At 37.1% G+C, this 72,089-nt stretch overlaps 1 protein-coding gene and 1 long non-coding RNA gene across 8 annotated transcripts; one reads left to right on the top strand and one right to left on the bottom strand.

Moving 5' to 3' along the window:
- Nucleotides 1-29,930: 29,930 nt before the first annotated feature.
- Nucleotides 29,931-46,930, bottom strand: LOC116575127. Of its 2 annotated transcripts, none has more exons than XR_004279619.1 (4): nucleotides 46,016-46,930; nucleotides 37,326-37,497; nucleotides 34,649-34,822; nucleotides 29,931-30,774 (listed from the first exon to the last, which is right to left on the bottom strand). It is a non-coding gene; the product is annotated as an uncharacterized LOC116575127 (long non-coding RNA). The 2 variants fall into 2 exon arrangements; XR_004279620.1 differs by having other exon boundaries at nucleotides 46,774-46,930.
- A 648-nt stretch (nucleotides 46,931-47,578) lies between these two features.
- PEX2 (peroxisomal biogenesis factor 2) lies at nucleotides 47,579-64,455 on the top strand. Of its 6 annotated transcripts, XM_032316270.1 has the most exons (5): nucleotides 47,579-47,777; nucleotides 49,073-49,200; nucleotides 50,199-50,229; nucleotides 55,260-55,316; nucleotides 62,603-64,455. In XM_032316270.1, the coding sequence occupies exon 5, from the start codon at nucleotides 62,620-62,622 to the stop codon at nucleotides 63,535-63,537; it is 918 nt and encodes a 305-aa protein (XP_032172161.1). In that variant the 5' UTR covers nucleotides 47,579-47,777; nucleotides 49,073-49,200; nucleotides 50,199-50,229; nucleotides 55,260-55,316; nucleotides 62,603-62,619; the 3' UTR covers nucleotides 63,538-64,455. The 6 variants fall into 6 exon arrangements, 5 of the variants coding, with proteins under 5 accessions (XP_032172161.1, XP_032172159.1, XP_032172160.1 ...); XM_032316268.1 differs by lacking the exon at nucleotides 49,073-49,200; XM_032316269.1 differs by lacking the exon at nucleotides 55,260-55,316.
- The last annotated feature ends 7,634 nt before the right edge of the window (nucleotides 64,456-72,089 follow it).

Here is a 72,089-nt window from a genome sequence, read left to right as displayed (position 1 = left end):
TTTGCAAGGCTGCATATAAGTTGGAAGTATTGGTACCAGAAACCACCTTCACTTTGTGCTCTTGCTACTCATAGTTCTAACTAGATGGGGAAAACAGCTTTCCGTCTTAAATTGCAGATAGTCAGATTACCCACAAAAGTTTCAATAGCTAATCTTTGAATGTTTTGCTTCTTTCAAACCCTGCCTTATTTTATTTAAACATATCCAGGTTAAATATAGAAACAATCCAAATTCTGAAACCTACCAGCAACACATAGCAAAAGGAATTATAAAATAGTGTTTAGGGTAACTTACCAAATAGCAGTCCACAAAAACTGTATCTCTTAAATTTAAAATTATGCCAAAAAACTTCAAGAAATAGGCAACATGACAAATGTCTTCTCATATTTAAGGGCCTTTAATGTGAAAGCAGTAGTAAAGAAAGAAAGAAAGAAAGAAAGAAAGAAAGAAAGAAAGAAAGAAAGGAAGGAAGGAAGGAAGGAAGGAAGGAAGGAAGGAAGGAAGGAAGGAAGGAAGGAAGAAAGAAAGAAAGAAAGAAAGAAAGAAAGAAAGAAATTAATTTAATAAAGAAAGAAAGAAAAGAAAGTTTTCTGCATTGCCTCAGAAACAAAGCTGATCCGTTTGGTAGAAACTTCAAAAGGATAGGTTTTCACTAAGGACAAGAAAAAAATATTTTAATAATTTAAAATACCTAATTATTTGCCTGAGGTTAATCATGTTTTCTTTCAATTGAGGTAATCACTTAAAGAGATGATACCTGTCAGAGCTCCTGTAGACAACAGTTCTTCATTAACAGCTGAAGTAGAAAAAAAAAAACCTTAATGTTTCTTAAAATTCTGAATTCTGTAGTTTAAAGATAACACTTTTAGTTTTATGAAAATCAACACTATCTAGATTTTTCCTTTTTTTTTCTCCTTTGAATTATGAAGAATGGAGTAGGTGGGTGTCTTTGATAACTCAGAAGAGATTGTAAATGCTTAAGACACATTTGAAAGGATTTAAAAATGAAGAAAAAAACAGTATTAGCTAGGGTTTGGGGAAATTTAAATTTCCATGTGAAATTGATGGGAGAGTAAATTATTGTAAACATTTTATAGGATCTTGGATTATGACTAAGTATTTCTTGGGCCCAGCAATCACATTCTTGGGAATTCCCTCCTCAAGACATTATGTAAGGTTATCTCAAGGTTATACACTGGAGAATGCTCATATCAGTCTCATTTATACTGGCTAAAAATTTTAAAGAATTTAATTTTAGCTAATAAATAAATTATATTATATTAATTAAATTATAGTATATTGACTAAAAGGTGGTCATTAAAATTGATGTAAAATTATTTTTATTTACACAAAAAGAAGAGAATGTCCATCTAGTAAAACAAAATCTCTCTGTCTGTGATTAAATACACATCAATACACATATGCCCAGTAACACACATTTAGACTCACGGTTAAATATGGGTGCTGATTTTTTCATGTTTTCTTTTGTACTTCTCTGCCTTGGTAACTCTGTTAAGAGGGAATGTATTGTTTTTAATAAATTATTATTGAATTAGTTTTTATGAATTGAAAATTTTTTTCATGACATTGTATATTTATCCAAGAAAAGAATAAAGAGAAAGCGTTTAAGTGATATAGTAAAAATCAGCATGTAAGATCGACATACAAAAACCAATTATGTTTTCATATACCAGCAATGAATAACCTGAACATGAGACTGAGAGAATAATTCTATTTATAACAGCAGCAAAAAAAAAAAAAATGCTTAGGAATATATTTAACATAATAAAAATATTTAGTGAGCTCCTACCATATGTTAGGCCCTATTTAGGAACTGACACAGAAGGCAGAGAGAGCAGAGTCCCTGCCCTCATGGATCTTCTAGGCAGGTGACTTACATTTTTTAAATATTCCAGATAATAGAACAATGAATTTCCTCTACAAGTAATTTTGTATAATTAAGTGTTCCATTAGATGGTTTTCTATAATTGCTATATTGTAGAGCATACAAGTTTTAAAACTGTCATCAATGGCTAATTGCTCTGTAAAAATGTGGTACCAAAAACTTTCCTGCTCACAGTGTTCGAGAGAGCAGCAACATTTTAAAGAATTGAAAACCGAGCATATGACTCTACTTAAATCTAGTAAGTCTTAAGTAGTTCAAAGTTTGGAGTAAAACTGATATCAAAAGGAATGATATATCTTCACAGTGTAGATAAAGAAATTAAAAAAAAAAACCTGAACTACAACTATTGTCCAAATAAAATAATCCAAAAAGTAAAGATCTTCCTTATTGAAAGCTAGAAATAATTGCATTTGCTACTGAATTTTCCAGTCATCATTTCTCATGTATAAAATGAAAAGGGTTGAGTCATATTTCTTTTCAAAACTGAATCAAGTTAAAAAACTAAATCAGATCCTTAAAAGAAAATCGCCCACCAAAAAGGAAATTGCCTTCCCTCACTTGAAAATATAGCAGTATGTTACCTCATTAAAATGCCAACATGTAAGGTATATGTGGTTGGTAAAGAAGAAATGTCAACCCTGAGGTTAGCAGGCTTTGTAAAGTGATGTAGTCTAGAAGGAGAGGATTATTTAGTGCACTAAGAGGTAAAAGGAAGGCCATCAAAAATAAAACCTCCCTGTTAAGCATGAATCAAATTCCCAACTTAACATGCACATTCACAATCAAGCAAGCTTCAGTATGTGCAAGAAGAAAAATCAAAGTCCACTACAAGAAAATCTGTAAACACTTACTCCAACATGGAGTATACGATACATAATATTACTTAAGTCCCCAAAGATTTCGTTTAATATATTTTCCTATATGAGTGCTTGTAAATATAGGGGAAAGTAATGCATTTTTATATTGCTTTTGGAAATACTCCCAATTATTACACAGTGTTTTTTGTGTCCTAAAAACTATCTTTAAATTATATGGACTCTGGAATTATTATTCCAACAATTATTCTTACAAGATTTCCTTAAAATACCAAAAAAAAAAGGGGGGGCGGATTTTGTGTAGATAGTCCACAAAAATTAACTGGCATTACTTTAACAACTGTTTAAAAGAACAACAACAACAAAAAGACAAAAAACCAGGAAGCAGACATCTTCCTCAACACATTCTAACTAGTATCCTCCCATAAGTAAAAAATAACCTAAGGATTGTATCATTTTCTTGCCAAAAACTGAACATGACTTGTCCAAGAAGTCACATCTTGCCACTATGTATTCTCTATATTTTGGTTACTAATAAGAGTTAGTCTCTCTATGCTTCTACCTGTTGGCTCTTTTACTATGATAGTCATCTCCTATTACATGACTCCATTTGCTGATCTCCATTTCTAAATACTCTGCTGTGTTATCTTTCAAAATCAAAAAGTATTTCCCTCTTCATCAATGGACATCAAGCTCCTAAAGTACAAAAAGCAGTGAAATTAGAGTAAAGCCCTTAATTTTAACTTTCTTCCCCTTCGACAAACCTACGAACAAGGTATAAATCTTCATCGTGTACCAGTTTCCTCATCCATACAATACGATCTCTACCTGAAATAACCTATCTCTCTGCAAGGATTGTGAAAGCAATTTGATATATTTTATACAAATAAATGTTCTTTGAAAGCAAAATATAACTATACATATTTTAAAAACTATACACATAACTACATATATAGAGCTATATGTAATGCCTATTTGAATAGTACACGTATATAGTACAGTGATGGCAGTCTGACTATGAGACATTTCTTCCAGTTTGCAAAAATAATTGAACTTTGGGTGACCCTATATTAATCAATTACCTAACACATCAAAGAAACAGACAGGACACATGCTCCTTTCACCAATGTCTTTTATAAGCATACATACCAACACAGACATACACACCTGTATTCACCTACCCAGATTCTCCTAGAAAATTGATAACATTCAGGATTACACTGAATTCCACTTATCACTCAAAATATAGTAGACAGAAGGCCTACAGGACATCTGTTTCCAGCTATGATGGAATAATTGATAGTGGACTCTGCATCTCATACATATCTAAAAATTCACAAAAAATTATGTACCTAAGGTAAAGGCTTAATCTATAAAATTTCTAGGAGAAAAAAATGTAAGGAAAATTATCTGCAACCTTGGAGTAGGCAAGGACAGTCAAGGTATTAACAATAAAAGACAAATTGATATATTGAATTTTGTCAAAATTTAAAATTTTAGCTCTTCAAAAATCATGGTTAATAAAATAAAAGAAAACATGGCATAGACTGGAAGAAGATATTCCAATAAATATATCTGACAAAAGACATAGCCCAAATATATGTCATTTCTACAACTCAAAAATGAAGCAAACACCCAGTTTAAAGGGAAAAAAAATTGGACAGATTATCTTAACAGACACTTCATCAAAGATGGCATATAAATGGCCAATAACTACATGAAAAGATATTAAATATCTTAACTATGAATAAAATGACTTAAGACCAAAATGAGCTGTAAATACATTCCCATTGGAATGGTGAAGATTAAAATACCAACAATGCAAAGTTTTGATAGAAATGTGGAGCACTGGAACACTCATATATTGCTGTGGGGAAATCATTTGGATAACGATTTAGCGTTTTCTTACAAGGTTATATGTATGTTTACCATGAGACCTAGAACATCCACTCCTAGGCATTACACAAACTAAATGACTTTAAATATCAACAAAATATTTGTACATCAATGTTGTTTATACTCTTATTCATAACTGCTAAAAACTAATACAACCCAAAAGCTCATAAACAGGCAAATGAATATAAAATTGTGGTATATTCATACAATGGAATACTACTCAGCAATTAAAAGACTACTGATAAAAAGAACAACATAAGTGAATCTCAAAAATACTATGCTGAGCAAAAAAGCTAGAGACAAAAGAGTACAAACTTTACGACTCCATTTATATGAAAGTTCTAGGGCAGAAATATTCACCAGCGACAAAAATCTATGGTCATCTAAGGTAGAAGCAGGGGCTGGGAATTAACTGCAAAGTGTTACAAGGGAGCATTTTAGGGAGATAGAAGCATTTAGTATCTTGACTATGATGTTTATTTCACTGGTATAGATATGCTATCTATACATTTGTTTAAAAATGCATCAAATTACACACTTAAATTGGGTGTATTTTCGGTATCTAAATTATGCCTTAATAAAGTCAATTTTAAAAATCAACAAAGGAGTAGAAAGCAGGAAAGGAATAGGAGTAGATATTCAGAGATGACAAAGAGTTGCCATTCTGAGTCATATTAGACACTTGATAAATATGTATCGAGCAGATTTATTGCAAACAACTATCTGGAAAGTAAGCATGACAACCACTATTTCTCATATTTTATAGATTAAGATTAAGATACTACTATTCAGAGAGCCACAAGATTAATCAAAATAAATGTTTTTCATAGATTACAAAGCTAATAAATTATATTCCTGTGAGAATTTAAGTAATTCCTAATATAATGATGTTTCCATATAAATTATCCACAGTATTCAAATTTGGTTACAAGTAATTAACTTCATGGAGTTGCCAAAATCCTTACGTTGACATTGTGTTTAAAGAGTATTGCTTGAAATAAGTCAATTCTGGGCCTTGGAAACCTTTCATTATTTAAAAAAAAAAAAAAAAAAAAAAAGCATGTGTAAGAGAATGGTATTTGTTGCATTGCAGTTTTTAACTATAAGCTCCAAATGTGAATACTTAAACACCAAATATGTTAAATATTTAATAGAATTGCCCATTATAAAGTTGGAAAGAACTTACTCTAATCCCGAGGCAATACTTGAAACTTTTCCATACTCAATTTAATATGATAGAAATTGAGATCATAAAAAATGAAGATGTGGCTGCTGCCATCACAGAGCTTACAATCTAAAAGAGGACAAAAGGCACATAAACAAATAAATATTATAAAAGGCTTAGTGAATGTTCTGGACTTACAGGGGCACACAGAGAAAGCAACTTTCTTCTTTCCCACCTGTGTATTCACATCAGCTTTCCTGACCTGTTGACTTCCCTGGCTTACAATTGGATGAAATTCTAGGCAGTTTCATGATCTATTCATTCATGTTCAGATAAATAAAGGTCAGTTTAGTCTAATTATTAAATGAGTTTTGAAATAACCCATAAAAGCCAATTGTGAAATGAAATGCCCATGAATCAGAGATTTTACATTGTCTCAAGTTTTATCAGTAATTCAAAGGAGATTCAACAACCACAAGTCACAAAGCAGAGAGAGGCCTGCAGAGTGAGAGTCTTCTCATGTTCCTTCCTGCATCAAACACACACCTCCAGCCTGGAATAATGGAAGAGGTCTCAAATATATAGCAGGGGGCACTTAAATTATGAAATATTGTCATTTTTTATCCCAGAGGACTACATAGCTTACATGACATTCTTCTTGGAAACAGACCTCACAAATTCATAGATTCCAGGTTTATTTATAAACAATTCCATGGGCTAATTCATTTCTTGCCACCGATGACACCTAAAGCAAGCCTTATAACTTTTGGTCTTAGATAATTAATAGTCCTCTCATCACTTTTTCATATTAATAGTCTCATGCTGGTAATTGAAATGTCCAACCCAATGTAATAATCAAAATTCTGAGCTGTCAACAATTGACTTTTTCCCTCACCTAGCTTAGTGCTACCAAAGGTCAGAAAATTTGCAAAAGGAGAGGTCTTTGCTTAGCCGTATGTTTTATTGACCCAACTCCCAAGTCACAGTCTCCAGTTCCTCCAAGAGGAGATATACAGAGAGAAGGACAAGGGGAAATGACCCCCTCTCCCTAGGCTTCTTAGGCTGGTCTGAACTGTCATTATAGAGCATTGATGTACTCCAGGCTTTGTATGCTCAGCTCTGATTCTTTCTTTTGGGATGTTTAATGGGTTTCTCAGAGATCACCCCATCAGATATCTCCAGTTGCAATTTCCATGATACAGACAATGACTTCTCCTCCCTCCAGCAATTTAAACTTGGAATCTCCATCCCCGGGGCTTCCGGTAATCTGTTCCTCCACCTGGTGACTTCACCCCTTTCCTGCCCACCCCCAACCATGGCCTTCATGGATGAAATCCTTTTCAAGGACTACCAAAAATGTCTCTCCCATGGGTCTACTTGACTCACAGGAAAAACATACATAAACAACCTTGAACTTGCACCTTGAAGGTGCAGTTTGCTTGCACAACAGTGTTCTTTCTCTGTCTTTGCTGTCAATCAGATACTTAACCTACAGTCTCCTGCCTTTAAAGTTCTCTTGTGGACAGGGGCGCCTGGGTGGCTCAGTGGGTTAAGCCGCTGCCTTCGGCTCAGGTCATGATCTCGGGGTCCTGGGATCGAGTCCCGCATCGGGCTCTCTGCTCAGCAGGGAGCCTGCTTCCTCCTCTCTCTCTCTCTCTCTCTCTCTCTCTCTGCCTCTCTGCCTACTTGTGATCTCTCTCTGTCAAATAAATAAAATAAAATCTTTGAAAAAAAAAAAAAAAAAAACTTCTCTTGTGGACAATCAGACACCACCAGTTCCCTCAACTTCAGGGATGCAAATAAGCCTTGAAGTTGTACCTACTGGCTTCAGATAGGACTAAAACATCTACTCCCCTTTCCTACTGAAGAACAATTCCCTCTGAAGTTTAACTCTGTCAATACTTCAACTCCATCCAATAAGTTAGAAATGGCTGATTATAAACATTAGCGTGACTGCTATTCCAAATTCTTAGTTTTCCAGGTTTTGTATGGAGGCAAGGCTAGTTGGCAATGATTACATGGTTCTTAATATCTGAACCCCAGCTAATTCTGAGTTCCAAGACAACACATACGTGCACACACACACATACACACACACGTACACACACACAACTTTTAATATTTTGTTACACTATTAAGCAAGGTAGAAACTGATAATTGTCAGAAAAGAAATACAACTTCTGTGCAAGGGGGACATGAATAAAAATAAAGAAATAATCATTTCTTTTTAAATATTTCTACAACATAGAAGTACCTATATAGTACTATATTATTTCATCTTTCAGATCTTTTAATGGGATGTGATTTTTGATACTGAGATAAAATATGCTTTTATACCTCAGTGTTTCATGTTCTACCTTTGGAACCAAGCTGACATTTCATCCCTGGATTACCCTTTAAAATATGTGTCATATTTCTATGAGTGTTTCTCTTTTTGAGCTAAATAACACCTCAATAATTTCAGTCATTTCTCAAAGTTATGGTTTTGACTCCCCTCAACATACTTTGTACACAGTATGTACAAACCTCTAAATCTCTTACGTTCTGCTGATGTTCTTAAAAATTACAAGTCTGAATCTCATAAAGCATTCAACCTTACAAAACTGTTCTAAATACTCTATTTCTAAAAATGCAATAAAAATTACACCATCTTTTTTTTGTTACATACATAATACAGCTGGCTTCCTTGAGCTCTCAATTAACAAAGTACCATCATTTAATAAAATGTTGTTTATTAAGTAAAACATGCCAAAAATACAAATTCTGTTTGATAAAGATAATGTTAAAACAAGCAGTATTGGATATCCATGTGACTTTAAGTTTCACATTTCTAATACAGAGTTTTGTACTAGTAAAACCATATAATAAAATTCCTGATACAGACTTCTAAAATAAGAAATTGAAGAAGGGCTGATATTGTACCAGTCGATACTTCCCTACCTGGAAACTCTAACACTCAATTCTGAACCATTGCATAGTACTGCAGAAAAGATAAATCAAATTTTGAAAAAATAATGGCTTTTAGAATAAAACCTGATATGAAACTAAATTACAACAGTAGGTTCATCTCCAACATCAACCTAAATTATATGCAAATTAATATAGACAATGGACATACAAAACCCCTAAGACACATCTCTCAAGAAATTTATATTAAGAGAGAATATATGCATCTAAAACCATGTATATTAGTATTTTGCATTGATAATTTTCCCAAACGAGTGAAAGGAGGTCTTTTAGAGTTTCAAAAAATAAAGAGGTGGAACCTGAGTTGAACTAAAGAATGACCAAAGAATGACTAAAATTCTGAACAATGGTGATGATGAAGGTTATCATTCTAGGTGAAGCAAATCTTGTGTGCAAAGGTCAAGAAAATACTTAAGGCATATTGGAATGTTACAAATAAATTAATGTGTTTGGAAAAAGGGACTAGTATGTGATATGTGGGAAAAGATGGGGTAGGGCCAGAATATATGAGAATTTAAATGATGACTAGGAGTGTGGTCTCCAATCCATGAGGCAGAGATAGTCAGTGGTGGTTTTGATCCATACAGTGATAAGTATACAGCAATGTTTTAGGAGGAATAATCTAGCTGAAGGACAGGCACACCTCAGAGATATTATAGGTTCAGTTCCAAACATTAAAGTAAACATCACAATAAAGTAAGTCACAGTTGTTTGGCTTCTCAGTGCATGTAAAAGTTATGTTTACACTATACTGTAATCTATTAAATGTGCCCAAGCATTAGGTCTTAAAAAAATGTGCATACCTTAGTTAAAACTTACTCTATTGATAAAAATGCAAACCGTCAACTGAGCCTTCAGTGAATCATCACGGACCAAAGACCACTATTACAAATACAGTAATAATGAAAACATCTGAAATATTGTGAGAAGGACCAGTATGTAACACAGAGATACAAAGCAGGCAAATGCCCTGTGAAAAATGGTGTTGAAACATGCGCTTGACACAGGGTCGCCAAAACCTTCAATTTTAAAAAAAAAGGAAAAAAATAAAATAAAACAAAAACGTGGTATCTGTAAAACACAATAAACCAAAGTTCAACAAAACAATGTCTGTTGTCTCTCTTTATCAGCAGGAATACGGTTGGAGACCCCCATGGATGCCTGAAACCACAGATAGTCCCAAACCACGAACATAGTTAAGTTTTTCCTATACATACGTACCTATGATAAAGTTTAATTTATAAATTAGGTACATAAGATTTTAATAACAAGAACTAGAAATAAAGCGGGACAATTATAACAATATACTATAATAAAAGTTATGTGTGCGCTCTCTTAAAATACCTCATTCTCCTGGACTCACCCCTCTTCTCGTGACGCTGTGAATGGTAAAATGCCCCCGGGGAGGTGAAATGAGGGCAATGACGTAGGTGTTATAGGTAGTTAAGCCACTATTGACTTCTAAAGCTTCATCAGAAAGAGGATGGAAAGTCGGCTGTGGGTGGCGGCTGGCGGCGGGTAACCGGGTAACACAAAGCAGAAAGCAGAAGCAGAAAACCAAGACTTAAGTTGGCATGTTTGCTGATGAATTAGAATTAGGAGTCAATGGATTAGGTGAAATAAGCAAGGACTGTTCAGAACTGACATACCTAAGAGAAACAATAAAAGTAGCAATCTAGCAACAGCTTTAATGTGGAACAAGAGGACATTTTAGAGAGATTACGAAGAAAATTCTGTTGTCGTTAGCAATGAAATAGAGGAATGGGAAGGTGAAACCTGTTCATTTAAGGTGAGGGCGGAGCCCCCTCCACCCCGACCCCCACCCCCACCCCAAAAAAATCAGGATGTGGTTTTAAATGTGGCTTGAAAGCTCACCAAAGAGACCGAAGTTGATATGGATTCAGCTATAAAGAAGGAACTGAAAATGTGAGCCACGGTGACAGGATGAAAAAGGAAAATAAATAAGAAGTGCATTAGTCAAGTTTATGAAATGGGAAGCAGAGCCAATGGAGGAGCAGAGCATAACAACGAAGGAATAAAACAGAAAGAAATACATTATCTTGGCTCCTTTCAAGCCACAGGGAGGAAAGGGCCCCGGCTGCCAGATAGCGTCTGGGGCAGTTCATAACAAAGCTTTTGAGATCAATCTTGAAGTCAACCGCTGTGTGAGCAAACTGCAAAAATCATGATCAAAGACGTAAAATGGTGGAGGTGAGCCACAGTAAGACGGTCTCACATGATTGTGAGTATTCCCGTTGAGAGGTGACAGTGGAGTTTTAACGTGGCCACAGGGACTGAGGTGCCAGGGACTCCAAGCAGGTGAGTGTTTATGAAAGAGAGGGGGTTTGGCTGTGCTAAAGGCTTAAGGAAGTGAAGGAAGATAACTTATTGGGACCAGTGTAAGAAAATTACATAGAGAAAAGTGCTTCCAAATTATTTCAAGTTTGTTCCATTAATTAGCTTAACGTTTCTATCAGGATGTGGATTTTATGATTCAAAACTTGGACTTCGTCCAAGTCCTAGTCAAATAAACAAAAATGCTAAATTGGTGAAGTAGAAATTAATGGTAATTTGCTCACATAGAAATATAGCATAGCTTCAATGGAGTTTTCATTGAGTAACAATTTTAATATTTAGACAGTTACTGAAATTGACATTTTAAATATGGAAATGCACCTATTCAAGTGCCACCTTTCAATGTTTTGGAAAACTTTACATAAATCTTAATGAATCATTGTCTGATTATATCAACTATGGGATGGAATATGCTAACAAACACCATCAATGTGCAATTGAATGACATATTTTCTAATTGTTTTTATAATTTTATAAAGATCATACAATTTCATCAATTGCAGAATAGAGAAAGAAAAGTGTTGCTCTACCAAGGGACAGTATAATAATCTTAAGCAGTTGGAGAATGAAAACAAATAATCTGATTAATCCAAACTTTTCTATTTTGTTATGTATGCATGACCACAGAAAATCTTTGTCATTATTTTATTTTTTACAATTGTCATGGTATTATTTTTCTTCTGGATTCAAAATAAACCCTTATGGCTTACTTAATCTCTTTACTTCAGAATATTTAGTATATACCAAGAAGATTTAAGGGAAAATCAAGACTTAAGGGAAAGATATTTAAAATTACTAAAATAATGGCTACCCTCTGACCAAGTTGCTAAACAAGTTACTTAAGCAATTATCATAAAACAGGAAGATTTAGTTAAGGATATATAAGTGTTACATTATGGGGGGTAAAAGACATGTAGAGAAATTAATTTAGGTTATGAAAAACTAAACTTTAGGAGTGCCTGGGTGGCTCAGTTGGGTAAGTGGTTGTCTTCAGTGCAGGTCATGATCCCGGGTCCTGAGATCAAGTCATATATCAGGTTCCCTGCTCAGCAAGGAGTCTGCTTCTCCCTCTCCTGCTCATGTACTCTCCCTCTCTCCCTCTCTCTGTCAAATAAGTAAAATCTTAAAAAAAAAAAAAAGAAAGAAAGAAAGAAAGAAAGAAAGAAAAGAAAAACTAAATTTTCATTTATAAAGGAAAAATGTGTATTTATTGAGAATGAGTGAATATTATTATTTGAGAATATATGCACATCTCAAAAATGTATACTTGGAATCAGTAATAAAAATGTATTTTACCCAGCAGTCCTGGGTGGCTCAGGACATCCAGCTCTTAGTTTCTGCTTAGGTCCTGATCTCAGAACCGTGGGATCCTGCTGCCCATGGTGCTCCAAGCACAGAGTCTGTTTGAGATTCCTCCAGCTCCCTCTCTCTCCCCCTCTCTACACACTTCTGTCTCCACACATCATGGCCTTGAGCTGTCTCTCTCTGTAAAATAAATAAAATATTATAAAATAATAAACAAAAATAAAATATATTATAAAATAAATAAAATATTAAAATATTAATATTATAAAATAAATATATAATATATAATTATTTTATATATACATATATGTATATGTTATATACATATATGTATATATTATATATAAATAATATTTTTTATATATATACACACACATATATCACACTAGGTAAAATATATATTTTATTATCTATTTTTTTAATATAACTTTGAATGTATATTTTACCTAGTGTGATGGTTAATTTTATGTGTCACCTTCATTGGGCCACAGGGTGTCCAGATATTAGTTTAAACATTATTCTGGGTGTACTTATAATGGTGTTTCTGGATGAGATTAACCTTGAAGCCAGGAGACTGTATAAAGAATATTGTCCTCCCTGATGTGGGTGGGCTTCATTCAAGCCACTGAAGTCCTAAATAAATAAAAGGCTGAGCAAGAGCATATTTACTCTCTCTACGTGGTGGCCTTTGAACTAGACCTCAGCCTAACTGGCCTTTGGGCTCAAACTCTGACCTAAACTTAGGCTCTCTTCATTCTTAGACTGCCAGACTTGGACTGGAACAATACCATCAGCTCCCCTGGCATTCCAGCTTGCTGGCTGTAGATTCTGAGACTTCGTAGCTTTCATAAGAACATGAGCCAATTCCTTATAATAAATCTAAGTGGTAGAGAGAGAGAGAGAGAGATCTCCTATTGGTTCTGTTTCTCTGAAGAACCTAAGCTAAGACACCTTGTAAAATGTTATTTTTCCCTCAATACTTTTTTAGTAATTCCTTAAAAGAAATTTTTTAAATTTATTTTTTATTTATTTTCAGCATAACAGTATTCATTATTTTTTCACCACACCCAGTGCTCCATGCAATCCGTGCCCTCTATAATACCCACCACCTAGTACCCCGACCTCCCACCCCCCGCTACTTCAGAACCCTCAGATTGTTTTTCAGAGTCCATAGTCTCTCATGGTTCACCTCCCCTTCCAATTTCCCCCAACTCCCTTCTCCTCTCTAACTCCCCATGCCCTCCATGCTATTGTTATGCTCCACAAATAAGTGAAATCATATGCAGCCTCTTTGGAAAACAGTGTGGAGATTCCTCAAGAAATTAAAAATAGAGCTTCCCTATGACCCTGCAATTGCACTCCTGGGTATTTACCCCAAAGATACAGATGTCATGAAAAGAAGGGCCATCTGTACCCCAATGTTTATAGCAGCAATGGCCACGGTCGCCAAACTGTGGAAAGAACCAAGATGCCCTTCAACGGATGAATGGATAAGGAAGATGTGGTCCATATACACTATGGAGTATTATGCCTCCATTAGAAAGGACGAATACCCAACTTTTGTAGCAACATGGACGGGGCTGGAAGAGATTCTGCTGAGTGAAATAAGTCAAGCAGAGAGAGTCAAGTATCCTTAAAAGAAATTTTACAGAAATTTCTCCCTGATTAGTGCATAGTTCAAGAAAAAATTGTCCATGTTGTCTCAGGTCCTGAAGTCATTTAACAAAAGCAAAAACTGAAGTGCAACTGGGAAAAGAAAGAGTGGGAATACGTGGAAACGCAGTGTAACATGGAGCTGGGGTTCTGCGGACCTGAAGTCCTGTCCTCGCTATTTTGTGATTAACTTTCCTGAGCTTCAATTACTGCATCGGTAAATTAATGATGTTGGATCAAGTAGATGTTTTTCAGGCTTCTCTTAGCAACATAACTCTTTCTCAAAATGAAAATTCACGTGGAAAAGCAATATATTTTACATGCCCATAAACAAATAGAGCAGAGAGAGTGTCCATCCAATAATCAAGCACCGTGGGAGGCAAATTGAAAAGTGCTGAACCAGCTGGTGCCACCCAATCCTACCACTGGGGAATCCTCAAACTGATGATGTTTTATTAATCATAAAAGCAACATTTATTGACATCTGGGCTGCACACTTTATATACTTCACTTCATTTATTCATCTACGCTAGATGGAAAATGAGGTCCAGTTCATTAATTTGCCCAATGTGCATATAGCTAGTAAATAATAGAGTCAGAATTCAAACCCAGAACAATTTGACCCCAAAGCCTATATTGGTTCTCACAGGTGTTACCATTTGTTTAATATTTACTAGGCACTAGACACTGTGTTTGATTAATACTCGTAATTATCATATAAGTTGAAGATCATTACTCTCATTTTGAGCTATGAAAACTAAGTCTTGGATAGGTTATGTCTCCTTTTTCTTTGTCATCAGTAAACTACTCCCAGCAATTTGGAGTATTTCAAGCCCACCTACATTCTATCATTGTTAATAATAAGCATTTACTGTTCCCAGAGGTTGGATATGCATTATGAAAATTTGGTCCTATGTGTGTGGGGGGGGTGTGTGTGGGTGTGTGTGTGTGTATTTCAAACCTAGGAACTGTGGTGCCATGTAGGGCTATAAAATTTTAAGAAAACACAATTTTTTCTCTTTCAGGAACACTAAAGCTCATTCCTTTGTAACAGTATTTATAGACTACTCAAGAGTATAAAGATAATCATTAGTATTACTCTAAGACTAAATAAATTAACTCCAGTAAGAATATAAAAATGATCACCCAATGAATGAAAATATTTAATATGAATTAGCATATTTAAAATTAGTAGATATTTTAAGGTTTAGTCCACATTTCCTATAAATATATGGAAATAATATGTAATAATCCCCATCTTCAATATCCTAAACATTGAATATTAACATTCTAAGCCCACAATTAACAGCCTGAGTAAAGAACATTTAAACTTCCAAAAATAAACAAACACGTCAGACAATCAGAGAAATTATTTTTAGAATTCATAAATCAAAGAACACTTCGCTTTATATTTTTCCTAGCTTAGAGCCTCTTCAGTTTCTTACAAGTAGAACATTAAGAGAAAGTGATTTTAAAGAGATATTGAGCCTCATATATTAAAAATAAAGTGCTGGATTTCATCCAGAAGCAAACTGGTAATTGTGTTAAAATGTAGATGCTGAAATCTCTCCCTGAGCTGCCTCTTGAAGTTGACCAGGTCATGCTAGCAACTGCCAAAAATCCAAAATTGGCACTTCTGAAGTCAGTGTATAGGGGTTGGCCAGCTGGAAAATCGCCTGAGGAGTTCCAATAATTTGAAAATCATCAACATAAATTTTCTCCCTAAAAAGAATGCTTCTTCTGGGGAAACTGAACCACTATTCCAGAGGGCTGTTGACACACAGGCACTTTACAGACAGGACATCCAGGAATTGGCCTGAATTTATGCTCACAGGTCCAAAACTGACACCCACTTGGAAAGAATGGAAATGAGTACAGTCTCATTTTTTAGGAAAAAAAGTCCTAGTTTTTAAAAAAAAAAAAAAAGAGGTCATATTCATGTTTGACATGGAGCTTAATTTTGGCTAAGAGCTCCCTATCTGTGGTAGAATCTTTTAGCAACAGTTCTTAAAAATAGCTTTTGGTGAGAAAGCACAGTGATTTCTGGTATAATTAAGAGTGGAGTTGGGGAGTTCACTAGTTTTGCCTAACAAAGTTGCCATTAGCTCTGCCAAGAAGACTTTACTGAAAGTAACTTCATGTTACCTGATTGAAACGCATTGTACAGTATATTAAACATGAAGCCAATAACATCTTTACAAAGCCTTTTGAGGGCAGCCAAGATTCTTATCATTCAACGTGTGGAATGCTTGGAACAACATTTCAAGGCACTCTTTGATCAGCTTATTCCCTCCTATCAGAGAATTTGTATTACAAAAACAAGCTTCTTTGGGGGGGGGGGGTGTTTTTATTTGCTCTGTGATCTTTTCAACCCCAATAATTCATATTCATGAAGTGGATGATAATCATCAAAAATTTCTAAAACTCTTCTGTGGAAGACAGAGCCAGCTCAGCTGAGGAGACAAAAATCTGAGAATTATTACTTGTATTCACTCACAAACTACATTTTAAAGGAATGTTAGCAAAAAGTTTTTATTTAATGTTAGGTATTCACTGAATTAACCAGCACTGCCATTTTTTCCAATGAAGGAAACAGGGAAGAATATGAACATACCATTTAATACATTATGGCAGTGCATTAAAATCTTCTATAAACCTAGAGAAAGATAAAATAATGCCTTATGATAATATACTATTTTCACATAAACCATGGGGGAAAAATGCTTATTTTGGTGCTCTGAGTGCCTAGGAAGGAGTTATTAGTCCAAATTTATAGATGAGGAAAAGGTATTTGATATTTTTAATTATTTTTTTTGTTTTTTATTTATTTTTTATTTTTTTTATTTTTTTGTTTGATTGTTAGTATGGAGGGGTGAGTTACGAGGATGAGGTCAGTGAGAATGACAACACAATAGTGTTGGAAAGGAAGATAACAAGGAGGGGGCTGAAGCAATCAGACGAGGGGAGAGTGGCCAGAAGTAGAAGCCACAGCACTTACATCTGTGGCTAATTTTAAGTGCTCTTTTTACGATGAAATTCTCCTTTTTTTTTCTTTCTTTTTTTTTTTTTAATGCCTAGTTCTTTTAAAAAGCTGACAGATTGAGCTCTCATTCTGGTGTCCAAATATCTAACTTGATTTGATCATGAAAACCCTTTGTGTATAGCTTTAGAGTGATTTAAGCTGTTGAAAATATTTTACTTTTGACTTTATGGCATAAAATGAGTTTAAGGATGAACCAAAAAAATAAGTGAGTAAATGCACTCATTCAGCAAACACATTTTGAACGTTCTTTGCATAACATGCCCCTCTCATCATACAGCGTCATGTCAAGTGTTGCTCTTCAAATATACCATGCCTGTCTAGCTAATATCATCAGCCCTGCCCCCTTGCAATCTCTAGCTCATTAGCCTGTTTAATGTCATTCATAGTACTTATAACTGTCTGAAATTATCTTATCTACTTGTTTATATGTTTATTTTCTGTCCACTGCCTGCCATCCACCTCCAACCAAAAGTTCTTTGAAAGTAGGAGTGTGTCCATTTTCAGCAATGCACTATCCCCAGTGCCTTGAACAGTGTCTGGTGCTATAGGTACTCAATTTACATTTAAGGAAAAATGAAGGACTACCAAATTTTACATAATATTTTATATAAAGAAGTAGTTTTGCATATATCATTGCAATTGATTCTCAGAAAAATACTATGAAGCGGCCACAGATAACATACATGTTTAAGAAACATCATCCCATGCTTTTTCCAGCTCATAGTTCATACAGTATAAAATCAGTGTTCACAGACTGTAATTGCTGAAAATACCCATGCTCTCAAGATGTCTTCAGTACCATACACTCACCAGATTGAGTTCCATGTGCCTTATTCATTCTAAGTTCCAGATGTACAACTAAGCACCAAGCACACATAAACTTTCAGTGAAGTTTTGTTTCCTATATAGGATAAAGCAGTGACAGCTACTAGAAAATACACCCGCTTAGCTCCTCCAATTAGCCCAGTTGTTTGCAAATGCTAAGGCACGCTTCCACACATGAGGCTAAAAACAATGAGATCTACCAGGGAAAGACCTATGTATGTCTCAAAAAGCATTGATACAGCTTAGTTAATTTCCTTGTTAATTTTTCTTTAAGACAGTGATGCACATTGTATATTTAGAATCTGCTTTTCATTTCTAATTATAGCGTTTTTGCTGGATTGCTCTATTCACGTTCTTTCGGTTTACACTGCTAGATTTCATCTCTTAGTTCCACAAACAGTTAAGTGAGATCATGTGTCTGAGATCTGGCCAGAGGATGATGCACGTTTACAGGCAAAGACATTAGGAAACGACACTAATGAACTGAGCTTGGAGTACTTAACTAGATGTGGAGCCTGGATCCCTGAATGATCACAAAGAGGCACATCCAACAAGGTTCACCCACTAGACTGTTACTATAAATAAGGATAATATTGGTCCTTCTTTCCCAATGAATATAATCGTTATTTCACTCTTTTGTCTAATTTAATTGTCTATAGCAGTTCCAGAAAAAATATTAAATAATAATGGGGAAAGTAGGCACATATGCCTTATTCCTAACTTTAGTCAGGATGCTTGAAGTTTTCATTGCTAAGAAGGGTGCTAGCAACTGGTTTAAAAAATATCTACAACTTTACTTACAGAAGTATCACCCTCTTCCTATTTTATAGCATAGTTTGTTTTCTTTGACCTCTACTCAGTTATACTACAAGATTTCATATCTTTAAACAGTTTTGCATTCCTGAAATAAACCCCACTTGGTCATGGCATATTCTTCTTTTGGTGTAGTGTAGATTTTATTTTCTGGATTTTATTCAGTATTTTACATTGATATTTATAAGTGAGATGATTTATCATTTTCTCTTTTGTGGAGTCTTTGTCAGATTTTGGAGTTAATGTCATATTAGTTTGGTTTTATTTTTTAAGAATCAGAGTGCTTTATTTTCTATGCCTGAAACAAGTTAGATTGCATAAGAATTACCTGTTCTTTGAAGGTTTGAAAACATTTATCCATGAAATTCTTTGTTATTTTTGCAGGCAAGGCCCTAATTTAACAACATAATGAATTCCTTCCGTGATCAGTGTTTTAATTTAGTATAACTCTGTCTTTTTAGTTATTTTGGTCATTTTAAACTCTTTAGAAATTTAGAACTGTGTTCCTGAATTGTTAAGTGGGTTACAAATTATATAATATTGGTCTGAAAAGTAGAAATTTAATATTTTTTCAAAAAGGTTTGTAAAGGAGGTATTTCCAAAAGATGTTTCAAAGATGCTAATAGAATAATATAAAAGAAGATTCATGGTCAGTATAACTGGGAAATTCTTTAAAACAAATTTTAAAGACCTCTTTTTTGCAGGACTTCTCAGAGTCCTTAATATTCTTATGAGCATTTTCTCTTTAAAGGAAGGACGGGGCCTAATGTATATAACATTGCCCATCCTTGACTGTGTAACCTTCCCCCCACTTTCCTTCCAAAAAGCATCTCATGAGACTTGTGTTTTCTGGTACCCACTTTGGGAAAGAAGTCTACAGATCCAAATAATTTTCTTCTTGCAGAAATATTTTCAGGATTGATGAGACTAGAATGTTGTGGAATACAATCCCTTCTAGAAAACTCATAATGATGCAATAAAAATATATAAACTTCAATGGCTCAGAAAGCCTCTAGGCTTTATTTGACTGAAACATTTTTCGTGGTCATACATTTGCTTGCATATCACTCTGAGAAATTCTGAAGATCTTAAATAGTATGTAAAAAATGAAATGGCAACTATTTGAATACTTAAAAACATTCAAATAAACTTAGTTTAAGTAACAGGGGACTTTGCACAATTTTTACTTATATTAATTAAACTATTACTTATTTAAGCAGGGGGTATTTTTTTTTAAAGATTTTATTTATTTATTTGACAGGCAGAGATCACAAGGAGACAGAGAGGCAGACAGAGAGAAAGGGGGAAGCAGGCTCCCTCCTAAGCAGAGAGCCTGATGTGGGGCTCGATCTCAGGATGCTGAGATCATGACTTGAGCCGAAGGCAGAGGCTTTAACCCACTGAGCCACCCAGGCACCCCAAGAAGGGGGTATTTTATATATCATTGATATTGGCCATAAAATCAAGGTGGTATCCAAAGTATTTTGCTGTCTCCAACTTACAGATGAAGAAATGTTTTATTCTATTTAAGAAAAGCCTTTTTGGAACTCTTCAGAGACTTGATTGTTAGGAACAAGTCTATAGTGTCATCTGGAAAAGTTTCAAGAAGCTGAAGAAAAAAAGGTTTAAGTGCTAATGTGTGACTGAGTACACCTTGTCAATTATAGATGTTACATTCAAACAGAACATGCTCAGATGCTGATAACTTCCTCCTTTTCTCAGACCTATGAAGGACAACAGGATACAGACTCCCATGGGAGAGCTTTGCTCAAGAAGCCCAGAAACAGAGTGGATGGTTAAAGCCATCTTACATCTGGAAATTCTAGCATTATTCTTAGAAAAGTATCACACCCTCAGGCCTAATTAGCAATAAACAAATAATCTTGAACTCTATTCCTTATAATTGCTTGAGGAAATTCAGAGAGAGAGAAAACAAGAATATAGGTGCTAAAGGTAAATTGATTCACATATAATGGCTCCTTTTATCATTTTATTAAAAGAAATATCTAAATCAAAATACTAAGCTTCTCCTGGAAATCTACAGAGGTGATATGGTGTAATAGAGCTGGCTTGTATAGCTCTCAAGAGCCAACTGTGCACTTCTCTTCCTAACTCTGTGCTCAGTAACCCCACATTGTGATGGGAGCATTTACATCATGCGAATTGGCAAATATTAAAATCAGAACTTTGTTTTTATTCTTTAATTGAGAGTTGGTTATTAAACATTTACCAGCATACTACTGTTAATTATCCAAAACATATTAATAATTTCAATATCAGTAACTATGAATTATGCGGATTATGATAAATGTGAAGTATACAATAAACCATGAATTCACTCATTCTAAGAGCTCACAAAATTTACATGTGCACACTTACATTTTCTCAGTTTAACATACTACAAATTCCACCACAATTGATATATAGCTTAATTATAGTAGATAACATTATAGACCTGTTTCATTATTATTTGTAAGACTTTGAAAAACATCCTAATATTTAACATAATTAGCTAGTAGTCTTTGGTGTGAAAACTAAATTTAGCAAAACTTGACACTTATGTGAGTGGTTTGGCAAGTTTTTTTACTTATTCTTTTTTTATATGGTAATGAAGTACATCTCAATCTTTTTCCCCTAATTTTCTTGATGATCTAGTTCACTGATCTTGGTCTTCAGAGTTTAGCACATTCTATATATGTATTTGATCTAAATGTTTGGCCAGATACTTACCGGAACCATAGATAATGTTTTTGTCAAGAAAACTAAAGTTTACAGAATTAAATATTACAGATATTCAAGATATTCCATCTCTGTGTACTGATTTTAAGTATAAATTTCAAAAGAGGAAAATTTGTTCTCTTGGTGCTGTGATAATCTTTCCTTTGTTTGGAAACTTTTATGTGAAGTGGTAATCTTAGTTACTTTGTAGCATGTTAGAAAACTTTGATAATCTGATATACCTATAAGTATCAAAAAGTATAGAGGAAGATATTGTTATTTTCCAAAATAGTACCTGTTGAAATAATGTATCCACCTCTTTCTACACACACACACACACAAATTTTTAAAACCCATATCATCTGAAGTTAATAATGTAATAATCTAATTAATTATAATATTATTATACATTATATTATATATTATTATACATTATATAATACATTAATGTAATAATATAAAGTTAATAAGTAACTCTATTTAGAGGAACATAAATACTTCAAAAATACTAATAACAAGTGTTAGAATAGCTAATAACTTTTGTTCTCATATTTGACCTTCTCCTTTCCAGTAGCCAGAGAAAAAGGCAGGAAGAAGGGATGAAAGTTATGTATGCCTTGCTTCTGGAAAAATTAAAATTCAAGGTGGTATTTAAAATTAAAGCTAAATACAATATTTCTTCTTGCTTAATTCATTTAATTAATTCATCCAATAAAGATTGATTAACTACTTACTGCATGTTAGGCACTACACTGAAGCTGAGCATACAGAAATTAAGCAGCCATGGAAGGTGGATATAAAAATGACATAAGTGGGGGGCGCCTGGGCGGCTCAATGGGTTAAAGCCTCTGCCTTCGTCTTCAGGTCATGATCCCAGGGTCCTGGGATTGAGCCCCACATCGGGCTCTCTGCTCAGCAGGGAGCCTGCTTTCCCCGCCTCTCCACCCCCTCCCCCGCCTGCCTCTCTGCCTACTTGTGATCTCTGTCAAATAAATAAATAAAATCTTAAAAAAAAAAAAATGACATAAGTGGAGGGGCTCCTGGGTTGCTCAGTCTGTTATGCTCTGCATTTGACTCAGGTCGCGACCTTAGGGTCCAGGGATTGAGCCCTACATGGGGCTTTCTGCTCAGCGGGAGTCTGCTTCTCCCTCTCCTCCCTGCTTGTGCTCTCTCGTGATCTCTCTCTCTCTTTCAAATAAATAAATAAAACCTTTTTAAAAAATCACAAGTGGAAATAAGTATAACATGTGCCTTTCTGTAATGGACATAGAACACTGTGGGGTACCAAATGAGTGAGTAATATATTTAATCTAGGGGGGGTGATCATAAAAGTTTTCACAGAGACTTTTCCCAGAAAGATTTTAAAATTAAATGTATCTTTGTATGACAGGTATTTCAAGTAGAGAGTGTCACAAGCAAAGGAACAAAAACGTGTAACAGCAGGGCACATTCAGGGAACTTCCAGTACTTTTAGTTCTGTTGGAGTGTAGAGTTTGGGGAGATGGAGAGAGATTGAAGGTCACGGCACACAGAGAGTAACGGATAATAGGAGAAGAGAATTGGGGATATTGACAGTGTCTACTCTGAGAGAAAATAAGCCTAAACCATAGGCGGTAAGGAAGGGAGGCTAATAGGGTGAAAGAAGAGATTTCTAGACACTGAGTTCTCAATGAGTGAGTTAGGAAACAGAGACAGCAGTGAGAATGTGATTGTATTACTAGACTTTCAGAGGTAGACAATTCAAAATTCTTTCAGACTCAGAGAATTGCCATGGAGGGGGATGACCATGAGAAAACAGGAGTGAAGGTAACTGGAAATGAGGAGCTCAAGTAACTGAGAATCTGAGATCTGGGTAAAAACCCCAAATGAATGGTAGGAACTGGGTAAAAAGGAAATGGGAAGCCATAACCTACCTACTTATACTTCTTTTGACTTTTAAAATATTGCAAATTATTTCTTAGTTAAATTACCTAACTTTTCCCCTAACATTTTTTTTTTAAATAAAATTGGTGCTGGAGGATGATGTGCCTTATTTATCTTCAGCCTTGTCACTTTTGAGAAATTGTCCCGTCCCTTTGTGTGTGTGTGCATGTATGTGTGCATGTGGGGGGTGCGTGTGTGTGTGTGTGTGTGTGTGTGTGTGTGTGTGTCTATGGTAGAGAGCAGTGGTATGCTCAAGCCAGAGATATACAAAATATGGATAGAAGATAAAAGACTGGCAATTGCAATCAAACACAGTGTTTGTTTTTTGCCAGGAATGGGTTTAGATTCAATTATTATCACTGTTTTCCCAATAAGGAAACTAAGACTTAGCAAGCTTAAGTAAATTAGTAAGAAGCAGGACTGTGAATAAAATCTATACTGTCTGACAATGCCTCCATTCTTAATATTATACTGGGCTAATTACTTTATTATTTAAATAGGAATAACATCTACCTCATAGAGATAAAATTAAAGATTAAAAGTAAAGATTAAATGTGGCTGAGTTGTTAACTCCCTCTGCCTGGAGGTCAGGTGTTTGCTTATGAATATGTGTATGTGTTTTGGTGGGGGGGTGGGTGTGGTCATTTAGTTATCAGCTCATTCAGAAAAAAACTTCGTAAGTGTTCAAAGAACATGTCATATATTGAACTATGATGACTGAATCTGATAATGTATAAGCATAAAAATAATTATATTCAGAAAGATAAGCTTTCAAAATATTTTATTTAAAAAAAGTACTTTTTACATATGTAGCAATGTTCTAAGCAAATTACCCGTCGCTTCATTACTCATTACTATTCATTGCTATATAATCAACATTAGCACTAGGGCACCTGGGTGGCTCAGTCATTAAGCATTGCCTTCGGCTCAGGTCATGATCCCGGGGTCCTGGGATAGAGCCTGCGTCAGGCTCCTGCTCAGCAAGAAGCCTGCTTCTCCCTCCCCCTTGCCCCTCCTTGTGTTCCTCTCTTGCTGTCTCTCTCTCTCTCTCTCTCTCTCTGTCAAATAAATAAGTAAATAATATTTTTTAAAAATAAACATTAGCATTATCAAAGAATCAATCAATATGAACAATAACGGACCCTGAACTTCTTTCATAAGACTTTTCTCCACTGTTTACCTGGAGTACTGCAGTTGGTGGAACGAAGAGAGAATGTAAAAGTTAGGTGTGCTGATTAACTGTGGGTACGTCTGCATCACAGAGGGAGAGTTACCAAAAAGGGAGCATATACTATGCTGATAAAAATTACTCAACATTTGGGATGCCTGGGTGGCTCAGTTGGTTAAGCTGCTGCCTTCGGCTCAGGTCATGATCCCAGGGTCCTGGGATGGAGTCCTGCATCGGGCTCCTCGTCCAGCAGGGACTCTCCTTCTCTCTCTGCCTCTGCCTGCCACTCTGCCTGCTTGTGCTCTCTCTGACAAATAAATAAATAAAATCTTAAAAAAAAAAAAAAAGGTATTCAACATTTGCAATAAGATCTGAAATAGCAACTAATGTCTTAATCAGTATCGGATTTCTTGCAACGCTCCAAAATTATAAAACCAGCTTTCAACTATATCTGTTTTCTTTTAATTATATGAGCCTTTTAAAAATTCCCTTTCAGTTTTCTTCTTTCTTCCCCTCTTCCTTCTTTCCTTCCTTTCTTCCTTCCTTTCTTTCTTTTTTTTTTTTCTGTTTTAGGATGTGTTTATTTGAGAGAGGGAGAGAGAGAGAGCTTGAGAGAGGAGAGATCAGAGGGAGAAGTAGACTCCCTGATGAGCAGGGAGCCCTATATATGGGACTTGATCCTGGAACTCTAGGATCATGACCTAAGCCAAAGGCAGTTGCTTAAACAACTGAGCCACCCAGGTGCCCCCTTTAGGTTTTTTCCTAATATCGTGGGCTACAAAGCCCCCATTGTTTGTGTCTATACAGACAATTTTCCAGCATTGCCCTTATTCTATAGGAGATGGGTTGCCCTGGCCAAAGAGAGTGGACATGTGAGCCATGCCTGGCCAATCATGATTCCCTAAACGTTTTGGCTCAGTGACCTACATGGTATACAAAGAAATGGTTTTGTTTTCAGGTTTTTTGTTAAGTTGATAAGCCAGGAACACCTGCTTCTGTGGTCTTAGGAACCTCTTTACCATTAGCATGAATGAGGGCTGTTCCCATAGGAGGAAAAATGTCCACCAAAGAGAGAAGATGATTCTGGAGATGAAGGAAGAGAGACAATTCAACAACTAAACTAAAACCACTGGTACCCACAGATCAACCATTAATTGCAATCTGCCCACTTATTAATGCCACGAACAATAAATTTCCAAACCTGAATTGTTTTCTGTATCTTACTGTTCAAAAGGCCATAGCTAGTCCTTCAGAGTTAGATCCAAAGCTGGTTTCTAATTCCAACTAGTTGGTCAATCTAGGACAAATCACGTTTTCCCCCTGGGTGTGAGCCTCCTTACCTAATGATTGATATGAACTTAATCCTTTGGTCTTTGTTCTAATATTCCATGATTCTATGACCTGAAGACACAAAGTGACTCTCACACTCTATCCTAGTTTTGATCAAATAGCATTCCTTCTGGAACCATTTCCCTGATTCTTACACTGTATTATTCCTTCATAGTAGAATTGACAGAAAAGAGAATACAGAAAGAAAGCATAACCAGTGGTATTTTGCAGAGCTTAATTTTTGATTTGGCACTGCTTTCATGAGAATATGAATTGTAGCTAAGTTACTTAAATGGAAGTTATTCATTCTCTATAGAAACAATCTAAGTATGGTTCTTTATCTTTATTACTAGTTTATGTTAGAACTTATTATCTAAACTTGAAACTATAATAAAATATATACTAATTAGATTTGATTCAGAAAAGTTTATTAAACACTTATTCCAATGAAAAAATAATTTACATATCACCCAAACTGGGTCTCTTTGGGTCTCATGCTTAGCGCTTTGCTTTGCACATTAAACGCTCAATAAATGTTTGTAAATTAAATTAAATTAAAGGAGTTGCTTTTACTGCAGCTCATATGCCCTCCCATGATTAATGAATCATCACTAAGTGAGAAATTAATGAGTATGCTTGGCACATCAGGAAAAAAAAAAAGTGTTCTGTTTTGGAGAGGGACAAAATTTCACAGCAGGGGAAGAGAGGCAACTCCAGGAATTAACAAGAAAGAAGTTTGCAATTACAGCTACTGACATGTGGATAAACTCAAAATAGCTGCTAAAATCACTACCTGTGAGCTGACATACAAACTAGCTTCAAATTAATCAAGACTTTGCGAATCTCTTCTCCATACAATTAGAAAAGAAGAGAGGATAGAAGAATCTATTCAGGCCAGTTCCAAAGCAGAGACGGCTCCAAAGTTAAGATTTCTTACGGCTGCCATGTTTCCAGTCCCTCTGCCCATACTTCTCTACCTGTTTCCCATAATCAAAGAATCAGAGCACACGGAAAAAAAATCGAAGAGTAAAACCAGGCAACCTGACTAAAAAAAGAAAGCAACTGGGGATGGACCCCAAAGTAGGAAAAGGGAGTAATTCTGAATCCACATGTGGTATATTGGAGAATATAGTGAATAGAGAAATCTAAGCAGTCAGGCAGGCTATTAATGGCAAGAAGATGCCAGAATAGAGCCCCTTCTCCTGCAGGGAAAGTATAATCGTCAGTGGGGTCCAGCTATAAGCAGTAAGAAGTCTGGATGAGTAAACAAACAGGAAAGGTTGCAAAGGCATCTAGGAGTCTGGTGGTAGGTAAAAATTGGGTAAGATTCAGGGAGAAGAGCAAATCATGCAGAAATTAAGTAGGAGATGCACAAAGGTCACATTTTGGTCAAAGGCTTGATGACACCACCTATTGCAACTGGGGCATAAGCAAGGGGTAAGACCTTCCTTAGGCCTGACGCTGAGTCAACAAATCACTGTCCCAAAGCCCATTAATATTTCTCAACTATGAACAGAATTGGTCCTGGGCCTGAACCAGCAGAAAAATGATTGAGATAGTGTGTGCCAAGTGTCTAACAGAAAAGAAACACTTCACTAACACCATTTCCTTTTTTATTTTCTTCCATTATTTCATTGGGGGGTCAGAAACAGAAAAATCACACAACTAAAACACTCACTATACTTTTGCAGTGTATACCCAATCCCATAAACATCTGACCACCTGGATTCTTAGCCTAGCATTTCCATTATTTGTTTTATAGCCACTGATAGCATTAGGCTCATATGAAATATTATGTGCTATGAATAGACAATAAATACAGAATTATTGGCCTTGGGAAATAATAAGTAGAGTTAATGGAAGGAAGCAACAAGCAAGGGGACCTGGATTTCAGAATCCCAGCAAAGTAGCTCCAGGCCCTCTCAGAACATTTAAGAATCTCCACATGTAGGAAGGAGGGCACCATTACTTCTCACCAACTCCATGGATGCTGTTGAGTGTGGTTATTGGAAATAAAAGGCTGGTATTAATTCAGAATAACTTGCTAATTTATACAAGTAAAGAGAGTAAAAGAATTGGTTAAAATATTATACCAGTGTCTTTTTTATGACTGTTCTATTCCAAAATTTTTGCATTGATACCCCCTACCCTCCCCTCCTTTTGGATCTGATAAAATATAGCACTCAGTAATTTCCTCTAGAATTCTTCTATTACTTGGTATCAGTGCCCGACAAACATGAGTGGTTGTATTTTTTGGTCAAGAGATGTATGGGGGTGGAATATAGTTTTCAGATTTGACATTGACTAACGCTGACATTGTAATATAATGGCAATTAAGTATAATTCTGAAAAAAAGAGAGAATAATGATCTACTGAAACAAATTCCTCCTACCCTTGTCAATTAATTCTAGTCTAACAAGTTTCTCCCTTGCTACAAAGTTATATCCACCTACAGTAATCTTCACATACTCATAGACTTTTTAGTATTTGAAAGTTTAAAAATCCATGTGAACTAGTTTTCTTCAATTATATTGAGATTTACTTATCTTTTCTAGTAATATGCAGTCATCACAACATTATTAAAAGTTAACTTTTTTCTTTCCTGACTAGGACATGATACTGTTATGAGAATTTTATTAGATTAAAATTATAATGACATATGTTAATTTTATGGCTCTCAACTGAAAATGATGCAAAAATTTAAATCCACAATTTTTAAAAAATACAGACTTGATATGTGATGAAAGAAACTTGTTAAATTTTACATCAAAATAACTGCTAAAAAGAAACTATGAACACATTTAATATAGGACGTTGTAACAATTAGTGTTCATTCCTGCCAACAGGTTATTTTCTCCATTTATGATTTTAGGTTTTACAGTGTAATCATCAGGCCAGTAATAGCTAATCAGGGCATAAAATAAAGTTAAAATGTTTTACCAGCCTTATAAACATTTGTGCTGCTAGATTTTTCACTAGTTGAAAGCAACAAGACAGCCTGTTAGGTAGCTGAATATAGAGTACATTGGAATTGCGCCATATGCTGTTTCAAAGAAACATCGACTTAGCTAAGAACATGCTTTTGATTTATTAGTTGACTTCTATGCAGACATATGTGATTTCTTGATTCTTTTATTCGTGTCACACTTTTGATGCAATCAACCCTCATGTTCTCTTCTCCTTTTCTTCAATTCCTGGGAGAAAATACAATCAATCACTGAGGAAATGTGGTAGGGTAACAGCCCTTTTTCTAATACAATTTTCTTTTTTTATCCTGCTGTTTTAAAAAATATATTTTTGAGAGAGAAAATAAATGAGGTGATTTAGTGGTGATCTTCCTCTCCACACATTTTCAAATTTGGCCTGCCTTGATTTGTCAATTTTGATATTGGAAATTGATAGAAAATGATAAAATTCCTCTTACTCTTATACTAATTTGTTCCTAAGGGGAAAAAAACAGTTACAGTTTGTCATATCATCCCATAACTAGAATTCTAAAATAAAAATGGGATTTGAAAGACTAGACAGGTAATCGGTATTTGCTTCAGATGCCAAGTGCCAAGCCCGATAAAGAAAGTGCATTTTATTATGACTTAGCACTCATCAAAAACATACTACATGATGAGGATTATGCCCTTTGGCATAATGCCCTTTACCTGGATTATCACAGATATTGTTCCAATAATTCGTAACTCAAATATTGGCCTTAGCCCCATTTTGCAGTACAGGAACTGAGTCTCAGGACTTACATCACTGGCCAAGGTCACACAGCTAGTAAGTTACAGAGCCAGGACTCAAACCGAGGCCACTTGGCTTCATGGCCTGCAATCCTAAATTGTTCCCTCTCTTATCAACTTTAAAACATGGCAAACCACCTAGACTCTCTTAGCTTCTGTTTCCTATTCTGTTCTCTAAAGCATGAATAATATCATCTACCCCTTCAGATATTTGGGGAAAATAAGTTGATTAAAAAATGTGTGAAGAATTGAGAGCAGTAAGGCATAGACTTTTATGGATCTAAAGAAATTTTTTTTTTTTTGGATCTAAAGAAATTTTAAAGGCTTTCTCTTTTTAGAGATTAAATTTTCATAAGTGACCTGCCCAGATTTTCTTACAACTAAGAACCTTCACTGAATCACACAATTATTTCAGAATCAAGGCTAGAACCCAGCTGCTGCCCAGCCAACTATATTCTTTATCCAGCTAGCTTGAAATGAAACCTGATCATTTCTGTACCTTGAATACTCACTGAGCAGCCATTTGATATAACAGGAAAACAAGCACTTCAAATTGAAAGGATAAGACAAACTGTTACTATCACTAAAACTACTTAGGGAGCCTTCATGCCAAGTGGTAAGGTAAAATACAGGGACAATTTCAGGGATTCTACAAACAGACCAGACCAATGGATGAGATGGGGACAAAGTACTAAAATACGTATAATTATTCCCATTCTCCCACTTTCTGAGAAGTAAAGATACTCTGGATAAAGATACTGGTTTGGTTTATCCCAATTGAGGGGGTTGGCAGAAATGCAGAAATGAAGAAACACAGAGGAAGTGAGAGATTTCTTTACATAATGAAACATAAGACATAGATTCTGTTCCTCTTGAGTCCATCGTAATTAGAGTTCAACCTTATCACTCCACCAAAAGTGCTTTAGCCCAGGTCACCAATGACCCTTGTGGTTCAAGCAAGTAGTCAATTCTCAGGCTACATCCAGCTTGACTTTTCAACAACATTGAGCGCACTTGCTAGTTTCCACCTAGAAACCCTTTTCTTGCTTTTTCTCCTCCTTCCTTGGTTTCTCCTCCTCGTTCTCAACTGGATTCTCCTCTTCTCCCTGATTCTTAAACGTTGGAGCGTCCCAGGGCTGGTCCTTGCACCTCTTTTCTATGTGTTGTCACAGAAATGAAAACAACAACAAAAACATGAGTGAATTTCTAGCAAAGAGAAGCAAGACAAATAGGCAAAAGTGAGGAGCTAACCTAGATAATAAAACAGCTTATAGAAGTTTTGAAAATGCATGAGAGGAAGAATAAAGACATGGAACCCAGCAATTGTCTGAATGTCTAATGAACAGGATTTTCCGCAACATGGTATTTCTAACATTTCAAAATGATCTAGTAACAATATTGCAAGTAGGAGGTGAAGGCTAAAAGGAGTGTGAGAACTAGAAAATGTAAAACAAGAAGGATGAGGGTCCACATGGGATTGTGTGAGCAAATGCCCTACGGCAGAATAAAGAAAAATCTTTCAGGTGGTCAAAATGCCTTGAAGAAAGACATCAAAAGAAGTGGCTCTCCCCTAAATGAATGTACACTTAAGTTACCAGCAGTTGAGCCTAGGGAAAGAGAAATGTCTCAAAAAAAAATCATGGGTGTGACTATTGGTAAATCAAGTTAAGCAGAATTAAAGATGCAAGCTATGTTTTTTTTGTTTTGTTTTTTTAAGATTTTATTTATTTATTTGACAGAGAGAAATCACAAGTAGACGGAGAGGCAGGCAGAGAGAGAGGAAGGGAAGCAGGCTCCCTGCTGAGCAGAGAGCCCGATGCGGGACTTGATCCCAGGACCCTGAGATCATGACCTGAGCTGAAGGCGGCGGCTTAACCCACTGAGCCACCCAGGCGCTCCGCAAGCTATGTTTTTATGAAAGTTGTGTTGTCACCAGCCTGGACTCAAGGAGGATTGTGACGATTTGTTACTATGTCCATTGATCTCCTATCATTCAGAAGCCAAAAGCGGAGGCTGAGAAAAATCAGTCAGTCCTCAGAGAAGGCATAGTCTCCAATGCCTTCTGCAAGTGCAGTCAAGGAGGATTACGCAGATGGAAGGGGAAAGAACTAATAAGGGTCATGAAAAATAGTAGAAAACTGGAAATTAATCATATAACATATCTGTTCTCCCATGGTAGAGGGCTATGTTGGTCTAGTTCCTCTGGATGCAAAGGGAGGATTAAACAGGGAACAATCTTACTAGGGAAAAATCCTATATGAAAAGAGAGAGCAAGATGCAGCTGAGAAAGCCATCAGACCATGATACAAGTATGTCCATGCCTGAAAGGGAAAAAGAGAAAACACTGGGAAATGTTCTAGACTGCTAAGCAGTGTAAGCAAAGTCTAACAAAGCCATGAGGGAGTTGGCATTTCCCAGTCAACCCACTCATAATTCAAGCTTGGTCTTTTTTCTTCCATTTTCCATATATGAATATTGTCATTTGTCCCATATGAATGTGAACTGTTTCTGGCCCCCTTTTATAAATGGAATGAAAAATAATGCATTTTACAAGTCAATGGTCTTAATTGAACTATTTTAGCAACAACACCATATCTGGCAACGACAGCTTCAATTGGGATTACTACTTGGTTAGGCCTACAGTAGTTGATAGCCATTTTCCTGGATCCATCTGGTCTCTGCAGGGGCCAGACTGGGCAAATAACTTGAGATATAATAGAGACCACCACCCCTGCATCATCTAGGTCTTTAATAGTGACACTAATCTCCATCATTCCCACTGGGATAAAACACTGTTTTGATTTTCTATCTTGGCTGGGAGTTAGAGGGGATTAGTTTTAGAGGTTTCCATTTGGCCTTCCCCATTATAATATCACTTACTCCGCAGGCCAGGGACCCAATGTGGCAGTTAATCTCATTCCAAGTATATATCGATTCTGATTTGCATTCAGGCCTGGGGAAATGACCATTGGGTCCATGGAACAAGTGGACGCACTGTGAGCTGAATTTTAGTCAGGACTTTATTTACTATTTATTCACTTCATTTGCTATTACCTGGTCCCCATAGCCCCACTCTAACAGGAGACCAAGAGGACCCATTGGTCTCTGGATATCAATGTCATCTCAGATCCTGAGTCCAATAGTCCTCATAAATCTTGTTATGCCCCTTTCCCCAGTGTACTCTTACCCAGATAAAAGACTGTTTAAGTCTCTTTGGGTAAGGATAGGAGAATTGCCATGGTATACACTTTTCTTGGGGTTGAAGAGCCCTTCCTCTTAGGGACCTGGACACTTGTTTAGTCAGTGGGTTCCAGACCTGAAAATGGACTGTCTCTGAGAACTGAGCAAGGGATCTTAGTTTCTTATTGTGCAGGACTATTTCCAGCCTCTTGCTCTTTTCTCTTCCCCCACCCTTTTCCTTTCTCCCTCTCTTTCTCTCTTTCTTACTTACTGATGTTAGGCAGCACTATCATTTGCCCTTGGGGACACATGCTTTATTTGCCATCTTTCCAACTCCTGATGACCTTGCCAGATTTTAAAATAATTGTGGTCTGCTGGCTTCTGGTGCCACCACCTGGCCTCTACTACTGATGAGCCCCATAGTACATCAACTCATGAAGTGAGCAGAGCTCTGTGACCAGCTAGCATCATTACTGGCCTATATCTTTCTCACCAGCACATGCCTGATGACTTTGGTGAATGGTATGTCCTCTCCACCCTCCCACGGAACCCAATCTCATGGTGGATTTTCTGGCCTTGCCTAATATACCCACTCCAACATGCCCACCTCTCTAAAGCATTTCTGACCCCTTTCTCTACCATCTTCCAGGCCAACTCAGGCATTCCTAACTTACTGAGAATTGTCCATTATTTTTCTAGGGTTCTAGGAGCCACCACAGTAGCACACTGTCTCATGCCTAGGGTCTTTGCTATGGTGGTCATCCTTATTTCCCAAGAAAGTGCCCCTGACCCCTTGACCATGCACCCTTAAAAAAATCCCATCCCTACTTATTGGTCTGGCAGCCAGGGACAGTGATGAGGGTAAATCTGAACAGGGCACAAGAAGCATCTTCCAGCCTAGCTCAAGTGCCAGCCCTTTCTATGGAAGGGAATGCTGGTCACCTCCACACATCTAGAGGGTTCCGAGGGACCATAAATTCAGCATCCTCAGGCATATCCAGAGTTCTCTGTACCACTTCTCAGGATCCCCACGTGTTCCCTACTAGGCCTTTGAGCTTCCCCTAACAGATCTACCTTGGCTGAATGTCCAACCCCTCTGTAACTCTCAGAATTAGTTCTCCTCCCAGCCATTTGACTGTACCTGCCTTTAAAAACTGCGAAAACCACTCAAGCTCCCTAATTTTCACATTCAGTCATTAACCATTAAAAAATAGCGGGCAAACTTCTGTCGTCCTTATTCTCCACAGCTTCATTTCAATATGGCAGTAGCCAGCCAACTCCACTGTCTTTTTTTTTTTTTCTTTTAAGATTTATTTATGAGAAAGACAGAGAGAGAGAGAGTGCACAAATAAATAGGGGTGGGGCAGAGGGAGAGATTCTTCAAGCAAGTGGGGAGCCTGACGCAGTGCTCAGTCTCATGACCCATGAGATCATGACCTGAACTGAAACCAAGAGTCAGAAGCTTAACTGACTGAGCCACTCAGGTGCCTCTCCACTGTCTTTGCAGGCTTGGCTGCCCTGTTTTGGTCATCTGTGGCCATACCTAACCCTCCCATGCCAGTGACTTATATCTTTAGTGCAATATTTGGGACATTTGTGGCTGATTAGAAGGATGATTTCAGTTTAGTCCGGTTTCCATCTCATGTAATGGCCCAAAGCAAAGCCAGCTTCATAGGCATGTGACTTATGCAGGGCCTTGCACTCAGAAGGGCTCTTCTATTTTAACCATGAAACTCTCAGTTATTTCATATTTGAACTTGTTTTGTAAGTAAAGTCCAGTTGGACAATGGAACACACATGTGAGCAGAGGAGACAAAGTAAAATGCATGTCAGCCTGTTTTGTTTCTTACCTCCCAATCTCGATGTGTATTCATGAGGTCCATGAGCACAGGAATTCAAGGATACCACATAATAAGCTGAAGAGACTCAAATCAAGCGCACAGTAAGTGTGCTGTGTCTACAACTGAGTGAGCAAGGACACCAATAATCCCAAGAGGCTATGCTTTCTATTCCAACCAGAATTCCTTCAAACACAGAGAGAAAACAATGGTGTTTTTAAAAATATGAACAGTCAGGAAACTTTATCATATTCTTTCTTATGTTAGCTCCCTGTATTAGTGAACTACTTTATATTAAAAATGATGACACAGAAGCAAAGAAAAAACAGGACGACCCACATTTCCTTCTCCTTTCAGAGCTTCTTTAGTCACCAATAAATCAGAAGTAGAGCATATTAGAAAATGTGTGTATGTCAATAGTGATATAAGAACAGTTGAGTTAGTTTTGTGCAGTTTCCACTGTTCTGATACAGAAAAGAAAAGATATTCAGTTATAAGCTACAAGAAAAGCTACAGTTTTGGTGATTTCACATATAAGCCAAATGCTCTTATATTTGCATTTAAAATAGACATTGCGCAATGTAAAGACAAATGGCAAAATCAATGCTAATAATTTAAACCTTAAATTTTCCTTACTTAGAACAACATTAAAGGGCGAATTAAAAATACCATGACAATAGAGACAATGAAGGGAAAACCTTTACATTTTAGTAACTTTAATAATACATTTACCCCCTACTTTTTGAAAAAGAGGCCCCATATTTTCATTTTGAACTGAGCGCTGCAAATCAAGGAGCCAACCTTGGTCACCAGCTAGTTATTTAGCCTCTCCCCACTTCACTTATTTATTATGGAGTCATTAAGTGAAAAGCAGGTTCTGGCTGCAGGTGCTCAAGTCCCCGCATGTGGCTCCCAGCTGATGTACAGGTTCATCTGCTGGGAGGAAGCATTTCATAGTAATTAAGAACACATATACCTGAGTTGGAGAAACTAGTGCAAATCCTGACCTGTTGCCTTTATGATCAGGGACAATTTACTTAATCTCTGTGCCTCATTTTCTTCATCTGTAAAATGGGATTGTGATTATAACAACGTCTGCTACACAAAGTTGTAGATATTAAGTGATCTAATATATATAAAACACTTCGAATAGTGCCTGGCATACAGACACTACTAATATAAATATTAGCTACTAATATTATTTCACAAAATACAGGGAAATAGCATAACCTTAAGCAGAAATATGAGCCGCTTACACTTCATTATAAATAAGTATTGTGTTAAACATTAGCATTATTTTTAAAAATTATACCTCAGAAATATTTTCCTTCGCTAATATTACTTAAACCTATTTGGATATGGCATAAAATTTTGATAGGTGAGCAGAAATCCATCATGATATCATCATTACCACAAAATGAGCAGTTTCTGGTCATTTTAAGCTTGTGGGTAGTGTTCAGGCACGACTTCGGGTAGTCAGCCTGTAGACATGCAGACTACGCTATTGCTACATCGTGTTTAAGCTACAATTGCTTGGGAAGGAGGAGAAATTTATGAAATTTTATTTCCTAAGTTAAATGTTTATTTGGTAATTCACTAATCCCTAACCACACAGAAAAAAGAAAAATAATTCACAGCAAAGCTAGCCGAAACAAACTGGCCTTCGTGTATCCTAGAGACTCACCAAAGTTTGGATGTTCCAGAACACACAGATCATACATTATATTGATGTAACACAACTTGGAAGGTTCAGTACTATAGAGAATAGAGCCTGAACTTAGCTACAACTGGGAAGTAATGTTTGTAATTAGAGAGACCTAAGTCCCCATTTCTCTAAACAGCTATGGAACTCTTCCATGTTCCAAATCCCTTTGGAAGTACGTGAATGTAAAGAGGAAACAAGTGCCCAGCCTCAATAATTAAAAATACCACTGCAACATTTATCTTTAAAGAGAGTTTTGCATGCTGGGAAAAGAAAGGTTTCAACCCGATTCTAAGTAAAATAATCTTTAATTTGACAAAGTACTCACAAAAAATATTTTATTAAAAAAACCAAAGCATGCCTTTTCCCTTTTAGGTTAATCCCATTCTCCTGCAAAATGTCCTGGGCATTTGATTCTTTTATTGTTGTTCACGTGTTCATTTCTTAGTGCTTTTCTCCTCTCCTAGTATGTAAGCACTTTCACATAAGTGTTTTTATCCTTCCGCAGTGATTTAGTGTCATACAAGCAGTAAAAATCTCATTTCATTGACTGTCATTGGATTAGTTAAACTTAGTAAGATTTTATAACAAAGATAATTTTTAAATGATAGAATTTGAAAGGAATATAGAAATCAGAGATTTTATACTTTCTTTCTATAATAATGGCTAAAAAGAACACTGTGAATTTATTAAATCTCCATAAGTTGAATACTATGAAACAAAACACTTAGAGATGGTATAGCAATTTCAGGTCTAACTTGCTTGTCAATTCTCAGTGCTACTTTTCTCCTCAGAAGTTTCTGGAATCGAAGTGGATTAAGGCTGTGCCTCTACAACTCTGGATAATGTCAAAGCCTAGCTAAGCACACCACCCTTTGACATTCACTCACCTCAGGATCTGGGTCTAATCCAAAGTATCTATAGGCAAGTGGCAACTTACTCTTAGAATGGTGTAAATTTAGAACTGGAAAGGTTCTCAAAACTTACCCAGCCCATACTCTTCATTTTCACATGCAGTACAAAGGCCCTCAGGAGTTCTGTCATTTTCCCAGGGGCACTCAGCTCAGCAGAGAATGTGAGCACAAGCGATCAGGTCTCCTTAACTCCAGGCCCCTTCTTTTAACCTGACAGCGTTACCTTATCCAACTTTCAGGGGAATCTATGACCCAGAGATAATGAGGAGAAATGTTTAGTTATTAGATCCTTCTAAAATGAGTTACAGGAGAAACAAGGCACTAATTCATAAACTCAAGAGAATCAAGACTTCTGGATGCTTCCCAGGCTGTTCAGAAATCATATGAAATCCCCATGCACCTATATAAATCTTTATTCTACTTCCTGCATTTTGGAGGCACACAAGAATATTGACTGCAGACTAGTCCTGAACCTCTGATGTAATGAGCCAATAGCTCTTGTTTGAAACACCTTATCATGGTTTCCAAGGCTTCTTTTTGAAGAAATTCCCTGCCCCGAAGAGTCACTGCAATCCTCCAGGGTTGGGACCTGGGCTGGGGATGAAGCGATGCCTTGAATGCTGAGGTTGCAAAGTTTAATGGTGTCAGTTGAATAATTGCCATATTTTTTTTTTCTTCTCCTCTCTAACTTCCTCTGTTATAGCAGTAAGATATACAGTACAAATGCTTAAATACATGTAGAAAAGGGAGAGATTTTATAAGGAAATGACTTCAGGCTTATTCCTCTAGGGCTGGTGCAGAATTTGTCTGCCTGAGAGGTGGAGGGAGTATCCTCCCCTAAATTATAAGATCAAAAATAACAAGAAGAGGAGCCAAATTGGGGTGAGGCTAAGAATTTAGGACTTAGCCTCTCTTATGGATGTAATTATGTTATTGCGGAAAACTTGCAGACATAGAAAAGATAGCTTCAAAAAATACATGGAGACAGCGTAGAGGCCCACATGTTTAAGTGTAGAATTGGCTTGAAACTGCAGTCATACGGAATTGTCCTTAAGAATCCTAATCCATTAAAACAAAAAGAAATCTTAGAGGACATGTCAAACAGATGAGAGATTAAGAAACTGAGGTTTGTGACAGTTAAGAGACTATCCAAAGGTCACACAACTGTCAGACACAAATCAAAGTCAGGCCTTTCTATATATTTCATATTCGCAATCACCTGCTTAATACTGTTGTGAAACAAAAGTTCAGCCCCAAAACTTAAGAATCAAAATGTAATCTTCTTGAATCTATGGACTGGAGAATTGTGAGACATGTCAAGGACACAGAGAGACTATGGGAAAAGAGAACACATATTTTCCTTTTGTCATTATTTAATGAGCAGTCCGTTCCTCCATGGCCACTGCTTTTGGCTAGGTAGGAGCTATGGAAACATTTTTCCTGGATTCATCTATTCCCTGGAAAGGAAACTCAATCTGGCTTAAGAGAAAAAGTTTCTCTCCAAGTAATGATAAATTGTCTAAATTGAAAGCTCACACCATAAACAAATTTGAACAGTACCGACGTCTCACAAAATTAAATTTCCATCTAGTGAATTTGAATGATGTTTTGAGAAAAAGAGAGGATAATGTTTTCAGCCCTGCTTTATATGACTTTCCTCTGTAGTAGTGTTTTTAAGGTCCACTCCCAGGTAATTGAGAATACAATCATAATGACTTTTTTTATTTCTACATGCCCTACTTTTAGTGAAATACTTAATGTGGTTTGAATGTAACCACTAATAGTATTGTTTTTACAAGGAAATAAAAAGGTTTGCAAATTTTGATACTCATGCCGTTTTAGTTTAAATACAAACTGAACACATCCAAGAAATTTAATCACAAAAAATGTTCCATGTGCATTCCTATTTTTCTTTTGCCTTTCACTGGAACTAAATTTCATATTTTAATACAATCCATATAATCAGTTTCTCCATATTTTGAACTCACTAGTATATTATCTCTATAATAGTTCTGTTGTATAGTTTAAACGAAAATGCAGTTGATTTAAATTACTAGTCAAAAAACTCTAGGATCAACTTTTTTTTTTTTTTTAAGATTTTATTTATTTATTTTACAGACAGAGATCATAAGTAGGCAGAGAGGCAGGCAGAGAGAGAGGAAGGGAAGCAGGCTCCCTGCTGAGCAGAGAGCCCGATGTGGGGCTCGATCCCAGAACCCTGGGATCATGACCTGAGCCGAAAGCAGAGGCTTTAACCCACTGAGCCACCCAGGCGCCCTAGGATCAACTTTTTATAAAAATTACTCTTAATCTTTTACATAACGAGGCTCCAAATTACCTTTCTAATTTTATCTCTCACTATTCCTCATCCTGCCCCAGCTCTAGACACAGTGAGGTGGTGTTTTCTCATGTCTCATGCTTTTCCACCTGTTTTGCTCATCTAATATATTTCTTCCTCTAACAGCCACAAGCCTAAATCCTACCCAGCCTTCAGGACTGAGATCAGATGGCTCCCTAGCACTTGAGCATTTCCTAATACTCTGATCAGGATTAACCTCACTGCTGGTAAACTCTTGGAGCTCTTGCTTTCTTCCTGCTACACGCATATCCTTTCTTCCTGCTACATGCATATCCTTTTGCCTTACAACACAGATCTTGAAGGAACAATTTACAAACAGTTCCTGACTTATGATAGTCCAACTTATGATTTTTTGACTTTATGATGATGCAAAAGCAATAAACATTCAGTAGAAACCGTACTTTGAGTTTTGAATTCAAATTTCAATAAACTCAATTTCAAATGAACTTAATGAATTCAATTTCAAATTCAAATTGCAATAAAAAGTACAATCCTTTCTCATGATGCTGGGTAGTAGCAGCAAGCCACAGCTACCAGTCAGCCAAGCAATCGTGAAGGTAAAGGGTCAACATGTTTTTGACCATTCTATGCCCCTCCAAACATTCTGTTATTCACTTCTAACACAGTATTCAATAAATTATATGAGATATCCACACTTCATTATAAAATAGGCTTTGTGTTGGATGATTTTGCCCAACTATGAATGTAAATGTTCTGAACACATTTAAGGCCTGCTAGGAGAAACTATGATGTTTGGTAGATTAAGTGTATTAAATGCATCTCTGACTTAAGATAATTTCAACTTACAATGGTTTTATGAGGATAGAACTATACTGTTTTAAGCTGAGGAAGATCTATATTATGGTGGTTAAGAGTGAAAACTCTAGACTCATACAACCTGGGTTCACATCCTACCAATATGTTCACTAACTGGGGATCTTGGGAACGTCCTTTAACCTCTCCATGCTCTAATTTCATTATTTATAAGATGAGATAATTATATTACCTATCTCATAGAGTTGATGCAATAACCTAAGATGCTATACATAGAATGATTTGAAAGGTACCTAACATCTAGTAGGTACTCAATAAATGTAAGTTACTATCAATTCTAATTTTATTGCTATCATCATCATTATTTCACTAACAACTGGGAGACCTGCAAAGTTGCCTTATCATGTCTTTTTTTTCCCTCATCTATAACTAAAACAGTATTAATATCTTCGTAGTAGTTATCTATTGATGCATAACAAATTACCACAATACTTAATGGCTTAAAACTATTTATTATCTCATAAGTTCTATAGGTCAGGAATCTGACGGGTGGCTTAGCAGTGTTCTCTGGCTCTGGATCTCTCACAAAGCTGCAATCAAGGTGTTCACTGGGGCTGTTCTGATCTCAAGGCTCTATTAGAGAAGGTCCACTTCTAATTTCATGCTTGGTTGTTGGTTGGATTCAGTTTCCCACAAGCTATTGGACCAAAGGCCTTGGTTACTACCTGGCTGTTGGCTGGAGGTTAACCTCAGTTCCTTGAGATGTTAGCCTCTCTATATGGCAACATACCACATTGTAGCTTGACTCATCAAAACAAGCTAGTAAAAGGGAGAGAATGTATAAGCAAGAGGGGTCACGGTCTTCTGTAACCTAATCCCAGAAATAATATCCTACTGCTATTGTCTTGCTCTGTTTTATTGGGATAGTCCACAGGTCCAGTTCACACTGAAAGGGACAAGATTACACAAGGTCATAGAATACTGGTGATGGGATTGTTGAGGGTCATCTTTAGGCTGCCTACCACATGTTATAAAGTTGTGAAAACTGAATAGGACTGATGTATCTGAAATTCACTGTAGAGTCCTTAGCTCCTAACAGATATTCAACTATATGAGCTTATTCTCTCATCCTTAATAAAAGTCCTTAAAAACAGACACTGATCAGTGAGCCCTGTAGTACCTTAACACTATGTTAGGCAGATAATGTTCTCTCCAACCACCAGAGGAATAAATGATGATACTGACACAATTGTTCACATTTTAGTTATTATTGTTTCCATTTTCAGAAAGCACAGCCTATGTACCTTTTATCCATAATTCATTTCACAGCACAAGTGTATGGTAGGCAGAATAATGGTCCCTAAAAATGCCCTTACCTGAACCCCATCCCCCAGGACCCATGAGTAAATTACATGGCAAATAGGACTTTGCAGATGCAATTAAGAACCTTGACATGGGCCACTGCCCTAGATTATCTATGTGGACCTAATTCTTATCATAGAAATCTTTAAAAACAGGGAGCCTTCCCTGTCTGTAGTCAGAGAAAGAGGTGTGACTACAGATTTGAAGATGGAGAAAAAGGACCACTAGCCAAGGAATGTGGACACCTCCTAGAAGCTGGAAGAGACAAGAAAATGGATTCAAAACAAGAATATGGATTCTACCCGAGTCTCAACAGAGGACTGCAACTCTGCTGACAACTTGATCTTAGCCTGGTGAGATTAGTGTTGGACTTTTGGTCCACAGAACCATAAGATAATAAATGTATGTTATTTTTAAGCCATAAGTTTGTAGTAATTTGTTAAATCATGGCAGATCATAGAAAAATAATACAAAGAGGAAATACGTAACTTACTCACGAGAGGAATCATACACAGTACTCTCTAGATGTCAATGAATATACATGGTCATTGTATAATGTAAGATGTTAAAAATCTCTAAACATCACAATCACAAAACTCTGGGCTATTTTTTTAATCACTGTGTTATAAAGACATTAGCTATCATCAAAAGCAATGAGAATATAAATTATTGTGTTCTCTAGAACACAATACACAAGGACCTCTAGAATATGTAGTATGTCGTAGACACTATTATAGATACTTTAGAAACATTAACTCATTTGATCTGTTAACCCTAAGAGATGATTACTCTTGCCATCCCTGTTTTACAAAGAAGATATAGGCTTCATTAGCTTGCCCAAGAGTGCATATTGCAATAAGTGGCAGAGTCAGAATTCAAAGCTAGGTACTCTGGCTCCAGAGTCCATGCTTTTAACTACCAGTTATGCTTCTTCTAAAATCATAACCTTATATATTCCCAGTAAGTTGCTTTATATACTGTTTTAGGCTTAAGCAGAATTTTTTTCAATTGTATGTTTTCTGAGTTATTTTTCCTTTTTATCCATTCAACAATTACTAAGCGCCTCCTCTGTCTTGGGCAAAGAGGTAAAAAGAAATGAATAAAACAATGAGCCTCCCCTTCAAGAAATCAGTTTAAGTGACAGAAGACATCCATGTAAATAGATAATGACAAAATAATATAATAAATTCATTCAGGCAAAACCATCTCTTTTTTAGGAGCATGGTGGGGAGCAAATTGGGAGGAAGACAGACTCTCCACTGAATGTGGAGCCCCACACAGGGCTCAATCCCAGAACCCTGAGATCATGACCTGAGCCAAAGCCAAGAGTCATACACCCAACCTACTGAGCTACTCAGGCTCCCCCCAAACCATCTCTTAATCCCTATCAATGAGTTCATGATTTAGAAGGAAAGACTAGTGCTTAAATAAATAATTGTGATACTTAAATGCTACAGTAGAAGCACCTAACTGGTGTTAAGAGACTCTAAAGGAATAGTGTTTGTAGGAACTGGTGTGTGGGGTAGACACTGAAGGGTTTAAATAAAAGAGTAACAGAATAACATGAGTTAGTACTTTAGAAAGATCACTCTGGTGAGCAGAGAAGAGATTAAAACTGAAGGGAGGTAAGGCTGGAGGCCATGGATTTGTCAGGAAATGATTAAAGTGCAGAGATGATGAGAGCTTGAAATAAGGCAATGGCAGCAGAGATTATGAGAAGAGAGGGTGGGATTTGGAGTGGTATTAGATGGCATTGTGGCCAGGGGCCCAGGATACGCCATGGGCCTCCCTCATGGAATAAAAGCAAAAGAACAGTGACAAGTTAGCAATGATGGCTGTGTAAACACTAGGCTGACAGATGGTGAGAGGGAGTATTTGGATTTTGTGTCCTGCTACACTTCTACGTCATTTGGACATTAACCGGGCAAGTAGAATCTGGACGAAGTGCTTAATGGTGTACAGTCAGATAACACTAGAAAGTAACAGTGCTAGAAAAATGGATGTTATACTGCAGTGGGGAGAAATCAGTGCCTGAGAAAGGAGATAGCATTGTGGTATACCAAAAGAAAAAATTCAATTAAAAAATTATTTTAAATTTTAATTATATTTTTAAAATCTAACTTTATGAAGAGACTGAAATTACCTAAAAGAAACATTTCTTTTTTTACAATTAATTACTGTGTTTAAATGTTGAATTGCCACCAATAATTATAGCTAGCAATGGCTTATTTGTGAAGACACTGTTCTAAGTATTGTACATACAGGGCCTCATTTAATACTCAAATGTTATTATTAATTCAGGTTATTGTTAAGTGAAACCCACAGAGATTGAGTAACTTGTTCAGGGTCATCCAGTAACTGGTAAAGGCAGAATTTGAAGCCAGACATTGTGACACCAAATCCTGAACCCGTCACTCTATCACTAACTGTGTTTAGTAAATACAGACGTTCAGAAGTAATTTTTACTATGTTGTAGTAGTCTCTGAAACCAGACTGTGCAGGTTCAAATCCTCATTTCATCACTTAATAGCCATGAGAAGTTAGGTAACAGACTTCCCTACTCTGCAACTGGTAAGAATACTGGTAAGAAATGCTGTATATACCACATGGCCCCAATTAAGATCTGCAGTAGACAGAATAATGGCCCCTAAAAATGCCCATGCCCTTATCTCTGGAAACTGTAAATATGCTACCTTACCATGGCAAAAAGAACATGGCAGACATGGTTAAGGTTATGGACCCTGAGATGGAGAGATTATCCATGATTACCTAGGCAGGCCCAATCTAATTAGATTCTTAAAAGACTGCAATTAGAGAGAAAACAACTGAAGAAAAGGTAAGAGAAATCATGAAAGGCTCTCAATCCAGCTGTGCTGGCTTTGAAGAGGAAGAGAGAAGGCCAACACCCAAGAAATATAGATGACTTGTAGAAATTGGGAACATGCCCTCAGCTGATGAGCTGACATGGAACCAATACTACCACAGTAAGGAACTGAATGCCGTCAACCTGAATAAACAAACAAACAAAAAAGAATTCTTCCCTATACCCTGTAGAAAGAAACACAGATCTATGGACGCCTTGATTTTGGCCCAGTGAGATCAGAGTTGGACTTCGGACCACAGAACTGCATGACACTACCCTGGTGTTGTTTTGAGCTGCTAACTCTGTGGTAATTTGTTACAGCAACAGTAGTAAACTAAGATAAGATCTATGTTTAACTTTTTTCTAAAAGACTCAAATATATTGATTTAAGAACTATGTAATATGCTAAAATGGATTTAACTTTTTAAAGTCAGCAATTCTAAACTACGTTAGGGGCATAAATCAATGTCTCCTTTACATTTCTATTATTAAATTCCTTAGAACCTAAAAATTGCTGAAAGGCTATAAGAAAGTATCATAAATAAGATGCTATTACAATTCTTTTCATCTTTTTCTTTATAGTTAAAGAAATACTCTATTTTTTTAAGTTCTCATAATTAATGGATGAATGAATTATACTTTGATTTTTTATTAATATATTTTAAGCCCAAAGCCAAGTCCTAATAAGACTCTTCATTAACACGTTGACAGGAATTTATAAATTCTAGGTTTAAACAATTAACATGTTGCATTTACAGAGGTAAAACACTCAAAGGCCAAATACCCTATGCCACGGTTATCTACTTTTTCACTGTCTCTGAATTGGTACTCATTAGCTCCAAAAGAGTAAGGGCCATGCCTGGGTGTTCACCTTAATATCAACACTGCTTAGCAATACCCCTGGGCCCCAGCAGGCTTCTGTTAAATAAAGGAATGAAAAACAAATGTGTTTTTAAATTAAGTATAGAAAATTAGAAGTAATGCTTCCCTGAAATTTCAGTTTACTAGCTCACTGGAAAACTAAAGAGGTATACTATATCAAGACATTAAATGACAAAAGTTGGAGCTTATTTTAAACATTTTCAACCAAAATCTTAAATGTTCTACATGTTTTACATTTTGAATCAGATTCATTAAACCTAAGTCAAATATCTTGCTAGCTTGGTACATTTATTATTAGTAACACCTATTGTGATGTTCATGTGACATACATAAGGTTCCAGGAATTAGAACTTGGCTTTCTGAAAATGTCCTCTGTATTACTCTTTTGGGGGTGTTCTCCCACTTTCATAAAAATTAAATAAAGCAAGTGTATCTGCAGCCCTGCCTGGAAAGTACAACATGGCTGCCTTCTTTCACAATTACTCAGTGAAAGCCATGGTCTTCTTCAAAAAGATTGTCTTACCCTCCAGAAAAGCACCATTCAACACGCGTAATCCGAACCACATACGTAATTTTAAATTTTCAAAAACGTTCCCATATCAGCGTGTCATCCACATAAAATGAACTAGTTCACATTCTTTCTTTCCCATAACGTATCTGTAGAAATCCAATGTGCATTTTACTCAGACCTCCATTTGGCCTACCCGCATTTCAGGCGGCGAGCCACGACCTCATCAGGCACCTGCGGCTCTAGAAAAATCCCCCCTCCCGTGCCTAAGTGAACTACACACCCCAATAACTTGTAGCTGCTACTCTGTCTCATTTGTACTGTTGGTTCCTGTGCTGGGAAGTTGTTTTGTTTTGTTTGTTTACTAATTCGGGAAACCATCAACATCACCCTTCTTGGGACTGCTTTTTCCCAGATCTCCTTAACGGATGGAAGACAACAAAACTGCAGCTAGAAGTAGGCTAAATTGTACACCTTTGATGTAAAAATGAATTTGATCAGTGTTATGATTCATTAATAAATGTTCTTTTATCCCTAATGTTTCATCATCTGGCGAACAGAACATGAACTCTGTTCCACAGAAAAATTATTAAAAACAAAACAAAACAAAAAACTTAAAAAGCTGTCTTGCAATCCTGTTTCTACAGGATACGCTCTGGGACATGGAACAGTCCAGCTGCTGTAGGACTGTGCTCCTGGGGGGGAAGAGAGCGGGGTGAGGCAGTAACTAAAACGTTCTCAAGACCTACTACGTGCAGGAAGGTTTGCCTAACCTCTCTTCAAAGCTCAGAGCGAACCGGCCAGCTAAGACACTACTGTCCGTACTACCGAATCAGGAGGCAGTGGCAGTTCACGGAGCTACATATAATTGCCTGGTGAACGCTCAAAAAATACGTTCCCTCGGGCGCCAGTCCCAGAAATTCGGACTTAAGTTACCCAGGGGTGGGCGATCTGGCTCCGTGTTCTACGCGTTCCCGGGTCATTCTGACGGGCCCTGCTGCGCCCAGCTGCTCACTCCCCCACCGTGCGAGCGCGTCCAGGGCCTCTCGGGCCAAGGCTGTGGAGCCGGACGGCTAACTGGACTAGGCGACCCTCCTTCCTAAACCTGCACGAGTCAGCAAGCTACCCACCCACGCCAAGCACGCGCAGCAAAAAGGCTCCTGCCCCGAAGCTGCCGCCCGCCTCCCCCGAAGGCTCCTCTCCCCCAAAAGGCTATCCCGCTGTGAGCCCTCTCCCAAGGCGAGCCAGAAGCCAGCCGAGGAGCTGCCGAGGCGCCCCACTGCCACTCGGCGGCGCCTGTCCGGCGGCACGCCGCGCTGTCCGAGGGCAGAGAAAACCCTGCCCTCAGAGAGCCCCGACTTCCCCGCGGCCTCTTGACACCGAGGCCTCTTCACGCGCGGCCCCGACCCGGGGCTGACGGGTTCGCGACTGTCCTGCCAATCAGATACGGTTTCCTCAGAGTGGCCAGCCCACCAATCACCGCGCGCCGCTGTCCTGTTCGGCTCTTCGGCTCTTCGGCCTTTCGGCCCTTCGGCCCTTCGGCCCTTCGGCCCTTCGGTTCTTCCGCGATCGCTGTTGCTGGGCCGCGCTCGGAAGCTTAGTTCTCCTTGGTTTAATTTCCCCTTTTTTCTCAGACACTTCCGGGTCCTGCGTCGCTCCGGAAGCCCGCGAGTTCCGGAAGCCTGGGTAATCCAGGTTCTGCTAGGAGCAGCCAAGCTTCCCAGAAAATGTCTCAGAGAAAGTTACGTGGAACGGGGGCGTTTCGCAGACTCCTAAGGTCAGTGTCTGCCCGAGAGAGCCGGAGTGCAAACCTGCGGTCTGCCCTACAGCTGGGAGGGCGTGGAGTTTCGCGACCTTGTCGCTGTCCCCTTAGCTTGAGTTTGTCGGTTTATGGGCTTCCTGTTTTCCTGGAAGAAGCAAAATCAGAGTCTGAGTTGGGGAAGGCAATGAAGTAGGCCCGAGCTCCTGAAAATAGTCTCAGAATGGCACCATTAAAAGAAAAAAAAAAAAAATCAAAAAACAAAAAACCACAGCTAGTCTTGAGTTCCTTTGCCTTCCACGAGGTCACTTTCTGAAATACTTCAAAATCTTCTCCGCGCCCTTGTCCGGGGTGAGATTTGCTTTTTAAGAGTGGCTCTAAAAAATTACGCAGTGTCCTAACTACGTAATATCGGATGGCGCATACTTAAAAGTGTTATATTTGGTACAGAAATTGAGGTCAATGCTTAAGTTTCTATTGAAAGCCTGTGAACTTGGAAGCCGTTTTAATTTTCTTCGGGAAGAAGAGCTGTTGAGAATGGTCTTACATAATTGCTTGCTGTTAGTTTGTTATATATTCAACACTGATTTTTGATAACGGAGAGTGCGGAAATAATTGACATTTTTCTTCTGGTGCTTTCAGTTAAAAGACATGGTTTCTTTCTTTCTTTTCTTAGGTCCCATTTTCCAAAAATACCACATTGAGTGAAAGGGCTTTTCCCGAGACCAAGTTGTTGCATGTCCACATCTAATATATTCTGGTATTCTGCGATCCCCCTTAAGAATTTTTTACCTTAACCATTTCAGGCAGTTACAGGAAGTTTGAGACTTGATCGACACCACAGTTTGCAGTCTAAACGTCTTCCCCTAATGTGTTTTCGTTAGTTAAACCTGAACAAAATAAACTTGGGATGGTCGACTTCTTTTTTTTTTTTTCACTTTATCTTCTCTCGGATCTGCCCATATTATCAAATACATGTATCCAGAACTATTAGAGTTCAGTGATTTGAGTCAGAGGGGACTGAAAAGAAGAAAGATAATGGAATTATTTAAGAAGTAAAAAACAAAAGCAAAAAACCAAACAACACACACAAAAAAAACCTTTAAAAAAGTACATATATGCTTATTTATTTATTTTATTATTATTTGTTATGTATGTATTTTTTTCCTTAAAAAAAAAAAAGATAAAGAAAATGGAAGTAACAGGACATAGTAGAAAGAATACTAAACTAAGTAGAGAACATAGAGTGCTAGTCCTGACTCTGGTTTCCTTTGACCAGCCCTACCTCATGGCCTTATTCTCTTCATTTTTAGGGGTTGGGGTAGCATTCAATCTGTGGTTTGAAATCTGTTCTGAAGAAGAATTCCTATATAAATTTCCTGGAGCCACACAGGGGAGAGACAAACCAAGCAGACAGGCGTTTTTTACAAGAACAGCTCTTGTATGTGTTCTGTTTGAAACGTGTTTCTGTTAAGAAATTTAAATTCATATCTTAGACTAGGTGATCTGGGTTTACTTCTAGCATTACGATTCTGTTTCAGAGTACTCATTTGTATCCAATGTGTATTCATTCGATTAGTAACTTTTTTTAATAGTAAAAGATACATTCATCATTAATTTATTACTAAAAGTCAAAAACAGGTCTATATTGTCTAATTTGTTTAACAAATACAAACTTCAAATTTAATTTTTTGTGATCATAATCATATTTCTTTATTCTTCTCTATTCCTTCTTCCCTGGTATTTTAGCCATAAAATTTTTTGCTTAATTTTGAAGCTTATAATAATCTTTGCAATAGGAAGGGCAGATATTTTTCATTTTACATATTCTGTGACTGAATCTTAAAGGTGTTAACAGCCTTGCCCAACATTGCATAGCTAGTAAATTTGCATTTTAAGTCTCAGCCCCATGTTTTCCTCACAGCTTCAGGTAATTTTAGTTTCTTTCTCTCTTGCACTTGACTGTGCTCAGGTTCCTATGGCATACGGAAAATGTATGCCATATGCACAATCTTTATTTCTGAACGAAAGTTCTGCTCTGAATCACTTGCTCCTTTTTTTTTTTTTTTCCTCCCTTGATTATCTTGGACAACTTCAAAACAAATTGGATGTCCCCTTTACCTCCTTCCTGTGAAATGACAGCAGTTTCTAAACATTCCATGTTCCTCTTCAGTTCCTTTGGTATGTGGAAGAAATCTCTGGAGAAGAGCTCTTTGTACTGCTCCATTTGCCCCATGTAATTCTGGCACTGCAAATGCCAGTACTGTTATTTCTCTACGTGGAAGTGGAAGCAGGGAAGACGATGTCTAGCACCCTCTGTCCTTCCCATTGTGCAGTGTTAATCAACAACTTTTCAGTCTTTTACCATCTATACAATCAAAATGCCCTTTTCTATATTGCGCTTTATTCTATTTAATATGTTCTCTTTTTTTTTTTCAGACTTTTCCCTTCTTAACTGCCTGTGAATAAGGTGAGATAAAATTTCATCCATGCTGTCTTGTCTTCTTACTATTAAGACAAAAAAACCCAAGAGCTATAGAGTAATTCCATTTTGATTCTGTATAACTGTTCCCTTCTAGTGTTAAATGAATTGGCATTTCCTCGTCTTGCATATAGTATGTGTTCATAACAATTAAATGAATGCTCATGCCTCATTTTTTCACCCACATACTCCCTTTGTTCATATTGGGCATTCAGGCTCTTTGAATGGTTTTCTGACCACATGTGTAGAGTCAGGGAGAGAGAATGTACTCTAGATGCATCCCAGGCAACATGGGCAACTTTACCACAGTCCTTTGCTTTATTTCCCCATTTACTGTCCTGGAAGCTTGACTGGCAGTCTGGTCTTTTGAATGATCTTGAGGGAAAAAAAATTTGCTTTGAGCTCTGTGGGATTGAATTTGTTCCAAGTTTACCACATATTCTTACTACTTATTAACTTCCCTTGTGTGTTCCACAGTTTCTCTACTGTTTACCGGAAATTTACTGATTGTCAGTCCAACCTAAACAGGTTGTTAATCTCCTCACATCTAATTTTTTCTTCTAAAATGGACATGATAGTATTTACTGTGTTATGAGGATTAAATGAGATAAAGAGTGTGAAGAAAACATAATGCCTCACGCACAATGATGTATTACATGGTACTTCCTTTTTTCCCATTGCTAATACCTCTGTTCCTTTGTGGATATTTCCATGTTGTCTGTCTGTCTCTGTCTCTGTCTCTCTCTCTCTTTTTTTTTTTAAGATTTATTTATTTGTCAGAGACAGAGAGAAAGCGTACAAGCAAGGGGAGCAGCAGGCAGAGGAAGAAGCAGGCTCTTTGCTGAGCAAGATGCTGATGAGATACTCAGATCCCAGAGTCCTGGGATCATGGCTTGAGCTGAAGGCATAGGCTTAACCAACTGAGCTACCCAGGTGTCCCTCCATGTTGTCTTGAATGCCATAAAATATGCAGTTAAACATGTGTGCCAGTAATTTGCAAGTTATTTAAAATTCTCTTCTTAGGTTCTAGAGCACTTTTCTAAATTTATGGAGTACTTAAAGATCTAGTTGCTTCATATATTTCTTGTGGCTTTGTTTGTTCATTCTTGGAGTGTAATTTTTGCTGTAGTTCATGTCTATCTCTTAGTGTTTAGACTTTTAAAATAGCCCCATTTGCATGTCCTGTGGTGTCCTTCTAAAGTACTTCTGTTCATCTTTTAGCCCATCACACCTTGTCAGTCAGGGACACTAGTTCGGAGCATGGCTCTGCCACTTCTAGTTGTGTGATTTATACAAGTCAACTAATCTCTCTGTGCTTTAGTTTCCTTGTTTTAAAATGTAAATGATAAAAGAAAAAGAACCTCTTTCATAATACTGGTAAGGATCAAATGATTTAATATTTAATTTTGCAAAGGATACTTAGGTATGATAGTCCCTTGTTAGCACTTGATAACTGGTAAGCGGTATACATGTACTTCAGTCATAAACTCATAAATTGGTGGGTATTGTCTTCCAGATGCTTTGCTTTTTTGCTTTTTTTTTTTTTCTATGATTGTGTCTCTGTCTCTCATGTTCCATTCTAATTTCTGCAGTTTCTCTAGCCTTTTTCACACTCAGCATTTTCATTTCTGTAGTTGGAAATGGCTGTTCTTTTTTCTTCCTCTTCCAAGGTTTTCTAAAATAGTTCTTATAAGGATTCTAGATAGGTAGACTTTTCAGAGTTGATTTTTTGAAATTTATTTTTGTATCTTTTAACTGCTAGAGAGTATAGTGTGATAAAATGACTTGTCCAAAGTCACACAGCCTGTTGGTGAACCTGGTCTAAGATACAGAACTAATCAGAACCAGTTTAACTCTCTTTCCCCATATTCACTCAAACATCTGCTTTTTATTTTCACAACATGCTTTTTCTCTTAAAGACTCAGAAGTATCAACTTTCTAAAAGAGAAGATTATGAGTGCCATGCTTTTCTCTTAAAAATGTATTTGTAAAGCTAGGCCAGGGTATTGAAAATTCTGTTTTAAGGTTTAAAAAAACCAGAGGGAAACATTGATGTTAGTTTTAGATACTTGAATAAGTGTCTTAAATAAGTAAATGAAATAGGGTACTCAGTTGTTTAAGACTAATTATAATCTTGATGATGGTAGTATTTGATTTGAGTTCCCTTTTTTTTCCAAATTAAAAAATATATCTATATTTCCCATCTGCTAGGACAAGTTACTTATCTTTGTTCATCTTTTTGAGCAATTTATGAGATTTTGAAGTTTATCCTAAAACATTTTATTGTGTACTCACTACCAGTCCCAAAAAGAAAATTCCTGTTTGGATTTTGATGAGGATTACGTTAAGTATATAGCTAGAAGTCTAGTGTCTACAATAGAACTTTAAAATTTCAACATATCCTATCCATATCCAAAGAGCACAATTTGGATATATAACATTTGATATCTATAAATTATTGAAACTTGCTTTATATTTGATGAAAGAGTAGAACAAAAGAGGAGTGACAGGTCATTTAGCAAGCCTGTGGCAGAAGTGGGATTTGAACTTCTGGTTGTTGATTTTTAGGCCTATTCACAGTGCCAGAGGTCACAGTGTCCTAATGGGTCTCAGTCATAGCTTTTTCTCTTTTGCTCATGTTTGAAATGTGTTCTGGGAATCAGTGTCCTGTTAAATCCCTCTTTGATGCATGTCCCATTTATTAGTATTGATTTCAATACAATGGACAGTAAATCTATCTGACTACACAAAGGAAATAAAAAGTAGGGTGTAGGTTCAAAGCTTAAGATCTCCAGTTATAGAACTTTATTCACATAACCTCATAATATGAAACATAAGTTTAAAATTTTTTCAAACCTAAAAGGAAAAAAATTAGTATATTGTCTCATCCATTTTGATTACTTGAACCCTCAGGATAGTGTGGCAGCAGCATTGTCATACTAAAAACTAGTTCATTATTGTGGATCTGAAAAAGGATGGCTTGGCAGTGGGTGCATACATGGGTTTGGTACCTTAGAGGATACTTGGGAATCACATGTTTCTGCTGACAAAGTTTACAGGACTGTAAATTTAAATGTAGAGTTTTTGTAGGCAGCATGCATTGACAAATACGCCTAATGGTAATACATCTAGTACTGAGAGTCTCGGAACAGGTCAATAATAATGTGTATATTGATAGCAGCAATGTAGGAGATGTTACTTGGTATTATAGCTAAAAATCCATGTTATGCTCTTAATCATAATTACATTAATATTGACAGGCCCTTGACAATACTCACATTATTATTGATAGATTTCTGTCAATAACATGTTTTAAATAAAATACATTCATTCATAATTTGTACTATACTCAGTATAAGCTCTGAAATACATTCTGAAAATTCTTCCTTCTTTAGTGTGATTCAGTTGTTTGTTTTGGTTTTAGGATGTGATATAGATGACAAAGTTTTTATTTGGGGTAATGGAAAGCATAAAAGGGAAGGATAAGGGCACCTGGGTGATTCAGTTGTTAAGTGTCTGCCTTTGGCTCAGGTCATAATCCCAGGGTCCTAGAATGGAGCCCTACATCGGGCTCCCTGCTCTGCAGGAAGCCTGCTTCTCCCTCTCCCACTGCCCCTGCTTGGGTTCCCTCTCTCGCTGTGTCTCTCTTGTCTCTCTCTGTCAAATAAATAAATAAAATCTTAAAAAAAAAAAAAAAAGGATGAGCTATTTAAAAATAGGTTTATATATTACTGCTCTTCGTAAACAAATTTCAGGGTTTTTTTTTTTCTGATAAAAAAGCTGTATGACATGTCTAGTGATAAAACGTCAGCAGGGGACCTTTTTAATAGTTTTTAGTGCTAGATCATTTTGTCTTAAACATATTTATGGGATAATTTAATAAGACTAACCCTATAGATGCTATAATTTGCCTTGACTATCTTTTTCCATATCCTTAATGTAGTAGTGTCCTTCACTAAACACATACTGAGTAATGCCAATTACACTTTTAATTAATTATTTTTATGAGTCTCTTTGCATGACTATAAATGTTTCCCTCTGCGTTGGCCCTTTAGAATCTTAAATTAGTGCAATTTGGGAAATGGGGATTGAGAAGGGAAAGGGTTATAGAATTGTGTATTAAAAGAATGAGATTTCATGGCAGGGTAGGAAAAGGTATTGCCTGTTTTTTGACATTCTGGAAAAATCAATTTGAATTAAATCTGATGGTGTTCGTTTCAATTCTGAACAATCCCAGCTTTAAAGAAAAAGATTAGTTTGTATTTTTTTTAACTATTCAAGTTGGAGCCTACTTTTGTGAAACTAGATACTAATCTACAAGAACCTGTAATATGGGGATCACTAAACCTTACTTAAACTAAATTCCTGAAGGTAAGTAGAAATAGACTGGCTTAATGTTGGGTGTGGATGGCAATCAGTGTAACAGAATCAGGAAAGTACTGGTTTACAAAAAAAAAAAAAAAGGGGGGGGGGATTTTTGATCCAAAAATGTGAAGGCGCCATAATCTTTTTGATTTTGATTAGTTCTTAATGAAGCAAGTCATTACTTTAACTCTTTTAGAAAGTTATTAGCACCTTCGTTAAGGGCCTTGTATTGTACATACCCTCTCACCAGTCTTCGGGAGCTTTAGCATTTGTTTTCTTCTTGAACTCTGCTATCAATAGATTCAACTTTTAAAAATATATCTCATTATGTCTCTTCTCCTTAGTGATTGTTCATGCCTGTGAAATCATTCCGGTTTCCCTACAGTGGGCTTTTTGCAGTGGGTTAACTCTTCAGCCAGCCTCTCTTGCTGGCCTGTTTTGCTCAGTCATGGCAGATGACTTGAGTCTTTGCTTCCAGGTAACAGGCACAGCCACAGTGAATGAAGGTTAAATCACTAAGGAGGCAGATCCTTTTGAAACTCACCCCAGTATCTCCCAGATAAACCATGGCCAGGTTTCATGGCTTGCACATATCTGGGGTTTGCACAGCCTGTTCTTGTGTCTTAAATGTCATTTTTTTTCTTTTCTGCCAGGGGAGTTCTGTGATCCTTCATGGTGTCTTCACATTTCAAGATTCATTCTTTGTTTTGGTTAGTCCTGATTATAGTAACGTTCTGTTTCTTTAAAAAAGCTTGAATAAAAGGAAGTGAACTGAGAGTTAAGTTTTTGGCTTAAATCCCTGGTACCTAGGAGATTGCTTGGCATTTGGTAAGCACTCAAAAAATATTAGTTAAATTGAGCCATTTTTCAGAGAATTAGTGTTCACTAAAACACACTCCTTATATTATATTGAAAATAACTTTGTGACTTCAAGGCATTTATGATATTTTTCTGTGCTTTACACCTATTATGGGCAAATATTGTTGTACAGCAGTGGAGGGTAAAGGTTTCCATGATCAGACTGATTGAACTTCTAGTTATTTCTATTTTATAAGTTTCTTCTACTGCTGGGCCCTACCCATCTCTGAAGCCAATATTCTAGAATGAATGTATCTGCCTGAAAAGAGGAAAAAAGAAAGGAAGAGGAAGAGACATGTTAGTGATAAACCACAATTGGATGCCTCTGTGGACTGCCTGTACCATGCCCTATTTCAGCAAAGCACCCTAGAGTCAGATATTATCAGTGTGCATTCCTGAAGTTTCTTTGCTTCCTGATAATAGGCATTACCATATCGATGAGGGTTAAATATCCAAGGAGCAGGTCATGCTGAAGCCCATCCCCAGGCTCGCAGAATTCCCCCTCCATAATCTCCTTTCAGATAAGATACAGGAGTGTGATGTGTTCCACTGAACGGTGTCTCTGTCCCTTCCCACCTAGTCCGCCTCCATGTGCACGCATAATAGTGACATCATGTTCACTGTTTACTACCACAATTATATATTAATTTTGTAGTTAGTATTTCCTGGAGGAGAAAAAAGTTCTTTCACCACAAATTGAGGTATTAATATAAGTAATAATGAAAATTTCAGTCTTTTGAAATAAATTTGCCAAAATCGACTTAGACTCCTTTTCTTCTTAATGCCCATCCCTAGCCAAAGCAGCAATAATATAGTAATAATGATACTTTCCAGTTTCCAGACTTTCATAACATTATCTGGTTTAATGTCAACAACTTTGTGTGTGTGGTAGCTATTCTTCCCAACTTTTTGAAGAATCTGAGGGTAGGGGTGCCTAGGTGGCACAGTTGGCTAAGTATTGGACTCTAGGTTTCAGCTCAGGTTATGATCTCAGGGTCGTGAGATCCAGCCCCACATCAGGTTCCGTGCTGGGTGCCACACTCAACATGGCGTCTGCTTGAGATTTCTCTTCCTCCTCCCTCTCCCATGCCTCTCCCTAAAATTAAGAAGAAAAAAAAGAATCTGAGGTAATGACTTTTTCTAAGATCACATAACAAGTAAGTAACAAAGCTGGAACTGGAGCTCAGGTCTGATTGATTTTAAATATACTTTTTTCTACTGTCAAGTTGCCTAAATATGAATGTAGAGCAAAGGAGGAGTATTCTGCTTTGACTATGGTGTGTAATGGACAGTGTCTGTTCTATGTTTACAACTGAAAGAAGTCACAAAAATGACTAAAATGTTGGAAAATAAAACCTAAAACAAAAAAAATAGAGAAATTACTCATCTGGAAAGGCAAAGGCTGAAGAACAGTTTAATGATAGTCTTTTGGTCCATTAAAGAGTCTTACACAGGGAGGAGATCGAGCCCAGCTGTTGTTAATCTACACTGAGGCCAGGCCTAAGGAGAAAAAGAGGAAAGGAAAAAAATGTTAAACTGTAACAGAAGGGATAAGAAAGAATTTTTTGATAATAAAGATTATTAAATATTGGATTGGTTAGAGTGTGTTAAGTCTCCTTTTCTGGCAGCCATTAAAAATTCCTATCTTTGCTAAATAATAAGTATGATTCCTCCAGAAATGAAGTATTTGAAATGGATGATTCTGAGACATCACTCCCTCAGACCAGTTTTTCACTAAATATGAGTAAGAAACCTGAGGAAGAGAAGGCTTCCCTCACCATTCAGTTCATCCAGATGCTCTCATATAGTATTTAGTCAGTATACCAATTAACTACCAAATTTCTCATTCTGTTGCACATAGATTCAACAAACATTTATTGAGTGACTACTGTGAGTCCATCCTTGGGTTTATTCTACAATTGTAACAAATCCATCAGCCATAATGCAGAACTGATTATGACTCTAATCAGTCAGACTCATGTATCTTTAAAGGTACATGAATTGGCATAACTGGTCCTCTAACACAGGTATTTTAACTGATACTCAAAAAAAATAGCACTCTATCCAGTCCAATTCTTGGGATGTGAGAGAGGTGAGAGGAGGGATCTGGTAGTGCTGAACTTCTATCCGTGTCCAGTATGGTCAGAGCCTTTCAAGGGTAATTTGACAATAATTGAGAACTTCCTTTGCTGACTGCAGAATATGAAATCTGGGAAAGATAACAGAGTTGTAGACACTGTGACCGTAGAGAAGTCATGTGCTATATTCCCACACACCATGAAGGATTGTAGAATTTTGCATGAGTAAAACTGAGCTAGAAATCGTTCTCTTTTTAGGTGGCAGGTGCTTTGAGAAATAAGATAAGGCACTTTCCCTTAACTAGCTTACAGATAAACTAGGGAAAGAAGATGTACTGACATGACTGAAATCACAGGATGGTTGAGGGCTCAAGTGAGTGGCACAGACAATTGCTGTCAAAGTTAAAGGTGGTGATAATAGGAGTTGGAGATAGTTATGAAGGTTTCACAGAGAATGTTGAAATAAAGTTGGAATGTGAAGGGCAGAGAGTTGTGGGCAGTGGGAAGAGTTGGCAGGGAAGGTGAGTGTTTTGGATACATGGGAAAAGGCCCAGAGTTAGGACTGAGGGGTGGCACAGACTTGGGCTAGGTTGTATCTGAGAAGTTTGTACTTTATCCCAGAGGTAATAATGAGGTAATAGAGATGATTTGGTAAATGTATGCAAACATTTTGTGGATTTTAGTTTGCTTCTGGGGTTAAAAAAAAAAAAATTGTTTCCTCAATTACATAATGCCTATAAACTAGAGAAAATTTGTAAACTGCAGGAAAAGTGAGAATAATAATATTTATTGAAGCTTTTTGTATGGATTTTAGAATTCTTTTTCTGTTGAGATAGTTTCAAAATGTTCTATACTGTCTTTGAGAACCTGTGATACCATATGCCTTTGTTAGTATCCTAGTTGTCTGTTTACTTGCCTGCTTTGCTTACTAGACCTTGGTTAGGGTCCTTAAGTGAGAGCCAAGATGTTTTGTTTATCTTTGCATCCCAAGCACCCAGCAGGGCTAGGATGTATTGATGTCCATAGCCTTTGTGGAATTCATGGAGTAGTCTCTAATCTCACAGGATCTACTTAACCGAAGAAAGGGGGAGCCAGAGTCAGTGTAAGATTTGTAACAGCCCTTGTGGATATAGGGATGAGAACTAAACAGAAATAAATGTGAGGGCTGGCAGGCAGCATGGAGCTGTATGGATGGTAGATATGCCAGAAAAATTAATGAACTTCACTTTGAAGTGACTAGCCCATTCATTCTCAACATCCCCAGGAAGCTTGTTAGAAATGCAGATTCTTGGCTCCCATTCCAGGCTTACTGATTCAGAAACTCTGGCTCTGAGACACTACAGTCTTAAGAAATCTAAGTGATCATGATAAATGCTCAGGTTTGAAAACCAGTAGCCAAGAAGGACAGGACTGATGGTGAAGACTGTGGCATAGAGGGATTGAAAGCCCACAGATGGATGTGATGCCAGTGAATAAAACTGTTGAAGAGCCATGCTAGCTGGAACAGGAAAACTATGAGAATAAGATTATATTATTACAAAGAAAGCAGAGCGCGTTTTAGGTGGGCAGGATCTACTGCTCCTGCTTAGTTCACTGCCTTCCTGATCTTAGCGTTTAAGTAGATCAAGTAGATTGAAAGTCGATTAGTCCTACCGGAGGGACACACTCCCCCCAACAAAATCTCCACCCAGATTTTCTCTCCTGTCTCCACACAATTGCCTACTGAGCTTTAGCTGTCTCATAGGAGCCTCAGATCTCTGACACTACTGTGGTTATTACCTCTCCCTTGAAACCTGTATCACTGCATGTGTTTCCTATTTCAGAGAGCTGGACTACCACCATGTAGTTACTCAAGTCAGTTATTCTTGGCTTGTTTCTCATTAAACCATGTCACTTCTAACTCATGGCTTTAAAGATACCTGTTTTTCTCCATCCCTGCTGATACCCTTATAATTTAGAACTTTCTCCTTGATCACTTTAATAATCACATAATCATCTTAACTGGTCTCTCTGCCTCGAGTCTTTTCAGCTTCAAATCCATTCTGAATGTGGCCAGAACAAGCTGTCTAAAAATTTGATTAGTTCTTTTCTTAAACTATCCAGTGGCTCCCCATTACCATTTTGATAAAATACAGTCTCCACAAGTTGGCTTTTACTTTTGGTCTCCTGTCTTCCTTTCCAGCCCTTTGTCCTTGCACCTTCAGTCCTTGTCACCTGCTCTCTGTCTGCTTGGTATGACATTCCTTTACCTTCCTTTACCAGACTGACACTGCTGATCCTTCAGGTAGTTGTCGAGATACTATCTCTTTGAAGCTTTCTCTGACCTTCTGAGGTCTAATGACAAAAATAATGCCCTGAATTTCCCCTTGCATATCACTCCTAACACCTTATTGTAATTGCCTGTTTATTATTTTATATAACACATTCTTACCCACCCCTCACCTCACTACATTGTAGTCTCCACCAGTAAAACTGACTGTGTCAGTTTTACTATTATAGCAGTAACTGGTAAACAGCAGATGTATGACAAGCATGTTGAAATAGGTAATAATCGATAGTCCAGATATGATAATTTGAAATAATTTTAAAGGCTACTGGGTAGGATTTGTGTTTTCTGTCCTTCACCTACCCCTTCTTTATCTTGTTCATCTAGTCCGTGTAGTGTGCATTATGTGCACTGAGTGCTGTGCTGGTTGCTAAAATTCAACTGTAACAAGACTCAGTCTTTGCAACAGGGTTTATCCTCTAGTGGAGGAAGTAGACAATTTAAAAAGTAGCCTGTGTACAGTACATAGAGGCCAAGAAAGTGAAGAATGGAGTGCTAAGGGAACAGCTAGAAGAGGCAGCCAACTCAAGTTTAGAGAGTCAGAAGGAAGTGATGCCTAAGCCCCTATTAAAAATTTAGTACTTAAAAACTGAAAACTGAATTTTTCAATAAAACACAGGAACGTACTGTTCCAGATAGAGGGAACAGACCATAAATGTTCACTAGGGAACAAGAAAAGGGGGCACCTTATGACTAGAGGTCAACAGGTTAGGCAGGAAAGCAAGCTGGGATAGTTTGGGAGGCTTGTGTTTGAACAACTGCAGTGTGGGAAATGCACTGAAAAAGGCAGAAGGTGGGATAGGCCAATTAGATGTAATCCAACAGAGAGATGAGAGCTGCTGAATTTAGGAAGAGGCCTGCAGGGGATAGGGTAGTGAATGGATTAGAAAAATATTTGGGGCAAAGAGCAAAACCTTGGGGATTGAAGAGATTTGTAGAGAGAAGAAAGGGACCTCGGTTCTAACCCCCGTCTTCTTTTCCTATAGCTCCTGGCTAGTATGAGGCAAGGATTTCACAGAACTTGTGGCAAAATCCGCCCCCTCCCCGGCTCTAAACTGTGAAATTTTGAGGGACTGCAGGAAAGGGAAAAAGGGTGAGATGACCCTAGAAGGCAGATGATGTTTATGGGAGAGAAGCATTCCTGTCAAGTATCTAGACTGAGAAGAAAGCAGCAATAAACACCTATTATTCAGTAGGCGCTTTTGTTTCCTATGCTGAACTTGTTAGGTATGTAGTCTTCTGCCACTAAGTCATCTAAGATCCATGAATAATTTAAAAACATCCTCTGCATAAATAAAGAGGTAGATAGATAGATAAAAGCATCCTCTGTAAAACCTTGTAATTGTCAGAAAACAAAAACCTCCTTAATTGTCAAATACATTCCCAGTTTGAAGAGGTGCAACTTTATTTTAGGATGTACCTTTCAGTCCTTTAACTTCTAACAAGTTACATTTAATATCTTTTTAGTAAAAATCATAAATAGAATTTGAAAGAACTTAGAGGTCATTTTATCTCTGGCCTTCAGTTTTGTAAGTGAAAAAAATAAAGCAGAACTAGGTAAAGTAACTTGTCCAAGATCACAATGGCCACACTGTCGGTGACAATGAACTTAAGTGGGATACATGCCTCCCTCTATAACTTAGTGTTAAATTAGTGCACTAGGCCTTTTGAAGGCCCAGAAATCGTGCATGATCTAGATCAAGCTCCATGTGTTCAGGGCTGATTTTAGAAACTAAGCTGAAACAGATTTCTTGTCATAGTTTGAATTTACCAGTTTTTTTAATAATAAGTAAAATACCTAACCTGGTCTGTACACTCCTTGACAATAGCAGCCAGAGTGTTTTAGTCATTGTGGCATGTACATAATAGGCATTTAATAAGTGTGTTTTGAATGAGTCAGTCATACCTAGCTAACCATTAATCAGCTTTTTCTATTTCATTTTAAAAGTTTTTTGTCCCCTTAGTACCTCTGGGATTCCTTAGTTAATTTATGAAATAGTCTTTGTATATACTTTTACATCACGTTTTTCTTAGAAGACTGTATGATGTGTATCTTCTTAATATCTGAATAACAGCATTTCTGCACTCATGTTGTTTTGTGCTAGTACTCAGTTTCTGCCATAGTGTGGTAGCATAATAAACACAGATTGTTCATTTAATTTTTTCTCCTAACTTTATAGATATAAAACATATTTCAGAAAGATTAAATGACTTGTTAAAATATATATATACCTTTGGAGTCAGTAGAAGTGCTGGCAATTAACCTGAGGTCTTGACTTACCATCCGTTAGAATGTTCCATAGAGTTCTCTATATTTATTAAGTTCATGTATTTCTCCATTAGTCATGTTATTATTTAGGTTCATCACTGTTAGTATCAGGATTTTATTATCTCCCTGCTAAAAGGACCAAGGAGGATTACATGGAGATATCTGTGGAAAAAGGGTACAACTTGCTATAACCTGTTATTCCTTTGATGAAGAGGGTCCAGAAAGGGTGGGGGGGGGCGGAGAAGAAGAAGAAGAGCAAAGAAAAGAAGGGAGGGAGGGAGGAGTGGGGGAAGAAAGGGAAGGTTCCATATAAGAGGTGATTGTTTGCTGCTGCTTGGCAACTACTGCCAGCTCCATCTTCAGTGGGCCCTGGTCATTTGGGTATTGCAGTTTTAGATGCATAGGTTGAGGAGATGGTACGAGCTTGCAAATGTTTGATGTTCCCTAATTGTACTTTACCCCTAGAAACCCTCCAAGAAGACATGGCTTCCAGAGAAGAGAACATGAAAAGGACGAACAGAGTGCTGAGAATAAGTCAGTTGGATGCGCTTGAACTGAACAAGGCCCTGGAGCAGTTAGTTTGGTCCCAGTTTTCTCAGTGCTTTCATGGATTTAAGCCAGGGCTGTTAGCCCACTTTGAACCAGAGGTGAAAGCATTACTGTGGCTTTTCTTGTGGCGATTCACCATCTATTCTAAAAATGCCACTGTGGGACAATCCATTTTGAATATTCAGTATAAAAATGATTTTTCCCCAAAGCTGAGGTACCAGCCACCAAGTAAGAATCAGAAGCTGTGGTATGCTGTGTGTACAGTTGGCGGGACGTGGCTGGAAGAGCGCTGCTATGACCTATTTCGAAACCGTCATTTGGCATCATTTGGGAAAGCCAGGCAGTGTATGAATATCATGGTTGGACTTTTTAAATTAGGTGGGCTCATTAATTTCCTGATTTTCCTTCAGAGGGGCAAATTTGCAACTTTGACAGAACGTCTCCTAGGCATCCGTTCTGTATTTTGCAAGCCCCAAAACGTACGTGAAGTTGGCTTTGAGTATATGAATAGGGAACTTCTCTGGCATGGTTTTGCTGAGTTTCTGATTTTTCTCTTACCACTTTTTAATATCCAGAAATTGAAAGCTAAGTTGTCTTCTTGGTGTATTCCTCTTACTGGTGCTTCTAATAGTGACAATACGTTATCCACCAGTGGCAAACAGTGTTCTCTGTGTGGAGAGTGGCCCACCATGCCTCACACCATAGGATGTGAGCACATCTTCTGTTACTACTGTGTTAAAAGTAGTTTCTTATTTGATGTGTACTTTACTTGTCCTAAGTGTGGCACAGAGGTACACAGTGTGCAACCACTAAAATCAGGAATTGAGATGTCAGAAGTGAATGCTCTTTAGAAACTAAGATTGTTTCCTCTGAGGAAAACCTTATTATGTTCAAATCCTTAATATTAGTCATCCTAAGCATACTGTTTAGGAGGGGATATGCTTCTCAGCCACTGTTTTCTATTCCTTTGCAAGTACGAAATTCTAATCACTAGAAACCACATGATTCTGTATATATTATGCACACAGTAATGTATTACTTTTCTTTAAATCATTGCATTCAGTTTTTAATGTTGAGAATAATGGACAGTTTTTGTCAGACTACTAAAAACACTCTTTCATTTTGCTACTTCCTAGAAAGAGGGTAGATTCTAAAATGATTTCGGAGACGGGATGAGTGTGTATTTATTTTCAAAGATGGCATTATAACGTCATAATCTGACAATGATAAGACCCTGTTGTTTTGAGACTTAAGATCTAGTGCCCCAGTTGTAATTTTAAGCTACTCTCTAAAACCTGTTTTTAAAGGATTCAGTTGGCTTCCTTCTCAGGCAAAATAATGGCCACCAGGAGCTCCAGACTGATGTTTTGCCGGCTTTCTGATTCCCTGGGAATAAGAGCTTCTTGCGTAATAGTTCCGGCTAAATCCAGGACCTCATTGACATTGGTCTGCCTGGGATTACACATTTGTGAGCCAGGACAGAAAAGTACTAATCTTGATTAGTAGATGTATACCTCGTGGACCCATAGTAGGAGAGAGGCAGTTCACCACAGGAAAGTCAGGTGCCATTGTAAGAATAGTGGATGGTGGGCAGGTAGAAACAAAGATCCCTACTAGAGTCCACATTTGCCTTTTTCATATCAAAAGTCTGTATGTATTCTTTGATTTTGCCAATGATCTAAGTTGATGAGAACATAAGTAACTGAGTGGTTGACTTAGATTAAAGATTTAAAAGGATTAAATAAATAAATATTTTGTTATACCAATAATTTTGTTGTGGTGTTATTTTGATAAAGTGCTATGAGTAAATACCCATATTGTTATTTTAACATGAAAATAGTACTTTACATATATGTTAACTAATAGAGTTGTCAATATTATGGGGGTTTTATGTTTTTCTAGACACTAATGACACTTTAGTACCATATATTTTTTTAATTTTTTATTTTATTTAACCTCTACCCACTCACTAGTGATTATCCATAGGAGGCCAGGGAGTATGACTGTTGTGCTCACCACTAGACAACCAGAACCTACCACTCTTGGTGCCAGTGTACCAATAGAGACATTTTGTTAGCTGAGCAACTAAATCTTCTTTCACAGATTAGATTCTGCAGAAGTACATGTTGCAAGGGACTTGAAGTACTTGGGCCTGGATTGGATCAAAGTAGTCAGGCCTTTTTACTTACACCTCTCAGTCACTCCCCCAGCTGGGCAACACATCCATCCCTGGAAGAGCTGGGTGACCAGCCTAATGTCAATCACATCTAATACCGTCTCTCCATTATTTTTCTTTATGGTTTTCCATTTTTGCTATTCTTGCTTGTAAGCATACAAACACACTAATGGCAGGAAGTATTCAAGTTAAAATCATTTGGTTTATGACTGATAGCTGTACTCAAGTGCTGCCTCAGGGAACTCCCAACTCACTGCAGAGACCTAGGCCTACTGGCTAAGTTGCTCCAACAGTTCCAGACCCCGTTGGTTCCTTGCCTCCTTGTACACTGCCAGGAGACTTGCTCTAATACTGGTTCTTCTATTCCTACTCCCCAGTGGTCTCAGGGCTCAAGGTTCTATAACTGGGTCATATTTAGCTATGTAATACATTTCTGCTTTAGCCTCAAGAACCTAACCATCACCTATGAGCTTCTCCCCTTGGGAAAATAAAAACTTTTATACATTGTTTTTTCTCTCCCTTTCTCTCCCGCATAACTTGTTCTCCAATCAGATTTGCTACTTGTGTATATAATGTATCCAGTTGATCATATCTGAAATACATACCAGTCAAAGCTAACCCAAGGCATGTCCTGCTCCCTTACTTCAGAACTCCGTGGGTTTTGGCTAAGTTTATTTAACTCCTCTAACCTATGAAGTGGGCATTCAGTAATATCTATCTCTTAGGACTGTAATGAGAATTAAATCATTCTCTCAAAAATTACTTATTAAGTCCCTACAGGCATTCTTCTCTAGGCAGAGATGTACTTATAAATAAAAACCCCTTTTTACATTTTTGGAGGAATAATAGACAATAAACATGTGTAAGATAATTTCAGAAGTTGGAAGTACTCTGAAGAAAAAAAGAAAACAGGCTGAGGGAATGGAGAGTGACAAGAGATGCTGTTGAACTTTGCAAAGAGATCTGAATGAACTGAGGGGGAAAGCCAAGCACAGGAGAGTTCCAGGATAAGGAAATGGCAGGTACCCAAGCTCTGAGACGAGAGTGCATTCCTGGTTAAAACAGCAGTAAGAAATAGAGTGACAAGAGAAAGGTGAGGTAAGGGACACAGGGTCAGGCCAGGCAGGCCATGGTAAACAAAACAAAACAAAACAAAAATGATCTGGATTTATTCCAAGTATGAGGAAGCAAAGAAGTTCCAAGTTCCTATTTTTAAAGGGTCCCTGTGGGCGCCTGGGTGGCTTAGTGGGTTAGAGCATTTGCCTTCGGCTCAGGTCATGGTCCCGGGGTCCTGGGATTGAGCCCCACATTGGGCTCTCTGCTCAGCGGGGAGCCCACTTCCCTCTCTCTCTACCTGCCTCTCTGCCTACTTGTGATCTCTCTGTCAAATAAATAAATAAAATCTTTAAAAAAAGAAAAAAAAAAAGGGGTCCCTGTGATTAAGGTATGATGAGGTATGAGTAAAGGCCAGAAAACCTAATCAAAGGCAATTTGGTACAACCGATGATCGTTATCATATCTATTAGGTTTGTGGTACATTAACAGTGTCACTATCTGAAATGGTCAGGAACCTGGAAGTAAACAAAACTGTAGGAAACCAAAATATATTTTCATAGATTACACACACCAGACCTCTACTCGAGGTATTTCCTTGAGTTCCCATTCAGAAGCTGCTTTATTTTGAATATAATTCTAATAAACTTTCAACAACAGACTGAAAATAATGTAATAGGAGGGGGAAGCTGATGAAAGCAAATATGTTTACAGTTATAAATAATAAAAAAAAAACCTGGTATCACTGGAAAAAAAAATCTGTAATCTGGTCACAGATCAGGGACATACAGGCTCTAAGGACCAAATGAGTAATAATAATGGTTTTAAAAATGATCTTGGGGGCAGCTGGGTGGCTCAGTGGGTTAAAGCCTCTGCCTTTGGCTCAGGTCATGATCCCAGGGTCCTGGGATCGAGCCCCGCATCCGGCTCTGCTCCGCAAGGAGCCTGCTTCCTCCTCTCTCTCTGCCTGTCTCTCTGCCTACGTGTGATCTTTGCCTGTCAAATAAATAAAAATTTAAAAATAAATAAATTAAATAAATAAAAATCATCTTGGATCATCAATAAGGGTACCTTATATTCTGTATAATTTGGTTAAGAACGCAGGAACATTAGTATGGTTATAGTTGAGGAAGCCTTCATGTTGGCATTTACAGGCAAAAACTTGATTCACTTAGAACATTTGCTTTTAACAAAGAGCTGGTTTTCCTAATAGTACTTAATAAGTGAAGTGTTAACTGAATTAAGGAAAGATATTTTCAGCAACAGAACAATTCCGAACAGACTTTTTAGCCAAAACAATTGTCCGTATTACCTATAGAACTGCTGCTCCATGATTCTTTCCAGCTAAAGCTAGTATGTGGAACATGTTTATATTCATCACAAGTAAGTTGACAAGTATTTCACTTGTACGTCTGGGGTTTTTATTCCTTCAAAGAGTATGTAAATCACGAAACAAGACAGGCTGTGCCTTTCTGTTCCCACGTTGTCACTTACTATCTCTTGATATTTTCAAGACAAAGCTTGTGGTTTTAAAATGTCATTTTTCTTAAAAGTAAGCATCATTATCATGTTGTCCAAAGGCCTTCCTTGAGCAGTACCTTGAGTTGTTTTCTGCCAATAAGAACAATTCAAACAAGAGTAATCCAAGTCACTCCTGAGGCCAGAAAATCCAAAAGTATGGTATTCAGTAGGTAGTTCACTTTCCTTCTGTTTGGCAGTAGAGTAACTTGTTCTCACTAACAGATTGAACCCACCCTGTGCTGAAATCCCAGAGCCAATAAAACCTAAATCTACTAAGATAAGTAAAGCTGATTTTAAAATCAGATGGGTGTGGACATGTTTATATCCATTGAACTCAAGAATTTATCTCAAGGAAGTTCTAAGAATTTGAAAATAGATTTACTGAAATGATTTTCACTAGAGCTCTGTTCACAAGATGTGAAATGACACAAATGCTCAATAATAGGAAACTAAAATAGTATAGCTATTTAATTGACTTAATGTCATATAAATACCATGAAAAAATTGTGCAAAAATACATATGAATAAATTACATGGGAAAGTGTTCACAATATAATATGAAAGAAGTTGGATATTAAATATAATATGATCTCAACAGATGCATATATATCTGGAAATGAGACAGACACTTATAATGAGATGAGCAGGCACATACATATAATAAATATCTCTGGGTTAGTCATCTATTCAACTTTAACTTTTACATTTTTCTGTATTCCCCAAATTTTCTATATTGAGCATGTAATACTTTTTCATTACACTAAAACCAGTTATTTCTTTAAAATCTCATGGCCAATATTTTTACAGTTCATTTCAAAGGTAAAATATCTGCATAGCTAGTAAACAAGTTAAAAATGGAAAGTTAAGAGATGTATGATTCTAAAAAATCCTAGAGTATCCATTTTTTGCGTGACAGTAAAGTCCTGCCTTTCTGACCAACCACAACTGTTGAAAGAGTCTGAATTATTTTGGATATTTTAAATTAAATATTAACTTCGGCTCCATATAATATATACACTTTAACCACTTAGATATATGTAGGCAACAAAAAGGTAAAAAGTGCCTACTCCCTTTTCCAAAAGTATTTGATGTTTATAAATAAATGTATGGTATTTTTAAATAAGTATAGTTTACTTACTTTAAAATATCTAGAACTCATACACTGGATCAAAACAGTTGACATGTATATTTTATATTATCAGTTCGCCTAAGCCTGTAGGATGCCTGTATTTCCTCAACTAAGAATCAAGACCCAAGATCTGACCCAGGATTCTGTATTCCTTCCAGACGTGGACACAAAAATGCTGATATTTCTGATATTTTATGGTTTGGTTTACTAGTAAGGCATATTACAAACTTGAACTTCAGCTGAGACTTTATCTAAATAGTCAAAATTCTGAATAAGTGAACCAGAGACTTTACTGTTCTGAGAGGTGTCCAGGATGGTTCCCTACTAATCATATCTCACTAAGAATTCTCTCTCCTAAGAGTATCCTTTCCTAATAGCCTCTATTCTTTTAAATCCACATCAATTTGTAAATGCGCCTTTTTAGTCAACAAAAATTATAAAATGCTACAGTATGGTCTGTTGCTTTAAAAATGCTTTGCTCCCGGGGCAAATAGGCTCAGTAGGTTAAAGCCTCTGCCTTTGGCTCAGGTCATGATCCCAGGATCCTGGGATCGAGCCCTGCATGGGTCTCTCTGCTCAGCAGGGAGCCTACTTCCCTTCCACTCTCTCTGCCTGCTTCACTGCCTACTTGTGATCTCTATCTGTCAAATAAATAAATAAAATCTTTAAATAAATAAATAAATAAACAAATAAATAAAAATGCTTTGCTCCCAATCAAATACAAAAGAGCAAATATATTCTTTGAAAGCAAGCTCCTTCTCACTTACTAAAATATTCCTCAGTTTCAACTAGGTAACTCTCTGAAACAGCAGAATAGACTGTGGGCTCAAAGAGGACAGAGGTTATATATCTCTCTCTCTGTCTCTCTCATGTCACTATACCCAAAAAGTGTGACCAGCACAATACAGTTACTTAGGAAGTGTTTGAAGAAGGCAAGAGAGTTTGGGGGTTTGCTCATGAAGCCCCTCACAAATACTGAGCAAAGCAACTGATAATATTATTGTGAAGAAATTTGTACAAGCACTTCTTTAATAGTGGTGAGAGGACAGCACCCTCAGTTTGTCTTTTGTAGTGTATCTTAGGAGTGCCATTTTTAATTTAAAATGTTCTGTGGCATTCTTGCTTTGAGGGAAAGCACAGTTGGAATTCAGGAGCACAATAAGAGAATTAATAACTTTTCATTGAAAATACATGCAATTTTGGAGCTGTCAATTTCAGCTATGTCTCTTTAAATACTTTTTCTTCTAGAATCCAACTGGGTAGATGAGATTTTTTTTTTTAATTCCATTATAGAAGTAATAGCCCTGTTTTGGTGTTCTGTAAGCAGATAATATTCTGCTAGTGACTGTCTTTGCAGTAATGCATTGCTCTGAATTCTGAATTCTATTATTTTACATCTACAGCAGCTTAAAGTGTATTTTTTATAAACAGCAAACTTCACCTCATAAAAATTCATTACATAAGGGCATAAACAAGTGCTTTTCCTTCTAGTCATTGGCAGTAAGTGATTCATCAGTTTTCCAGAGAAAACCAATTTCATTGCAGATGTTCTGTAATTTCCAGTCTCCTGAATTGTGGAACCATATCACACAATCCCAATGCAAGGAATGTAAAGATTTTTTTTTAAGGTCTGTGCTTGGTCTCTTTAATAGGATTGAATATCATTTGCTGTCTCATCAGTTTTATTTTTAAAAAATTAAGTAATCAGTCCCCTATGCTTTCCTTTCTTGCCTATGTTGATTCCACACATTGATGGATAACTGGTAGAAGACTCAAAACCCCAAAATAACTTGATGCCTGAAAACAGTAACATTCATTTCTTTTCCCGAAGTCAAATCAGAAATATTAAGAGGAACAAAAATTTTCCCAAGTCTAAACCCTTCTTTTCTCAATGTTTATTTTTATTCTTTCAAGTCCATAGTGAGTGAGAAATGAACATAAGGGTATGGAAACCTGAGGATATGTCCATCTTCCTATTAACAGTGCAACCCCTGAGAGATATCCTTGGGAATATTACTTCCACCAAGACTTGCTTAAGTTTAGTTTGCTCCAGTGTATCAAAGTTGACAAATGAGAAATGGGCATTCGAGTATAAAATAGGGTTAAGAGGAAAGAAATGCCTATAGATTAAGTGATGGTCTAAGACCATGTGTGACAAAAATTTCTCAAAAATACCAATAAGGAAAGGGTTAAATATCTTCCAAAAGCCTTAGAAAATTAAAGTCCATAAAGCACCTCAATCTTTAAATTGAGAGATTGAATCAAAAGCATGATCATTAAATTTACTAACAACACCAAGTTGTAAGGTCTTGCAAGGGCAAAGTGACAGATTTTCAAGACCAGCAATTATGCTGATTCTGAAGCTGATCCTTATTTACCTCCTGCCTTTCCACTGCAGCTCTGGTTACCTACATACTTCCTTAATGAGTTAGGTAAGGAAGGCCCATGGACTTGTCTCAGCAGGGCCATTTTTCTAAAAAGGCCTCTGAGTGTGTTTTGAGAAGCATAAATATCTGCCCATGAGTCTGCTGTGGTCCCAAGAATTCCATCATCAGTGGAGAGCAGTGTGTTGTAAGGGATGAGCATTATCTCTAAAAAGTAAATTACATGGAATATGCTGCCACCTCCCATAGGTTCCTTTTTTTGTTTGTTTGTTTGTTTAAGATTTTTATTCATTTATCTGACAGAGACAGAGAACTCAAGTTAGGGGGAGCAACAGGCAGAGGGAGAGGGAGAATCGGGCTCCCCACTGAGTAGAGAGCCCAATACGCGACTGGATCCTAGAATCCTAGAATCATGACCTGAACGAAAGACAGCCACTCAACTGACTGAGCCTTCCGGGGCCCCCATGGGTTTCCTTCTGACACCAGGCAGAGACTAGAGGCAGCCGGAGAAAGGGGAAAGTTGGCCCCTATACATGTAACCATAAGCTACGGAGCCACCAATTAAAACCTATTCTATCTCCTCATTCCCTGAACCCCCCCATTATTGCACATTTCATCTTTTCACTCACCATTCAAGGACTTTTTAAACCGACTTTTCCTTTATACAAACTGAAATTTACAGTGATAGGAATGATTAACATACTTTCCCCCTCCATTCAATCCAGAAAAATGATTATTGAACACTTACTTCAGTATGTTGAGCACTAGGAATCCAAAGATAAATAAGAGATCAGAGTCTACCAAAGAAGATGATGAGAGTAACTAAAGAAAGTGCCTGGAGAGCCTTGAGATGTGATTAATTTATTCCATAGGGACCTGTACAAGGCCTCCCAGGGAAGATGACATTTGGATTCAGTCTTGAATAGTAACACAGGACATGTTCAGGTGAACCAAAAGAAGGGCATTGAAGTGAAAAACAAAACAAAACATTCTTGAGATTGAACACATAAATCCTTAAATCCAAGTCCAGATGAATAGTTCAGATTCAATAGATAATTATTAAGGATCTATGGAGTGCTTGACACTGCTAGGAAAACACTGGATGGAAAGGCAGATAAAACAGAAGACATGTTTTCTGCC

Source organism: Mustela erminea, chromosome 16 (genome assembly GCF_009829155.1).
Source record: "Mustela erminea isolate mMusErm1 chromosome 16, mMusErm1.Pri, whole genome shotgun sequence".
Classification (NCBI taxonomy): domain Eukaryota; kingdom Metazoa; phylum Chordata; class Mammalia; order Carnivora; family Mustelidae; genus Mustela; species Mustela erminea.
This window is presented reverse-complemented; position numbering and strand designations above follow the sequence as displayed.

Excerpts from the sequence above, each read along its gene's own strand:
- PEX2 (XM_032316271.1), top strand. The coding sequence starts at position 62,620 with ATGGCTTCCAGAGAAGAGAACATGAAAAGGACGAACAGAGTGCTGAGA.